Below are 72,089 nucleotides of genomic sequence, written 5' to 3'. Positions count from 1 at the left end.
ATAATTTTATAGTTGGAAAAAACACTTTTTCATCCAAAGTGACCATTGAAATAGAAACAGTTTTTGTTCAATTTATGCAAACTTTAAAACGTAGTACGGTGAAATTAATTTGCAGTAGCATTTAGTGCGTGAGTTTAATTTTATTTTGTTTTATACATAGAATTCTCGAATGGATCGCTGGCTTAATTCTGGATCATTTAAAAAAGCAAGTAAACGCTCCGCAAAGGCACCCGAAGATGCCGAAGAATCAACAACCAACTGACGGGTATGCCCAAACAAAATCATAATTTACGTAACATTATAATCCCCAGTTAATAACTTCTGTTTTTAAGCATGTAACCGCACTAAATGATTTTATTTTGTTTGTTCAATTTCGGTTTCCCGTACACTTATTTTAGCGCGAAGGAAAATGATACAATAAAAGCAGCGGTGTAAGATATTTCTGAAGGTTTTGAGTTTGATTGTTTGCCTAGTACTAGTTCCACTGTGATCAATGCTGCACAAAAAAAAAAACAGTTAAAAGGAAGTACCACGGATAATATTTGAATTTTGGATTTGCTGAGAAAAGTGAGAACAAACTTCAAAGCGTAATTTTGCGAGAAAGTGTTGCCGAACAGTGTTATGTTTCCAGCAAAAATGAAACGTCACTTTGAAGAGAATCATCCAGATTACTTCAAAAGAAAGCATGCTGAACTTACTAAATCTCAAAACATTATTACTTATTATTTAAAGACAGTGAACGAAAATGCGTTGATGGCGTCCTTCTTGCTAAGTTTACGAAGCCCATACCATTTCTGAAAACTTAATAAAGCCATGTTTTAAAAACAAAATTGTTGAAGGTTTGTTGGGTGAAAAGGCCAACAAATTAGTTGACACCGCACAGTGGTTCCAGTTGTATGGAGAGGCGGTCATAGATTGATAGAATCTGAACCACTGCACCGATTTCAATGAAATTTTCAGGGTCGATAAACTATTGTATAAGAAATCATCAGGCAAAATATCCGCCCTCTAACACGCCCACTTTTTCAAATCTTTATAAACGTGGGGGTATAACTCATCTGTTTAAATTGCTTCAAATGAAAAAAAAAATATAAATATATAACGGTAATATCTACAGAAAAGTGATATACCATTTTAAAAACCTAAAGTCTGTCCTTTTATATTGTTTTCAAATCAATGTTTTTTTATCAAAAGTTTTTGAAAAAAAATATTTCTAATTTACATAAAAAAAATGATAAAAACAAGCGTATACTGATTCTTTTTTTAAATCAGGTGCTAAATTCGCTTTGACTACTATTTGCTGTCTACATTAATTTTAATCAAACACTGAAAACTACGTGTTTTTATAAATACTAGTTTTCTAGAAAATTAAAAATTACCACTTCTTTTTTACTTTTTATTTAGAGACTTTTTTATTTTGTTTTATTTAAAAGGTAATTATATTGAGCTTATCTGTTTTGAGTTCTCATCTTTGAAAAATGTATACACATTTTTGCGATCAAATAATACAAAAAACGTTTTACTAGAACCACTTTTAGAGGTTTTCTTAATTTATATTTTCATAATATTACATAACAATATATTTTTTATAATACAACAAAAAAAGAACACCCTTTTTTAAATACTTAAATAAAACAATTTTTTTTAAGTTTAAATTAAAATAATCATACAAAGTATTTCAAAGAAACAAAAAAAAATAAATTCAAAGGATTAACACTTGTAAGGCAAATTATTCTTTTATGTTTAAAAAAGGACAAGTTCTTCATGTTCAAAGTAAAATAAATTGTAAGAAATTGCAACATACCTACCTAACTAAAAGTTTTTAGTAATGGCGTATGAGTGTGAGTTAAAAATTTTAATAAGCAGTGTGACAGATAAGTTTATTGGAAGCTTAATAAATCGTTAACTTCTTTTGGCAGTTCAGAATTTTTTTCTAGGTAACTTCCTGAGACTTGATATAAATGGATCAGAATTAAGAAGAATTCTATTCAAAAGATCCGTGTTGGTGACCAGCCGAGAATGTTTTCTGGTGTTTTCGCGTCTGAACTGCTTCACTAGCTTATTGCAAGATTCAGCAGCCTCTTCAGATAGCTCACCAATAGATAATAAAGCATAATCAATGACTTTAGAGCCATGTATTAATACTTTATGTATTGATGGAGGCAAGTTGTACCAAGGATAAGCTTCAATAAGCATTTTCGCGGTGTCTAATGCGGATTAAGTTTGCTAATTTTTTGTTTGAAATAAGCTTCTTCTTGCACAGAAAGCTCTTTTGGTTCTTTTGCAAACTGAAAACGAATTGGTCTGCCTGTGGAGGAAGGGCGGGGATTTTTCCAGATAACCATTTCTGTATCAGGAGAGCTTGACTTACAAATAAGTTGAAGAGGAACATAGGATGTGACAAATAAACTTCCATCGGAAGTTGTTGAATCTGAAAATGTCTGCTTATATTCACTATGCCCTGTACTCCCATTGAATCCTATTAAAACTAGCTCGCTCCAGACTGTAACATTATCTAAAATATATTTTTGAGATTCAACAATTCTTGTGGAAGTGTGGTCTAACAAAGATTGTAAATTAATTTCCGCCGAAGATTCCGTTACAGAAATTTCTGATGGATAACATCGCTTCTTGGCTTTCAAAACTTTCTGATAGGAAGGCAAAACATTGGGAAGTTTTGAGTGAATAAAATCTTTCAGTAATAAATATTGGTGTTTTGTTAGTTTTGCCTTGTTTATCAAAGATACCACCTCGTCCGTGTTAAAATCCAAAGAAGAATTGGATTGATCAGCTTTCTCAAGTAAAGAACTCACAGCGGAATCATCCAATTCAGATAATATTGATAACCTGCGTCGTTTTGACCTCTTCGCGCAGTCTTCGAACTTCTTTCTGAACAGCTTTCACTTCATAGATGGTTGATCTGCACTTGCCTGTTTTCTAAGAGTCCATACCTCGGTTTCGCTTAACCAGTCGCTATATTTTTCGTTCAGTCTTGTTTTCGACCGAGTTACTTGCTTCCAATATATTTTAAACCGCTTGCACAGTAAAAAAAATCCGATTTTGCAAGTGATCAATTTGAATGTTTTCAGCGTCCGGTAGAACAACGTCAAGGCCTCATACACCTTACGATTCCTCTCAGCCTCATTTTTAATATTGTTCAAAGACAGCCACATATCCAGAACCCCCAGACGTTTAAAAGAACACTTCAGACAAGCACCTTTCAAACAAAAAAAATATATGAATTATGCTGCAGTTAGAAGGAGAATGCAGAGTCAATCGCAGCCCATCGCAGCTAGACGCAGCTATATGTTGTTGTTTTTGGAACTACATATATATACGAATATTTTGGTATATGATTCATGCATGACTTTTCATGACTTTATTATTAAAAGTTTGGTGAATTGGAGAAAAAGAGACAAAACACAAATTTTGGGCTTTCTTTGTGGGAACTTGCTTTTGGTTATGAAGTAATCAAAATAATAAAACATACTTAATAAACATAGACCTTCAGTTTAAATATCCATTATTAACAAATATAAAAAAAAAAACTATTCTTAACAATATAGGACTTTAAAGCTTATTGCAAAAAGAGCACTTGCTATGACAACGATATTTGTCTGGTATGTCCCACTTCGGAAGCACAGAAGGAAAAGTTCTGTTTGTTTTTTTTGTGTAATCAGGTGGCATGGCTATTTGTAAATACTATAGGGAAATATGAGGCAATAATAACAACATCAAACTTTTACCCTATGACCTACTACGGTCCCACTGTGCATTTGTATGTATTTTCTTCAGAGATTCTATGGATTTTTTTTTTACGGGTATTACCTTTTTCGAGGAATTTACAAATTCTCTAAGAGTAATAATTCTTTTCATGAAAAGTGCTTTTCAAATTAGACGTTCAAATTCGGCTTAAAAACTATACAGTTGTGTTCATAAAAATAGCAGTGCTGGTCACATTTTATTAGGTTGTCAATTATTTAAACAACGGAAATTCTAACAAAACAATTTATCATTGTTACTTGCATCTAACGGTTTTTCATTTTCATATTAGAGACTTTTAGCTTGAAGTTATACTTTACTTTTCCCGGTGAATACACATTATTTTAAACTCTCTGGATATAGAGTGTTCATAAAAATAGCAGTGCTTTTGATTTTATAGTTAAAAAGTGTTAAAAATTCATTTTTTTTTTAATTTTTCGGTAAGTAAATATTTTAATATTTAAAGTTTTAAGTATTTGTAACATACTAGCGTATACAGAATTAATGAATATAAGCTCAAAACAAACAATGGGACGGTCAAGACACTGCACCGAAGAAATTCGAAAACTTATTAGAAAACTGCGTTTGGAGTAAAAAACCTACCAAAATACTCAAGACATTCAAGGCTGTTCAGCAAAAATAAACCGAAAATGCTAGGCCCAAAAAGGATGACTACTTAAAGAACTGACAGAAAAGTTGTTTAGTTAGCAAAAAAGAGGCTCTGGGAAAATAAGAAATGGACTTCAACTGTATGTTAACGCTGTCACAATACGAAGACGTCTTTTATAGGCGGAGTTACCAGCCCGAAGTTGACGTTGGTTTGGGTATACCAACAAGACTATGACCCAAGCATACGTCAAAAAATTCCAAATCAGTTGAAAAAGAAAAACCCAAAAATTCGAAAGAATTGTGGGAAGTAGTGTGATTTGAGGAACGCAATACCAGTCGACAGGTGCCAGGTTTTAGTGGACTCAATGCCACGTAGATGCGAAGAAGTCATAAAAAACAATGGTTATGCAACCCGTGACATGATGGTAAGTGCGTTTGACTGTCATGCGAAAGGTCTTGGGTTTGATCTCTGCTGTGCAACCTAAAGTTTTTTTTTCGCGGGTACTGACTCTTGCGAGGAATTGACAAATTCTTCAAGAGTAATTCTAGTCACAAAAAGTGCTTTGTCAAATTAGCCGTTCGGATTCGGCATATAAACTGAAGGTCCCCTCTTTCTCTGCAATTACTCGCACATAGAAATGATGGAGAGTTGTTAATCACTAGGCCCTAATTCTCAACGGATTGTTGAGTCACCTATTTTATTTATTTTAGGTTATCATGGGTCGTAAAATGATCGTATGAATCCATCTCAAGATGACAGGTTTCCATCCATATGACCTGCTTGCAGCTTTCTTATATGTTTATTCGGCATGTTGGTTGCATAGAATTTTACTATCCGTTAGCTTTCCAGTTTGATAAACCACTTTTTGAACAGAGTACCGCCTTTTGAAATAAAAACATAAACATTTTAGTAGTTTTTCTTGAATTTTTATATTTGTTAAATTTCATTACATAGTTCCAAAGATATTTCTTTTGTTTTATTAATACAAGAATGTTACAATTTTATTGTTTTTGTTTGTTTGTTGTTTTGGGAACATATTGCCCATTTTAGAAAAATAATACCTATTTCAGAAGATGCTCTATTTAAAACTTCGTAAATTTTCTATCCTCCTTGCTATCACTCTTTGAGAGTATTGGAAAACAAAATAAGATACAAACAAACAAAAATAAACTTCGAAGGAACACGTTAACAATAAAAGCTTTTTGTTTTATGTTTAAAAAATAAACCAATTATTAGAATAATGGAAACAAAAAAGAAATAAATTAAAAAATAAGTTTTAATTTAAAAAAAAAAGAAGATAAATATACACAGCTTGTTTGTTTAATCAGCTTCTCTGCTGCTGCCTTCTTCTCCTTCTCCGTCGCGTTCGTTCATCGTTCTTGAAACATAATTACATAATAATAATCTAAAATTTATTCATATAAACAATTCTATGTAAAGAGAAGTGATTTTTATTTTTAAATTTAAAATATTTAAACTATTTTGCTGTTGTTATAGTTTTGCAGTTTTTGTTTTTCTTTTAAAGTTTAAATTTTAAACTACGATTACAACTAATTTTCATTTTTTTAAGAGGACTGACTGGTTTAGATGTTGTTTTTTTAATTTTTGTTGTTGTTTGATTTTAAATTCAACCGAATTAATTCACCCAATTGGCGAGAATCGTCTGTAAATAAAAAATAAAGTATTTTTAAAAGTTATTAATTGTGAACATTTTTTGAAACGACAAAACGAAAAACTTACTTTAATCTCATTCATTTCTTCGTCGGACGAGGAGTGTGAAAGACCACCGTATGTCTTAAATGTAACATTCTTCATAAATGACTTCAACAAACTGGCACTGAGTTGCCCAAATTTATATGGCACCACAGGATCAAAGTCTCCATGAGCTTGGAAAATCTATAAAAACCACATAAGAAAGTCAACAAAATCCCAGCATAAAATTATTTGTGTCTAAAAAAATTCTTACGGGGACATCATCGGGAGATGTTTTAATTCCTGGGAATTGCTTATGCAATGGCAGCCAACATGAAAGTGCAATAACACCACCCAAACGTTGAGGGAATGTGAGAGCTGCGTAGAGTGCCAAAGCTCCACCCTGTGAGAATCCACCGACAACGATACGATTTGCAGGAATTCCAGCCGATAATTCCGACTGAATCATGGTGTGGACATTTTGTGAAGCTCTCCTAATACCTTCGTCATCCTCGGGCCCGGAGACATCAAGGGTCTTCAGGTCGAACCAAGAAGGCATCTGGAAACCGGCATTGAGTGTGACGGGCATTGTGGGTGCTGTTGGGCACACTACTTTCATGTGGGGTGGTCGGACCATGCCCAGTGCTGATATCCAGCCATGACTGTTAAAAGAAAACATAATTCCTAATTATTATATTCTGAACCACATAATTAACAAAAGTTGTAGAATATTCGAAGCATGTTTAGCAATTTTTGCAATGGAGAGGAGTCTTAAGGTTCTATCTAGACGTCTTTGAGAGCTAAAATTTCAGTATTTGGATATAATAATTTGGATAATTTAATATTGTTGCATTTTAGCAAAACATATGAAGACATACAAATTTAATGATGAATGTCTTAAGCTTCGAGCAAACCAGCACAAATTTGCTGTCCTAAGTTTCAAAAGCAGCGCCAATGCTACACGTATGTAAATCATTGTACGCAAACTCGAATGTACGATATACTAGCAGACGATGTGCGGAATCTTTCCCAAAAGCCGCACATTTGTTTTGGTTTTTCGGCAAATGTGTGACGTATTCATACGATAAGCGGAAAAGTCCGCACATTACACATTTTCGATCATATGCAGGTTTGCGATATTATAATAGATTGTTTGACATTGTGCTTCGCTCAAGGTTTGTGATTGTTGACGAAGTTTAAAACGTACATTTAATTATTAAATAAAATAAAGTTTACTGCTATTGGTGTTTTTTCATTAGATTTTGATTGAAGAAGATGAAACAATTACGGGTGAGTAGTGTGTGGACAATGGACTGGCTCCTCCTGCATCCTTCCCAATTGCATCGGGGCAGTAGATGGCAAACACGTTGTGATGGTCGCACAACCGAATTCTTATAGCGTATCTTATAAATTCAAAGGTATTACTCGATTTCAAAATTTCAAATGGCGATCATTTTTTTTTTCTTAAAGGCACGCATAGCATTGTGTTGATGAGGATAGCAGACGCGGAATACAAATTATTTTATGAAGTTGTCGGTAGCTACGGAAGACATTTGAATTATGGTGTTTTGAACCGTTCTAGTTTTGACCATGCATTTATTACCGATGCTATCAAAACTGCTTCACAACCACTACTTATATGCAAATTTGCGTTGTCGTGTTTCTGTGTTACCGCAAATGAATAGGACGGCGAGGCCGCACATTTATATGCAAACCATTTGAGTGCATGTGAAGACTGCCCCAAAGGGGTGTTCAAATGATATACGTCGATAGTCACAAATGATGACGTAAAAATTACGTCAGAATCGCAAACGTTTGCGGTCGCTCTATAGAATAAGCTTCCGATTAGTTTTTGATATTTTGTATTATTAAGTAAAGGTTCTGTTGCAGTTGTTCACCGGTAGTATTCAAGTTCTATTGGGGCATTTGAATTCCTTATGTCTTGAAGCCCAAAGCCATTTACAAGTCTTTCAATGAATTCTTTTTGCCTTAAGTAGAAGCTTAAGTAATGACGAATTTCTCCCAAATTGTTGATTTCAAAATGACTTGTAAGCAACTCTTCTACATTCTTGATAAGACATTCTGCTGTACTTGCCACGATAATGTCATCTACATATACTAATTTGTTACAGGTAAGACCTCTGCTATACTCTGTCTGCTTATTTTTGCATAAAGCTGAAATATCTGGTTGAATTTTGGACAACCGTATTCAGGCTCTGCATCAAGACGGAATCTATATTTTTTTTTGGTTCCAACATATGCAGAGAACCCTGATTTGCACATGTATGTTGTTGCAAACGGCAGAAGACTTATTTTAGCTTTTTTTGACAGTAAATTGAACTCATCTCTCAACATACACCAGAATTCTGATAAAGACTTCTTTGTTGGAAAAAGTTCATTTATCGAAAAATCTGATGCCAGGTCAATCAAGCACTCAAACTGCAGCGATGTCAGGAAAGGTGGTTTTTCCAACGCTGCAACACATATTACACAACATGTCCCCCAAAACAAAGTTGTCGTCAATGAGGAAGTTCTAACTTCAGCTCTTATTTAGGAAAGCCGAGTCAGTGTTTTTCCACGAGAAAACCACTTTACTTCTGCGTTAAGAAGTAAAGACGTATAAAGACTACCCATGTCATCACACAATACTTTAAAAAGCCTTGTATTCTTTGGCCGTGATTTAATACAGTTAATTATTTTCAAGCTTTCGTCCAACACCTCTTTAAGGGAGACCGGCATTTTGTTCATTGCGAGGGCATGGCGGTGTAGAAAGCAATATCTTCTGGTGCATCCTTTACCAATTTGCTTTATTCTTGTGACCGCACCGGACGTTTTTCCATTCAAGGCCTTGGCACCATCCCTGCATATTTTCACGCAGTTAACCCATGGTATGTCATTTACAATATACAAATTTTCAATCAAATTAAACATTTCAGCACCAGTTGTTGTAGTTGGCAACGGCTTGAAAAACAGCAGATCTTCTTGAAAGGACTGTAGATATTGGTAGCGCACAAATACTATTAAAATAGCCAACCCTGCAACATTCGTTGGCGACTTTTATTCGTAACAGTAAAGTAGCTTTCAGATTCTCCGCTAAGTTCCCTGCAAAGAGACGTCTCATTTTTGCTGCAATCATTGTAATGTTCGCAAATTACGCATTGATGTTTGGTTTCACTTGCCTCAGCGAACCCAAAATTCGGATATGATTCGCGGTACTTCCTTTTAACTGATTTTTTTTTCTGTAGCATTGATCATCGTGGAACTAGTATTAGGCAAACTACCAAACTCAAAACCTTCAGAAATCTCTAATGGCGTTGTCTCTTTTGCGTCAATTTCCTTTGCACTGAAATAAGTAGGTATACGGAAAACCGAAATTGAATAAACAAAATAAAAATATTGAAATCATATTGTGCGGTTAAATGCTTTTTTCAAATATTTCCGCCGAGCACTTGGAGCACACTTTGGGAAACCCGGGTAAAGACTTTTCTTTATTCGACAAACAATACAATTTCAATTTTAAATCCAGGCGGTTATTTCATGTAAATTTCTTCCTTTAGTTCTCCGGTAACAATGCTAATTTTACATCCATATGTTTTACTTTCATTTTGTATTCAGCCGATATAGATAAAAGAAGTCCAAAAACTGTCTGTCTTACCAAGTATACAAAAGTTTGATCATAGTCAAGTCCGTATTTCTGACTGTAGCCCTGAGCGACAAGTCTACCTTCGAATCTTTGTACACGTCCGTTGACATCACGCTTTACCTTATATAGTAGGTCCACCTGCAACCGATTATATTTGCATTCTTCGGTGGAAGTACCAATTGCCAAGTTTTATTTTTATCGAGACCTTCTATCTTTTTTTTCACAGTTTACTGCAGTTGCATGTTATAGATTTTTTTATAGTTTCTGGGCTCCTCTATAAGATCCTCTTGTACCATATTTGCCCGGTCAATGAAACTTTTTGATGACATTCCTTTATTTATTCTTGTTGATTGTCTTGGGATTGGAACAATGCCTTCTAATTATTGTTGTTGTTCCTCGACATCACGGTTATGTTCGTCAGGTTCAGCATGAAAGTCACGACTTTTTATAAGGATTGATATATTAACTTCAGATTCTTCTTTTTGTTCATTATCTCCATCTCCCTTATGAAAATCGAAATTAGTCCAGTCCATCTTTCATAGGGAGCTATTGGGATAACGTTTGAAGTTAATCTATTTTCAAGGTAGTTTGCCGTAGTAATTGCTTCTCCCCAGAATTCATATCCCAAATTCGCTTCTATAAGCATACACCGAGCCATCTTATTCAGAGACCTATTTTTCCGCTCGGTTTTTCCAATCTTCTGAGGAGTATAAGGTGTAGTACGCTGGTACTGTATGCCTTGCTATGTTTATAATCTACAATTCGAAAATCACTCACCAGTTGTTCAGTTTATACTCTTGATGGCTCCAGTATTTCAGTGGCCAAACAAACGAGGTCAATATTGAAGACACGTACCTGGTAGGCTTTGTTTTCAACTTATAAAACCTCTTGATTGCTTGATTTCAGTCTAAGTCCGCTTAAGCTACCTCTTCTTGATCTTTACTATTGATCGTACACAATTTGTTTGCAAAACTCACCGTAAATCTCTTGTCAGTTAACTTTCTGAAAAGACAGTAAGCTTTCTTGAAGATCACGTACATACAGAACATCTTGGATTCGAATAGTTGCTGCTTTGTTATTTCTGCTCACTATTTTTACTTTAAAAGCTCATTTTCCTTTTAGTTTGATTTTTTCACCGTTTGCTACAATAACCATTTCATAATTGCTTCAGTCTAAGTTAACGAAATTTGCTGCGGGACTGTTGCACCCGAATCAATAACCCAGACTTCAAATAAATTCATTGGAAGATGTAACTTTGTTTTTATTTTCCCTTTATCAGGTTGTTCTTTCATTTTTAATATTTGCGACATACTTTCAACATATGACCCTTTTTGTTGCAAAAAAAACATTTAGTGCTGTATTTGTATTTCCTTTATTTTAACTGCGACTCTTCTAGCAACTTAGCTTAACTAGTTCCAAAAACAGTTTCGTTTGATATCTAATTTCTAGTTCAGTAACGAGAGAGTAAAATGACCTGTGTAAACTACTAAGGACCATTGCAATTGTTCAATTGTTTGACACTTGATCCCCTAATGATACAAGCTTATCGAAATGTGTCGTCATACCTTGGAATGTGGCCTTCATACTTGAGTCTTAAACTACAAACTTTACGTATTATTTGCACCTTGTTGCTGAGGGTTGATTTTATAATTTGTCCCACCCATCTTCAGCTGTGTCAGCCTTTCTGACATGATGAAGTTGATTGCCTTCAACTGATAACCCAATTAGCGCCTTTGCACCACTATCCTTTTTCATCCATTCAGATGTTGTTTGATTTGGTTTTGGATTGAAAACGACTTCCCAAATATCATCCTTTCTTATTAAAAGCTCCAGCTTGTATTTCCATATATGATAGTTGCCATGTCCTAATTTATTGAAAGTTATCTTTAGTGATTCTGCCATTTGAAAATGTTATGTTGCCTCAATTATCCTTTTGCACTTCAAATTATGTGTTGCTTTCATTTCGTTTACTTTTCTATTAAGTAAGTAAGTACTTGATTTATTAACAATTTTAAAAAATAAATACATTATACATTTGTTTTTGAATTTAAAAGCTTTGGCTTTGCCATCAGCTCGACTAGCAACTTATTCATTGGTCTACATTGTTTAAAATTTCATTTTTAATTATATATTAATTTTTACATACACATATACATATACTACTTTAATCATATTCTCTCATAATCAGTTTTCTAAAGCTGCAAATTTACTTCAGATAGTTGACAATATTTGTCAAATCTGGTCCATCTAATTGTCACTTGTAGAGTGAGAGAGAATTTTTCAAAATATGAGAATCGCTTGTATTTTAAAATATATGGTGTCTGGCTGCAAGTACAGCAGTGCTTTAAGATCCTTCCACCTATCCCGATTCACCGCAACTGTGGCCACGATTGAATACCTTGAGACCGAGCCTAATTCAAAACTGATGACCTCTAAGTTGTCTTTGGTCTTCCAACGCGTCTATTACCCTGGGGATTCCATTGGACGAATTGTTTTGCTATATTGTCGTCAGGTTTCCTCAGTGTATGGCCTATCCAACGCCATTTCCGTTGCATGATGTCTACGTCCAATTTTTTCTGTCCAGTCCTATTCCACAGCTCAACGTTAGATATGGTTTGCGGCAACCGGATCTTTAGAATAGAGCGCAGACAACGGTTAACGAAAGCTTGTAGTCTGCTCGAGATGTTGACAGAGCATTTCCATGTTTCAGAAGCATATAACAGCACTGATTTGACGTTAGATTCGAAGAGTTTCAACTTGGTGCGTAGCGATATTTTACTATAGTTCCACACAGGAGAATAGATTCCAAATGCACTACGGGTTTTATTTATTCTACTGTTAACATTCAGGTCCGTTCCGTCATCGAGAGCTATAAAACTTCCCAGATAATTAAATTGCTCGACCTTATGGTCCCCTGCCTTAGAACAACTTGTGTGCTTTGGCCCGTGGTCATTAATTTGGTCTTATTTGTGTTAATCCTTAAGCCAGCCACCTCTCCATTTAATTGCAGTGAATTACACATCTGATTTAAGCCTGCCGTGTTGTTAGCCATGAGACATATATAGTCAGCATAATCTATGTGGCTAAGCTTGTCAAACAGACTCCATTGGATACCGTGACTTTCATTTGTACCCACCGTGTCAGTCATCACATCGTCAATCGCCAGCAAAAACAGAAATCTTCTTGTCTTACTCCTTGACAGCCTGCACGAGTTTAAGCAAAATACGGGAAGCTACCTCAGGGTCTGCTTTTAGGAATTTTGCGGGAATACCATCAAGTCCAGCTGCTTTGTTTTTTTTAGAAGATGTATCGCATTACTTATCTCTGCACTTGTTGGGGTAGTAGTATCAATACCCCTAGAAGATCTGCGCAAAAATCTATTGTGGATTCAATTCTGCACAAAAGTGCTCCTTCCATCTTTGTAGCTGATCTTCTATCGTCACTAAAAGGTTGCCGTTCAAATCTAACACGGGATGGTTAATGTTAGCGCTACTACACTGTCCGACAATGACCTTAGTGATTTTATATAGCTTCCTTTCGTCCCCTCTTCCTGCAGCATGTTCCGCATTTTCCGCAAGTTTGTCCACCCTTGCCCTCTTGTCACGTCTCACACACCGCTGCACTGTCTCATGAGATGCTCTATACTCGTTTCGTAGAACCAATTTCTGAATTGATTCTAATTTAAGTGTTATTCGATATGTGATTTTTCCCAGGTGTCTTGGGAAATCCAGGAATCTCTAGCTCTTGTCTGTCTGGGTATAGTTTCAGTTCCAGCTTCCATGTAAGCGCTCTGAATTTGGCCCCACAAAATATCTACCGATAAGCCAGCATTTTGTATGTTCGATGCTTTGTCGCCGAGTATGGTGACGAAATTACGACGTACCTTAGGGTCATTTAGAACGCTTGTTGAATCACAAATATTTTAAAATATGCTTATAAAATGGAAGCAGTCTTCTCTGGATTTATAATTACAGAGTAAACAGACTGGTTGAACTTCCCCTCTTACTTTGAAAATTAAAGAAATATCCTTGTAGCTTAAAAAATCATTGAAATAGTTATTGTTACCCAGATTAAATTGTAACTGGTTATATAATATTGGACTTTCTGGTTCAATAGTTGTTTTTACAAGTTGATTACGAACCGAATATATAAATAAAGTAACTAACGATTAAAATATTTCATATGATTATCGAAAAGCTAATTATGACGGTATGGTTGATTATCTTTTGTCTTTTTCTTGGAATGACATTTTTTGTTCATCTGAATTTTATAGACTAATTTCAATCGGTTTACACTTTAGATACTCCCCTACCCAGAAACTACTTTGCATCAGTAGATTGGTCAATATAGGTTCTCTACTTTTTTCTTTTTTAGGTTCTCTTTTGAAGTAGAAGGTTTTATCTAAATTGAAGGGCCTGATGGGATTCCTGCTATTTTGTAAAAAAATGTGGTATTGCAATAGTTCGTGGATTTTTTAATCTTTTCATAACCAAAGGGCAATTCTTGGATTGCTGGAATGTTTCATTCTTATCGCCAATTTTCAAATCGGGCTCGAAACAGGATGTAACCAATTACAGATCCATTCGTAAAATTGCTTGTATTTCAAAAGTATTTGAAAAGTTAGTTTGCAACAGGTTAACTGTGTTATTTCAGAACCATATTTCGGTTTCTCAACATGGGTTTGTAGCAGGGAAATGACAAACTTAGCATTAATAAGCAATAACAATATTACAAATATGGAAAAAGGGTTGAAAACAAATGTTATTTTTACAGATTTTGCAAAGGCATTTGACAGAGTTAACCATCAGATCTTAATAAACAAACTAACTTCTCTAGGTATTCACTTTTCCTTACTAAAGTGGCTTAAATAATATTAAGCTGGTAGAATTTAAATAGTAAAAGTTGATAGCTCATTCTCGAAATATATATCGGTCCCATCTGGTGTTCCACAAGGAAGCCATTTGGGTCCATTATTATTCTTGTTGTTTGTAAATGATATACCGGATATTTTTCATAATCCAAACTGCCTTCTTTCGTCGTCGTGATCTCAAACTTTATCGTAAGATTTCTTGTGAAGCCGATTGTGTTCTTCTTTTGGAAGACCTGTTAAGGCTCGATAATTGGTGCAAGCTAAATCACCTACTGTTAAATGCTTCTTAATTGCAAGTCTTGTCGTGTTGCTGAAGTTCTAATCCCATAGTGTTTGATTATACTATCAACCATGTAAATTAAGAGCGTGTAACAAGAAAGAAGGATCTAGAATTAATCTTAGATACAAAACCTTCCTTCTTACCGCACTATGGTTATATCATATACAGAGCAAACCAAATGCTTGGTTTCTTAAAAAGAAACGCCAAGGAATTCTCAGATTCATATACCTTAAAATCTCTGCACAATTCACTGGTAAGGTCAGTTCTTGAATACTGTAGCTTTATTTGGAACGCTTATTACAATAATTCAATAGACAGAATTCAAAAAGTTCAGTAACATTTTACAAGGTATGAATTTTATAAGTTAAACTGGAGGATTGTAAGGCCTTCTTATTATACGCGATGCTTATTATTTGGTATGCAATCTCTTTATGATCGTAGGACTTATTTTTCAGCAATGTTTATAAGAGACATAGTACCATTTCATATCAATTGTCTACCTCTACGAAGACTAGTTAACTGTGTAAATGCACCCTCTTGAACTACACGCTACCGGTTTCATTTTTATGAGCAGTTTCATCGTAAAAATTATGGCAGGAATGCACCCATTACGCGTTGCACAAGAGAAGTGAAATTAATTTGCAATAGGAATGATTTTAATCTTGATGTTTCGAGAGAATCATTTAAAAAATATGTTTTAAATAATTTTTAAACTGTAACCTCCTAAAAAATGCTAAGACATAATCTTTTTTTTATAATTAAGTTGTATTTATCAAATGATTATAAATAAAAATTGTAATTTATATTAATATTATAGTAATCTGATTGATGTAACTACAATTTCATATCAGGTAGAGTGATAAGAGATAACAAAGTATTTAATAAATTAATAATTTGAATAGACGAATGTATAATTAATAAATTAATGTCAATGAAACTCAAAAGTAAGAAAAGCTCCTATAATTTTGGCCATAGCTGTGCATCATTACTAATAATATTTATTATTTATAACGACACAACATGTAGTACCCTTCCAGGTACATGTGTAAATAGTTAATTAACCTGATTTGTATCAAAATTCTCTCTTAGGAAGGAACCTACATACTGTCATGTCATGTTTCATATGTACCTACCTACATAAAGTATATCTACAAACAACCAAAATGTTAAATCTCCTTCCTATTTATTCCTTTGAACTTTTCAAGGTTAAACCTGTGTATGTAGGTACCAAAAGGAGAACAGTAATTTGTACAACCTTCTTCCCAACCAAAATGGATGGGAGATGGGTTGAATTTGTATTTGTCCTTATGCTTCAGAGAATATGTTTAGATTTTTGTGAGACTTTCTTTGACCGAGCAAGTGTGAAAATGAGCCAGACAATCACATCCCCCCTCTTTTGCTGCTTGCGTGCTCTTTAAATGCGATTTGATTACATAACATGAGTCGTCGACAACATTTTATGTGAAATGTAGAAAAAAAGAAAAGTACTCAAAGTAATTATCACCAATTGTATTTGTTGTAATGATAACCTTTATAAAAGGGTGGTTGTTCATTTGTTAAAGGTTTATTCTACTCTTTTTCAAATAGGTACTCACCCTGTGTCACCAAGGCCATGCATGAATATCAACTGAAATTTTTAACAAATTAAAGAATAATAAATTTTATATGTTTGAATAAAAAGAACCAAATCATTTCATGATAACTTACGGTAGAGGTATGCTTAGCGGTAGCTTCTAAAACCACTGGACTTATGGACATCTTTGATTTTGTATAATTTCTTTAGTTAATCTCAAAAAATAAAACAGGATGGATTTTCTCAACAGCTCTCGTTCGAGTTCGTGTTCAAGTCAGCGGTGCGGTGACTGTTGGCATTTGGAATTAATACAAATTGTTAAAATATTGATTTCTCAAAAAGAACAATTAAATGTTTTAATTTATTCACATGCAACCATATAACGTGGAACATAATGAAGAAGTAGATTAAACAATAAACACAAAATGTTTAAGTCAGTATTATTCTTTCTTTGTAAAAAGTATTTTAAAAAGAAGCAAGTGCGAATCTTGCAAAACGTGTAACACCGTAATTTATGTTCATGTTCACTGATTGATGAATTTTTAAATTAATTCCAAGTTGGAAGGTTTTTCATCATTATTTATAAATTCGTTGTTTTGCAGTATCAATTAGGTTTTTTAGTTTTGTTTTCGGAAACTTACTTTTTCGTGTTTTTTTCAGAATAAGCAGGATTCAAGTTTCTTTTTAGAATTTTTGGCAGACCTCGACTTGCACTCACCTGAAAAATAGAACTTTTTTCGTTTTCTGAAAGTTAAGAGAAGAAATGGATAAAGTAAAACGTCAAAAGTGAAGTGAGGTGAAGCGAATTTATTAAGGCAGGGTGCACATTAGGGGAATTGTCTAATTCCACACGAAGAAAATTTAAGGCATTGTGTTCACTTAGCAAATTAGTTGTAGGAAACTTAAAAATGCTGAAAGTTGCTCGAAGATACTGGCAATAGCAAGAAATTAAGTCGGAGTCTGTCAAAATAAGTTTTTAAACCATTTTCTTTTCAGTTGATATTGTCAAAGTGCAACTACGCAAGCAATTGGCAAAATTGTGAAGCGTTTTGAAGAGACTCGATTGGTTGCAGATATTGTAAGGCCAGTGCGTCATCGTTTCGCTCTTACCACTGAAAATATCGCTGCTATAAGTGAAAGTTTTGCCGCAGACCCAAATGTGTCGATTTTTCGTCGTTCTCAAGAATTAAGACTGTCTCACGGCACATCACGGCGTATTTCGCATTTGGATATACACCTACATCCATATTTACTCCAAGTCCAGTTTACACAACAACTGAAGTAGATACGCAACAACAGGCGGTGGACGACGATTTTTCGAACAAAATTTGTCTTCAGAGATGAAACACATTTCTCACTCAGTGGGTATCCACCAAGATCATGTGTTTCGGAGCAATGGGCTTTTTTTGAGGGGCCACGGGAAAGACCGTGTTTATGCAGATTAACCTTTAACTTTTTTTATCGACAATATCGATCGAAATGCTGTAAAATATAAGCTATATAATGCTGGAATGAGCAAAAAGTTTGGAAGGGTTCTCGAAAACATCTATTAGGATAATGAATCGGCTATGTGAAGTGGAATTCAGATTTCAGAATGGTTTGAGACAACAATGGGGGTTCGGAAAGGTTGCACTCTAAGTCCATATAACTTCGCCATGTACATCGATGATCTGACCGCCTTTCTACCAGGTGCCATAGAGATAGATGCAGTTCTTATAAAGGCCCTTTTATTTGCAGACAAAGTAGTTTTATTTGCACCAGATTTTCTTCAACTTATGATTAACCGTCTTGATTCGTACTGCCAACTATGGAATCTTTCGGTGAATCTTACGAAGTCAAAAATAATGATTTTTAAAAAGGCATCTGGTAGAGCTTGCAGAAACGAAAAATGGTATCTTAATGGACAGCCTATTGAAATTGTAAAAGGTAACAGGTAACTTGGAGTCACGATAACTAACAATCTCAGCATGGAACCTCAATTTTTTATAAATAGTATTCGTCTTTGGAATAGTCTTCCACGCGATATTAGGAGTATTGAAGATCCGCGAAGGATGAAGATAGAAATTAGAAATCATCTATCGTCTTTAAATGTTTGAGCATTAATTATGATTAGAATTAATGTAATTAGTTTTCTTCTTATTTTTCTTTGTTTGTCTTTGTTATAGAATAAATTAAAACTACTTTGAATTATCTTTGATACTACTTATACAAATACTTATTTGTAATAATAGCTTTTCACTAGCTTATAAGATATTGTATCTTACTGTGTTAAGCAAACGATAATAAATTGTTGTTGTTAAAATTGAAAGAAAACTTAGTAAAAGCAAAAAGTGCCATATCCGCAACCTAGAAAAGATGTTTTTCAAATAACATAGTTGTTCGCAGTGTAAAATATAAAGTATTTCAAGCTGTGTCTAAGTCTTTGATGTTGTATACAGCACAATCTTGCTGGTACTATCACTACAAAACCGTTGAGAAACTGCTAAGGTACTACGTCAAAAAATGTTTCAATCTGCCAAATACAACGCCCAACTACAAGATAAATATAAAAACAGGACTACCACCATTTTTAGTAAACCCTTAAAACTGCATGATGATTATGTAACGAAAGTTCTAGAAATGCCAGATGATAGACTCCCAAAAATGGTTGCTAGAAATACAATTGAAAGATGAACTCTTTGGTTTAAAAAACTAGAGGAGCTTGTTGATGATGATGTTTTCCAAAACCTTATTTCAAAAGTAGATAAACAATACAGAGCTGTGTGTATAAGCTTATCTGCTGCATCAGTACACAGATCTACATACAGCATTTTAAATCATAATTTGTGCGAAAGAAATTATTTTCACAACGAAAATGTGATGGAAATTATATAGTTTATTTTCAAAATGAGAGGAGAGCTTATTCGTCTTAATTATATCCCTCATAGTCCTGATTCACCAATTTACTGTAACCTCTGCAACCTTTAGGAGAGAGAAGATGTTATGCATTTCATAGGAAGATACCCTATTTTGAAAGAAATACGAAGAAGTTATTTTGGAAGTAACACGTTATCGGAAGACGAAGTCTGAGTACCTCTAAACTGTAAACACGATTTAAAACAACTCTTTTATTTTTATAAATATGTTATGAGCTATCGCAATAAAATTATCAATGAAGAGTTTTAACAACAAAACAAATTTGTATTTTTTTTACCACAATTATTTTTTTTATACATTATGTTCTCACAGATAGAAACAAAATTAATATTAAATGTTTATTTTAATGTCAATCAGACAGATGACAAAGCCGTTTTTATCGATTTATTGTAAAATAATTTGTATTATAAACAAGAACAGAAACAATTAAAATCAATCTAATCTTTAACTTTTTAGCTGACATACGTCAAGTTATGGCTGAAATAAGGCATAATATGTGTCAAAAAGTGCTCAAACGTTACATCAAAAGAATCTATGCTTCCAACAATTCACATAGTGGTGATTAAAATGTATATCATTTGTTTCAAACATAATGTCTACGTTCAAACTTTATAATACAAATTATGAAACAAAATTGTACATGTGTTTTATTTACGTTTACTTTTGAATCCGTAATATGGATAACACTGTATATTGGTGTACAGTGGAAATACAACTTATTTTTCCTTTATGTTGGAAAACTTGTGATGGATGTAAGGGAGCATAACGATTCCAGTTGTCAAACCCTTGAGAAATATACAAGTTTTCTTGTTCTTCACCAAATAATAATACTTTCCTTTTTAGTGGTATGTACATTTTGTATAGACTCATTATTTAGTTTTAAGTTGGTAATGCCGGAAATTGACACCTATGATTTGAAGTGTCATAATGTTCATTGAATGCAATTTTGATTGGATCTTTATTCTTTTAAAATCTAAAAAAGCCACAGTTGTAGTCTGCTGTTAAATGTGCTCTTTGGTAGAAAGATGTCATTGGTTTGTATTTCTTCAAAGAAGCCAAAGGCAAACGGCTACAGTTCAATTGGAAGCGATATGTTGGAATGCTAACCAATCTTTTTTACACAAATTGAAGATCATTACTTGAACGATATGTGGTTTCAACAATATTGAGCAACAAGACACACGACAACACACATTATGCTTTAATTACGTTAATATTTTTTTCTCTTCGTGTAATCTTACGTTTTGGCAACTTCAATTAGAAATCAAAATCAATTAAATCCTAAGATTTTTCCCATAAATGTAGTCTATTACCAACTTGATACAATTGAACATGTGTCAAAATAATTTATTATCAATTCTTTACAATTATAAACAAATTTCTTAAAATTCAGATTAGAACTAATTTCATCTTCATAAAATGGGGAATTTTTAACTCGACATGTTATTAAAATAAATAAAATAATTAAAAATTAATTTGTTTTTATGTTTTCCATTTTATAAATTTTTGATTGATTGATTGATGTTTATTTAGCATTAATAACGCTATTTTACAATTTTAATACTTAAAACAACTTACATAATACAAAAAAAGTACAAAATAATTTAATTAATAAAAGTATATACAATATTTTATGATAACTTAGTAGTTGTGTTTGGCAAATTGTGATATTTTATTTTTAAATCTTAGCATGTTGTTTTCGATTTGTACATCATTTGGCAGACTATTGAACATTTGTAATCCTTTATAAAACAACATATTTTGGGTTCTATTATTTGTGAAAAATTGTACATTTAAATTGTTATTGTTTCTAAGGTTATATGGCTGAATATCAGCTCTTCTCGTCAATTTTCTTTGAAGATAGTTTGGCGTTAAATTATTTTTAATCTTGTATATAAACAGTAATGTCCAAAAAATTATTCTTTGTTTAATACTTAACCAGTTTAGAATACTTAACATGTTACTTATGGGTGTATATATATGTTATAGTTGAAAGGTACTTTGTTCTAAACAACTTTATATGATTACTTTCAAAATGATCGTACGAACATTGAATAATATTTGTATGAAATGTCGTTCAGAATTAATATAAATAAATGAATCTGTGCTCCTGGAGTTCATTAAAAATTGGACTGTGAAAGGAGTAAGCCAGAAGTTGGCACAGAATCAATTGCTAGGAACCTATTATCAGAAGTGGGATAACCCTAAAGGAAAGAATAAAAAGAAATTTTAAAGAAAAAAAAAAAAACAAAACAAAATATTTTATAAGTGATGGAAAATAAAAAGAATTTGGACAATGAAGAAGAAGAAATCTTGGAGGACGTTTGTCAAGAAAAAAATAACACAATGCTCATCACAGCTGATGCACTGTCGAAGTTTTTGAAGACTGCTCAACTTAAGGAACGGAAAGAAGATGGCATCATTGGATTTCCCATTTTTGATCCCGATCATTCACGAGTGGACATTATCAAATGGTGTTCTGACATTGACACAAGAATTGAGCGTGACAATTTGAAGGATTTTGATGTTCTACCTCGTGTACGTTCTTCTTTGATGGGGCGATCAAAAGCTTGGTTCGACAAATACGGATATCAGCATTACTCTTGGTCTGACTTACGATCATCTATTATTCACGCATTTTCAAGTGGGACGGACATTGTGGCTCAACTCAGAAAAGTTGCTAATTCAGAAAGCAAAGAATTTGGATCTTATTCTGATTTTGTGATGGAAAAAGTATCACAGATAAACCGGTTACCATTTGAAGTTCCAGAAGATAAAATTGTCAAAATAATTATTGGTTGCATTACAAATTTGGGATTAAAAAATTCTCTGATGTTTGTCATGCCAACCTCGATTCAATGTTTAATAGATCATTTATCATCTATTAGTGAGCCACCTCGAAGACAACAAGATGCATCTGTATTGAACGATGGAAACAATAAAAGATTATTCAAGACCAAACCTAGTGATGAAGACAACTTTGGGTTTCAGAACAAGAGGCCTCGCTTAGAGACAGAAAAAAAGTGCTTCAAGTGTGGAAAAGTTGGACATCTCAAAGCAAATTGCCCCCGATTGAGTTCAGGAAATCGTTTTAAGCATGAAAGACTTGAGAATGTTAAAATATGCTCATATTGCAATAAAGCTGGACATGAGGAAAGAACTTGCTGGTCTAAACAAAATGCTGATCAAAGAAAAGTTAATTTGTGCAATGATGTTTTGATGGCTGACAATACCACAGATGTGTTCATTAACGGAAGATTATACCATTGCTTATTGGATACTGGCTCTGATTGCTCATTACTAAGAGCGGATATTGCAAATCAAATGTCACTGAAGAGGGTTGCACACTTTCTAAGCATCCAAGGTATTTCCAAGCATCCAATCCTTTTGACAGAAAAAGTGACTCTGCTGGTTGAATTTGAAAAACTGAACACTGAAATAACCTTCTATATAATTGAAGAAATTTATCTGAAGAACGAAATAATAATTGGACGAGATGTTTTAAGTGATTCATCACTAGAAATTAGAGTTGATATGCATGGATCAACTTTGCAGCGAAAAGACCATCTGATTTCATCATCTAACGTATTAACAAAGAAGATCTGTGAAGCCACTCCCGACCAAAACTTTCAAGTTGAAAGTTTGTTAAACAAATATTCTGCATCCATTGTGAAAGGATTTCCAGTAACAGAAGTACAAACTGGTTCATTGAATATTCGCCTTAATCAAGAAGTAGTTGTAAATTATAGACCGTACCGAATGGCTTTTTCGGAGCGAACAGTAGTAAGTCAAATAATAAGTGAACTAAAGAGTCAAAATATAGTTCGAGACAGCAGTTCACCATTTGCCAGTCCAATTGTATTGGTGAAGAAAAAGAATGGACAACATCGTCTATGTGTCGACTATCGAGCATTGAATCGTGCAACTGTCAAAGATCGGTATCCCTTACCACGAATAGAAGACCAATTAGATCGACTCTCTGGCAACAAATATTTTACATCTTTGGATATGGCGTCAGGGTTTCATCAGATACCAATCGAAGAAAGTTCAATAGAAAAAACTGCTTTTGTTACACCTGATGGACACTTTGAATATTTAAGGATGCCATTTGGACTTGCCAATGCTCCGGCTGTTTTTCAACGAGCTATCAATAAAGCACTGGGGACCTTGAAGGACAAAACAGCTCTTGTCTATATGGATGATGTTTTAATACCATCATCAACTGTTGAGGAAGGAATCAAAAACCTGGATTTAGTATTGAAAGCATTGACTCAAAGTGGATTTTCGTTGAACATTGAAAAGTGCAAGTTTTTGAAAACCGAAATCGAGTATCTTGGCCGAGAGGTTTCTGTTGAAGGAATAAGGCCTGGAAAGTCAAAAATAGAAGCTCTCGTCAAATCAATTCCACCTGCAAATGTGAAACAAGTTCGACAATTTATGGGACTATCCAGCTATTTTCGGAAATTTGTTCCAGAGTTTGCTGTTAAAACTAGGTGCATATCCGCATTAACAAAAAGTGATGTTAAATTCAACTGGACAAGTGAGTGTGAAGAAGCTCGGCAATATATAATCAGGCAATTGACTAACAGGCCAGTGTTAGTGTTTTTCGATCCAAATCAACCTACTGAATTACACACTGATGCGAGTGCTTTGGGTTATGGTGCTATCTTGTTCCAAAGAATAAATGGACAGCTGCATGTAGTAGCTTACTATAGCCAAAGTACAAAACTTCATGAAGAAAAATATCACAGTTACGAGTTGGAAACGCTTGCTGTAGTAAACGCTGTCAAAAATTTCCGAAATTATTTGCTAGGAATCAGGTTTACTATTGTAACAGACTGCAATGCATTGAAAGCAACTAAAGAAAAAAAAGATCTCCTGTCCCGAGTTGCTAGATGGTGGATCTATTTGCAAGACTTTGAATTCAACATTATATATCGTAAGGGCAAGACTATGCAGCATGCCGATTATTTAAGCCGCAATCCACCACAAAAGACTTGTTATCAACTTAACAGTTTATCAGAAAATTGGCTTAATATAGAACAGTATTCCGACGTTGATTGCATTGAAATAATCGAAAAAATTAAGGGGGGAGACTTGGATACTACTTCACAATACGTCATCAATAATGGATTATTGTACCGGAAAATTCAAGGGGAAAATAATAAATTACTGGTGCCACAAAATTGTCGTTTATCATTAATGAGACGTTATCATGAAGATAATTGTCATATTGGATGGGAAAAAACGCTTGCCAAGATGAAAGAACATTTCTGGATGCCTAGGATGTCAAGAAATGTACGAAAATTTGTAGAATCATGCTTGATTTGTCTGGTAGCAAAAAGACCCTCTGGAAAAAAACAGTGTGAACTGCATCCTATTGAAAAAAAACCGATACCTTTCCACACCATTCATATCGATTGTATGGGTCCATTTCATGGAAAAGACAAGGAAGATAACCGTTACATTTTAATATTCGTTGATGCCTTTACAAAATTTGTAATTTTGTTTCCGTGCAAGACTTTACAAGCAAAAGAAACTATTCAACATTTAAACAACTTTGTAATGCTGTTTGGAGTTCCAGCTAAAATTATTAGTGACAAGGGAACGAACTTCACAAGCGAACATTTTCAAAATCTTTGTACATCATATGGTATTGAACACCACACAATTGCACCGGGTATAAGTAGAGCAAACGGACAAGTTGAGAGATACGTTGATACAGTGGCAAATCTCTTACGGACTAATTTGGAACTTCACATGGAATGGACAAGCTATGTCAGTCGAGTCCAACTGGCCCTTAACACAACAATCAACAAAACAACTGGACTGTCACCTTTAAAAGTTTTAACTGGAATCAGTGGACGAACCCCTGAAATGAGTGCTTTGTTTGCAGACCTAAACATTGAAACTGGATATGACAATTTTGATGCTTTACGCGAGTTGGCAGATAAACGAATTCGTGAAAATGCTGGAAAAATGAAGACAAGGTTTGACAAAGGTAAATGTACTCCAACTAAACTAGAAATAGGTGCTACCGTTCTATACAAAAGCAATCAAATACGGAAGTCTAAGCTAGACGTTCACTTTAAAGGTCTTTACGAGGTCATAGGCGTGTTGCCGAATGACAGGTACAAGTTGAAGAAAATCAATTCCAAAATTGTTATAGTTGCTGCAAGAGAAACTATTAGACCAGTTCCAAAAGAAAATTAGAAACATTATGTGATAATGTAAGTTTTATGTTTCATTATTAAATTTTATTAAATTGTTACCAAGTAATTGGCTGAAGTTTGAAGAACTTTTGGTTTTTGTTAATTATTATATTATGTGTGCTTGGGCTAAATGGTGTAAGACAAGTTTATGCTCGAGAGCTAAACCTCTGAGCTTATAGTTGGTTGATTGTGGATTGTTTTGCGAATATTAGTAGACAAGCTGTTTGCCTCTGAGTTACTTAGGTTTTGTGGTAAAATAAGACAAGTTTACGCTTGTGAGCTAAACCTCTGAGCTTATAGTTTGCTGATAATGGATTGTTTTGGGAATATTAGTAGACAAGCTGTGTGCCTCTGAGTTACTAAGGTTTGTTGTTAATGGTACAAGACAAGTTTACGCTTGCGAGCTAAACCTCTGAGCTTACTATTTGTGTTGAATTGTTCCCAAATTATTATTTTTGTTTCAATATAATGACGGTTATGGATTGTTTCATCGAGAACGATGAAAATTGCAGGATGGCCGTGTTATAGTTGAAAGGTACTTTGTTCTAAACAACTTTATATGATTACTTTCAAAATGATCGTACGAACATTGAATAATATTTGTATGAAATGTCGTTCAGAATTAATATAAATAAATGAATCTGTGCTCCTGGAGTTCATTAAAAATTGGACTGTGAAAGGAGTAAGCCAGAAGTTGGCACAGAATCAATTGCTAGGAACCTATTATATATTACATTTCAATATCGACCTCATAGCTTTATTTTGTAATATTTGAAGGTTTTGAATCATGCCATTAGTCCCCAATAATAGTATTGTTGCACAATACTCAAAATGTGGTTTAATTATAGTGTTGTATATTTTTATTGCCATTGAAGTACTTAATTTCATTCTTATTCTTCGAAAGAAACCGTTTTTTTTAGATATCTTTTTATACATACTTTCAAAATGCCTTTTAAAGTTTAAATTACTATCTATAAATATTCCTAAATATTTAATTTCCTTTACACATTCGAATTCTTCAATATAATTTATTTCACTATTACTGGCCAAAATCAATACTTTCGTTTTTTCCGTATTTAATTTCAGTTTGTTCATATTCAGATACATTTTCACATTTTTTATATCATCTTTAAGTTTTTCTATAGCAACATTTACATCAACATCACTTACATATAACAGTCCATCATCAGCAAAAAATGCTATTTGTGAGTTACATACTTATAACCTTTTTAAAATCATTTATGTATAATATATATAACAGTGGGCCTAACATTGCCTCCTAACTCAACAGAAATACTGTTCGAACGTTCACTATTATACTTAACTAATTGCTTTCTGTTTTCCAAGTATGATTTAAACCATAAATATTCCATTCCTCTTACCCCATAGTTGTATAGTTTCTTTAATAATATACCCCTGTCAACAGTTTCGAATGCTCTTTTGAGATCCAGGAACACTGCGGTTATTTTCTTCTTCTCATGCATCTTCTCTTTCCAATCAGCAATTACGAAATTCAACGCAGATTCACAGGAATGTTTGTTACGAAAACCAGATTGTTCTTCCATTATAATGTTGTTGTCTTCCAAGTATTTCTCAAATTGTATTTGTTAAAACTTTTCCAATATTTTTTCAAGTAATGGTAGCATATTCACTGGTCTAAAATGTTCGCATTTATTAGAGTTAGCAATTTTTTGAACCGGAACTATTACAGATGTCTTCCAATTGTCAGGAAAAATCCCATTATTTAATGAATAATTTATTATTTTTAGTAAAGCTGGCCCAACATAATTGAAACTGTCTTTTAACATATCTTTATTCATGAAGTTATAATCATTCTTATTTGGCATAATTTCTATAATTTTTAAGAGTTCATCAATACTATCTAACGTTTTAAATTTAAAACACACTTCACTTTGTTGATCATAGTTTACCCAGGGTTCATTTGGAATGTCTTTATTTATTTCTTTTACACTCGTTACGAAGTATTTTTTAAAATTGTTGGCTATCTCTTTATCATTTGAAATCTCTTTTTGTTCAAACACAATACTTTGATTTTCTGTTTGCACTTGACCCAGCACTAAGTTCTTAATTGTCTTCCACATTGATTTTTGGGTTTCTGATTCATTTATTTTATTCTTAATGTATAATCGTTCTGCTTTGTTAAGATTATTTTTATATTTATTTCTTATTTTTTTATAATTTTGCCAATCTTCAATAGACCTAGTAGATACAAACTTCAAATAACTCTGAACTTTATGGGTCCTTAATGTTCGCAGATCATCATTAAACCATTTTATTTTATTATTAAATTTAATATACTTCTTAGTTATGAATTTTTCTATTACACTTAACATTTCTTTTTCAAAAATATTGCTTGTTTGACTATTAATTTGTGTAATTATGCTTAAGTTATTAATTGCACTTCTTCTTATGTTTTGAACAAATTGAAATCTATTATACTTTAAATATCTTATTAATTTTCTCTTTTCACACTTATCTTTTTTTGTCGTTGTTATTTTAAATGTAATCGTTTCGTGATCACTAATTTTTAACTTGTGGTCAACTTTGACCATACAGTTTTCTATATTTGTAACTATGTAACTATAATTGAAGATAACAAAATACTAACAAAGGGAAAGAATTTTGTTCATAGATCTTGGTCTACCTGTGTGTAGATCTTCGCGTGCAAAAGATAGTGCTTTATTTTTTGACACTGACTTTTTGGAAAATAACAATCAAATATTACAGTTTCCGTCTATTTCTAAGTTCAGTCAGTTTACAAAAACAAACCTATATTTTATACAAAAAAAGACTATAATCTTAGAGTTCTCTGCGCGTAACTCAATGATCGATTTTATGCTTAGCAACGTTGAAAACCAGAAACAGGTGGTTAGGTAGGGGTCTCTATAAAACAGTTTTAAATATTAACCCTAGAAAGATAATCTACGTCTGCGGGACGTATGGCGCGGGGAAAAATTGTTATATCTTTTCAATTATAAGCCGTATTACATTAGTTTTTTATATTTGCTCAGGACTAGGTCAGAGCTTGCATGGTGCATCTTAAAATTCACACTGAAGATGCATTAGGGCCAGTAATGACTATGTTATACGTCTGGGAGACGTATGATTATCTTTTATGAAACTTTTGTGCACTGAACAAAAGTATATGGGGAAAAAACTTTTTTTTCTCAAAAATTACTAAAACTATTTTTTATAGTTAGCTTACCCCTCAATGAACTAATTTACCAAATATTAAGACTCAAAGTCAACTCAAAGGTTTCTTTAAAAAATAAAGAATTTTGTTCGTTCTGTTTTCAAAGGTGGTTCAGATTTTTTATTAATTTTGCTCAAATTTTACTTCTTTTGTACTTAATTATTGATTTATTTTACTTAAAATAACCCAAATAAAATGAATTAAAATACAAAATAATGATGAAAAATCTTTAAACGCGCTTAATAAGTGCCATACGTCTCTAAGACGTATGATTATCTTTCACGCACTAAAAAATATGATTATCTTTCTAGGGTTAAGGCAAGGAAACACCTTTAAGTCATAGAAAAAAATATTTTCCTTTTCGGACTTAACCCTACTTATTTGTATTTAATTGTTTGAGGCTTAAACAATTTTTTTTTTGAATTGATAACACGGCGTACTAACAGCTAGGTATATAAGGGGTTCTCCCTTCTTGGATTCGCTATAGGATTTGGGGTGGGTGCGAGTTTGGGTATATGTAAAGTACTTTTTGCATTTGGGAACTAAAATCAAAGAAATCCCCAACAAAAAAAACAATTATGGCAATATTGAACAAAATGCATGAAAAAAATGTCAAAATCAACCATTTTTGTGTGTTTTGCATGCAAAAAAGTGGACTTCAAGAATTAATTTAAAAAAGAAGTAAATGTTTCCTCCCTCTAAAATTGTTATTATTATTATTTATCTGCACTTATTACAATAAAAACCGTTAGTCAAAATTCGTGCTGTGCTAATGGAAAGCTAAACTGTGTGTTTTTATAAATTCGGCTATGAAAGATTTATTAGAAACTTCTTACTTGAAAGAAACTACAAGTCACAAGATCATTTTCATCGTGTGAAAGGAACCTTAATCATTTGCTTTAACAACCCTGTCAATTAACAACGACACTCGCCACAACCTCATTCCCCATTCGAGCCTCGTTTGCGCAACACAACAAGAAAAAAAGATTCAGCCAGCCATATTCGTTGAAAAATATTTTTCATGGAAGAAGAAAAAGTGTGTGCGAAGCGAAGAAAACCTGCGACGGAGAAGAATTTTTCCATAATTTTAAAATTTACCAGTTCGCATTATTAAAGTTCTCCAAATGTAAAAATTAATAACAAATATTCTCTAGTTTAAGTGTAAATTACATTTTAATAAAGTGCAAAACCTCCAAAAAAGCAACAAAAGTAAAACAAAAAATTCCCATCCAAAAATTTTCTTGAAAGTTGAAACGAAGAAAAAATCATTTCTTTTTTTCTATTGTCTGTCTACACTCTGTGTTCGTTGTTCTTCTCGTTCTCTAAAAGAAAAAAAAATATTTTTCTGATCCTCATTTTGCTGCTGACCCCAGAAATAAAATTATTTTTGCTTTTTTCTCATCTTTTCATAAATTCTTGTGGAAATTTGTCTTCATTTTCCAAAATAAAAATAGTTAAATATATTTTTTTTCTATTTTGCTATTGGAATTGCTTTCGTCAAGAAGAAAAATAAAAAGTTGACCAGCAGAAAACAGAAAGAAAGAAAAAGCAGCTACAGCAGCGCCACCCAGTGAACGACGTGATAAAACACAAGAACAACAACAACAGCCATTTCCTCAGTGTGAAAAAGTGTCAAAAAAGAACCAATAAAAAAAAGAGAACGCAAAGAGGAACTTGGAAAACGCAGTGAAAATCCTCAGAAAAACAAATGTTTTTGAAAGTTTTTCTCAATTTTCCCAAAGCACCAAAAACCACAACAACAAAAACAACTTTACCCACAACGACGAAGACGACGACGGAATCCCAAAAAGATTCTTCAAAAAACGTTAGATTATAAAAATAAAAGAAAAAAAAAACATTTTTGAAAAATAAGAAAAGAACAAGAATTAAAAATCCCCAAGGGAGTAGCACTCTGCATTTTTGAAATCAATTTTCTGTTTCCTTTTTTTAAAAATTTTATTTAATTCTATTAATTATTATTTTTTTTTGTAAAAACTCTGTGCAGTATCTAAAAGTTAAGTTAAAATAGTTTTTAAGAGAAGTTTTCGAAAATGATGGAAATAGCGATAAATTCGGTCGCTCGAATGAATGGTTTTACACCGAAAACAATAACCGCGGGTGGAGGATATGGTACTCCAGCAACGTGCAATGGAAAGAGCAGTCATATATTCTCATTTACCTCTTCGACGCTGTCGTCGCTGGCAGCGTCTGCTGTTGCAAACGCCGCTACTGCACCTGCACCTGCTGCTGGAGTCAGCAAGAGCAATGCTAACAAAAACAACAGTAACAGTCTTATGCCACAAAAACATAAATCTTCAGCTGCTCCAAGCTCGTCAGCAACATCATCAGCGTCAGGTAATTTTATTTTTCAAAAACAATAATTTTGTTATTGTTAATGTTTATATTTAAAAATAACATAACTTTAAAAAAAAAACTAAATACTCCAAGAATTAAGAAATGTTTAACTAAGTTCCTATACCTATTTCATTTTTACCTATTACAGGGTGTCGCAGAAGTAACGCTATGATTCATTATTGATGAAGTAACACTTAAAATTTTTTGATTGTTTTTTAACCTTTATATTTATTAATATTTAAATTATGATTTGGAAACATGGTCACATCTCACGTTTGTAAGACAATATCTCTTAAATGGTTAGCAGTGTTTGGTGCCTTTAAATAAGCTTGATCTTCCATTACATTTATTAAAATCTTAGTTATCAGCCCCCAGGGCAGGTATATACCTTAACTCCATACAGCTTATATTTTCGGTAGAGAGCTCCGAAAGCAAAAATATGGAAGGGACAAACTGGGCAAATGCAGCATTAACCAAATTTTCATTAGTACAAATTTCCTTCAGGAGAGGGAAGCCATAATTTTGATAGTTGTTCTGCTCTCCTTGTCTTAAAAAGTGCTTATTCAACACGTGTTGTTAATTTTTTTAACACAAATATTTTTCCATATTTATTTCTTAAGATCATCTGTTGTATTTTTGGATATTCGATGGCACATAATTGAATTTTTGACTGAATACTCTGTATGTAAAGGGGATCTGTCAAATCTTTTGTTTGTTATTAGTTGTTTATGCCAAATTATCATGGAAAGCAACACGATTAGACAGGACATAAGAATGATAAAACTTTGTTATCACAAATGAATGTTCGTTAATGCAAACGTTGAGCCAATTTTACGGTAGATGTGGTGGTCCTTCATAGTCGACTCTTCAACGTTTGGTAGCCAAATTTGAGACGACCGGTTCAGTAAACAATCAGCCAACGTCTGTTTGTTCAAGGAACACAAGATCGGCCGAGAACATAGCCGCGATCCGTAAAAGTGTACAGCAGAACCCGAGAACATAGCCGCGATCAGTAAAAGTGTACAGCAGAACCCGAGGCAGTCTATTCCTCGCCCTGCACAAGAACTCGGCCTTGCTTCATAACTTATGCCTACACCCGTACAAGATCCAACTGAGCAAGGAGCTCTGAGTTCATGACCATAGATAACGTCGTTTTTTCGCTGACTGGGCTTAAAATCGATCGGAAGAGGACCTCAATCTCGGCTGAAAAATCATCTTTAGTGACGAGGCTCATTTTTGAATGAATGGCTGTTAAAACAAGCAACATTTCTGTATATGGGACGACACCAACCCACGCGAGGTACACCTGGTGATAATTTATCCTCAAAAAGTTACCATTTTGGTGCATATTTTTTTCAAAACGACGTTAGTGAGGCGGTCACCTTCAACTGCGAGCGCTACATATCTTTTTTTTGGTCTCGCACCACTGTGGTGCGTACTTTTTTCAAAACGACGTTAGTGAGATGGTCACCGTCAACAGCGAGCGATGATACTTAATTTCTTCTAAATGGAACCATATGGACCTAGATGACATGTGGTTCCAGTAGGAAGGCGCTACGTGCCATGCAATAAACGCCACGATTGACATTTTCAACATCTACCCGCCTTTATTGAAAAAACCCTTTACTTTTTAAACATTTGCTTTAAACTTTTGAAAAGTTATATTAGATTCTTAGATTAGATTGGTTTTTATTTTGATAACGTTAATTAAAATTTTGTATAAAGTTCACAAACAAAAAGCATGGCTTTACTGCCGTCTGCCTAGTTGACAAATCATAAAAAAGATAACATAGCTCAATAATATATTTAAAAACTTTCATTTATAATTCTACTTCTAAAGAGAAGAGCTAGGCTGCAGAATTGAAAAATAATTTAACTTCCATATTTTTAAGCAAGAGAATAACTTGATTTTGCGTCCGTATTTCGCTACCAAAAGCATTCCTTCTTATTTTTTTACTAGACATCTTCAAACAAAGTGAAAAACATCCTCCTTTACCTTTAAATAGCACAATGAGCATATAATTGGTAAGTCATCTCTATGAGGTATAAAATTCAGCTTCACCTCTCAATTTAACCATCATTGAAATTTCGGCAATGATATTATCGTCCCTAAAATAATTAATCTCTTCCAAGTTGTGGTTTAATTGACAGTAGAGCTGCCTGTGGCGTCATTTAAGTATTTCTCTCGTTGTTTTATGTCCACTGCTGAAATATGCTGGTATAAAGAAGCTTCATCATGGTTATTAGACAAAAGGTTAAATTCCATTCCACATTCTCTTGCCAAATTTATCCAATCAGCACACCAAGTTGTTTTGGTTCGTATTACTTAAAGCGCTACTATCTTCGGAAGCCTATTATTGCTCATTTTCATAACTCTCAATATGTAATCGACTTGCATTTTTAGGGTTCGTGTGAACAAAGGTGACTTTTGAAAAGTGAAGCTGTAGTCAAATTATTTTCAAGGACCGTCTATACTTTACCAACTAGAAAGTTAATTGGTGTTAGTTTCGATGTGGTCTTAAATATTTCTTTGGACCATAGCAATCCTTCGAATCACAACAGTCCTTTTAGAAAAGGAAAGGTCAAAAAGGTCATTGTTGCTTTAACCTTCCGAAGGCAAGGCTTTTTTGCCTTAGTGAATTACATCTGCTGTTGTTCATCGTCCCATCACCTTTTATAAAAAAACAGTAATGAAACTAAAGATCAATTATTATAATTTATTAAAGATTAAGTATTTACATTAAAAGTAACTGAGAAAAGTATTCTTTTGAGGTTTTATAAAAAGTAGTGGGGTGATGGGCGACCCCACTTGCCATCGGAAGGTTAAAAGTAGGAGCGTTGGATAAATTGTTGTAGTAATGGAAGCATTTTGAAAAACCAGGAAATTATTTATGTTTCTTTAAAAATAAAACTGGGCTTTACTTCTTGATGTCTCTTCATTATACACATTCTAAAATTTTAAAAGTTTAAGTACGTAAACAATTAAACAAATTAAAAAAAATTAAATTTTGATCAATAATATTTAAGTTTCAAAAGTTAAACTAAATGAAGCATACTTTTTTAATGTAATGTGAAAATCGGAACAAAAACATGCAAATACATACAATCATATCTTTCTAATAGGAATTTGCGAAAAAAATATTGCAACATCTACTGAAATCCACACCAATTTGAGAAGGACATCCCCCAAGGATCTCCACTAGCTTTTAATGAAGTAAGCAATATAATAGGCACTCGAACACTCACTCTATGCCGACGATTTAATCATTTTTTCTAAAATTAAAGACCTACACGAATTGGGAAATATGTTTACTTCTAATATAAATGCTATTCTTCAATGGTGTTATTACTCGGGCTCGATTATTTCATGTTCAAAATCCGAATTGTTTCATATATGTAAAAAACACAACAAAAACACAAATCTCTTGGATGGACAGACGCATCCAAAGGGGAAACATACACCTCGTTTGCTGTTATTGGAGCCAACGGTTCCGTTCTCTCCAAAGGGCTAATACCTGCTCACACATCCACTTTTACTGCCGAAGCGTTACCAAGCGATAACACACTTCCAGAAAAGAAAAAGGGTCATATTTTCGGATACCCTTTCAACTATAAAGGCTATAGAAAACATTTCGAACTCGATTGAAATAGTAGAAACAATAAGACACCATCTCATCCCAAATCCCGAAGCTTTAAAAATCATCTGCATTTCCGACCACGTTAGAATCAAATTCAACGAAGCAGAAGCCAAATCAGCGAAAAAAGAACCATTAAAAGCAAAAAATATACTATCAATTTACTTCTAGAAAACTGAAAGTTAAAAAGAAAAAGAATCTTCGACAAACTACAACCACTCATACAAAAATCTAAATCCAAACGGGGACAGAGCAATCTATCAAAGCAACATATCTTTAAAAAAATCTAAAGCTATACATCAAGCTCTGACTGTATCACAAATTTTGACCACCAAATATATACAATAAAATAACGAATTTAAAAATTGTAAACTATAAAAAAAAAAATAATAATAACAATAATAACTACCTATGTACATATCTCTTATCTTTTACAATAGAAAACTTAACTTCCCTAGTAGATATCCCTGGCAGCTAATTTCTAGTTTAAATATTTATTTAATTAGTAATTTATTTACCATTTAATAAAATTAATAATAATAATAACTTAATTATACCATTTTCACTTTGGGAAAATTCATATTATGTGATTTTTAAACAATTTTCTTTTTGAAAATTTCGGCCGGTATCCCTACTTAAAAAGAGTAATGCTGGTTTTGAATGCGTCGAAAATTATTAGAGTAAACACGGCGGCCTTTCGTGTAGCAAATAGACAAATCTAAAGACGTAAGATCCCGCGAACCTTAAGAGATAATTGAAGTCGTCAAATCATGAAATTATTGGACCATCAAATTTCGCATGCAATGAAGCTAAAATTGGTTGAGTTCTGTGACTTTTTCCACTGTCTTGTTGGAACTTCATATCGTCATCATGATCTTCAATTGCAGCGCCAGAAAAAAAAAGAGGTCTACGTCGTGTTTTATTACTACAAACCCAAGCCCATATCCCAAAAAACTCTGATCATCAGAAACAATAATACTTCAGTAGCTGATCCACAGGCCTAACGACATCATCAATAAAGTTTCCACTGTCATCAATTTTCATGACAACTTTTTCAATTGCTAGCTTATGGTCGTGGTCGATTATTACCACCATAAACATTGCTTATTATGAGCGTCAAGTTGCTGCTAAGTATGAATCATCATAGAAAGTTTTATTTAACTTTGACGCGTTGTTCGATTGTTAAACAAAAGTTTTCAAACCACAACACAAATTACCTTATTTTAGTTATGCGCCACCCTTTATAGGTAAGGCTAGTGAGTAAATAATAAGTGCTTTCTCTATGTCTTATCAACCATAATCAATTGATTATCTACAAGCATGATTAAAAGTTATATGTATGAATTTTTTAACTAAGAGTTTCAAAAGTAAACGTAAACAAAACCCATGAAAATAATTTTTTTCATGATATTTCTCTTTTATTATACATTTTGAACGTTGACATTAAGAGTGAAACACTACATCGTTTAAAAGACCACCAAGTGAATTGTTGCAAGCATTGATTCTTTTTTCGGATACTTTTTGTGTCACATATTGGGCGGTATTTCAGTCATAACCTCACGAATGTTGGTTTTTAAGTGCTCAAGAGTTAAAGGTATCTGCATAAAAGGCCGTGTTTCGCGTAGCCCCACAAAGTTTAGCGGTGTCGAATCGCATGATCTTGGTCGCTCGAGTTGTGGGGCATGTGACACCGTTTTGTTGAAAGCACATATTCTCCATGTCGTATTCTTTAATAGCAGGCAAAAACGTTCCGATTTGACGGTGATGTTATCACAGTCGTTCCAACGTAGTTTTCGAAGAATTTACGTCGAATCACACCTACGGTCAACAAACAGTGACTTTTTGTAGATGTTATGGCCTCTCTTTAATTACTTGAGTATTCTCAGAATCCCAAATACAACAATTTTGTTTATTTACATACCCAATGAGTGAGAAAAGGGTTTCGTCCTTGAAGACAATTTTGTTCCAAAAATTGCTGTCCACTGCCTGTTATTGAATCAACCATTCAACGTATTTACGATGTTGTAAACAGTCAGCTGGCTTCAGTTGTTGTGTGAGCTGGACCTTATATGGATGTAGGTGTAGTTTCAAATGCAAAATACGCCATAATATGCTGTAAGACAGTTCTAATTCTTGAGAACAACGGGGAATCGACACATTTGGGTCTTCGGCAGCACTTTCACTTAAAGTAGAGATATTTTCAGTGGTATGAGTGAAACGATGATGCACACGCACAGGCCTTACAATATTTGTTACAAATTCAGTCTTACAATTTTGCCAATTGCTTGCCTAGCTAACAATTATGTAAAACTTATAATCTCCTCTTAAAGAACGATGTGTGGCTGTGCCAGAATTGTAGGTTGTAGGTTTTAACAATTTGTTTGCATTCTGCTATAGTTAAGCGATCAATTTTCGTAAATGTGAGACTTTCAACTGAAAAAATGGGTTTAATAACTTATTTTGATAGATGTAGAATTCCAGTTCTATACTTTTAAACCCTCAAAATGGATAAACCGTTATGTGGCACCTAATCTACCGAGAAAAACAAGACTTACGCAAATGATTAGGTATTAAAAAAATAGAAACGTTAGAGTTAAATTTACATAAGCTACTAAAAATTAGAAAAAAAAACTTTGCTTTTATATTGTCCGCTAAGGGTATAAAGAAGGACTAATCATAAATACCGTACGAACGTTCTGTGAAAGACGAATAAACTAAAACGTAAATCATTTTTGAAAAAGAGGTAGATCTGTGACCATAATCTAAAATGGTGCTTTTGTACTAAGCTTTTCAACCTTGTACTTCGTATATCTCAATTGTATGCACTAGGTAGACCAAATGCAAATACTCTTTTACTATTCAATTATAGCATTTATGGAGTATAAAATAATAAAACTGGCTAAAACATTTTTCCTGTGCTTTGATATTTAAGATTTAATTGAATTGAACGTTAACATAAAATTAATGTGACAATAGGCCATTAAACTGGCCTAAGTGTGTCCGTTTCCATATTGGACAGCCAATATAACCTTGGTGCGTGTCACCTTCAATGATTTTCAAATTCCCGACACCACTGGACATACATCCATACCCATACCATTACACCTCCACCACCGTGTTTCACAGTTTTTATTGTGTTTTTAGGATTGAAGGCTTCGCCTTGCTTTCTCCACACTCTAATGCGCGCATCTTAGCAAAAAATGTTAAATTTCGATCCTTTGGAGAATATTACGTTGTCCCAAAATTAATTTGATTTATTTTTGTACACGTTTGCAAAGTTCAGTCTTTCTTTTTATTTGATGCACTTACGAACGGCTTTTTACAAGGTGTGCAAGACTTGAATCCAAATCAGTACACTGTACACGGAGAAACTGTTTTATTTAAACTCATCTCTATATCGCAACAAAAATCTCTCGATTTTTAGGGGCCTTCAACTATTTTATTAATTTCTGCATTATAATTTGGCACTCAATTATTGTTGATTCTTTCCTGACCTGTAATTTCTTTTTAAAATGTTTCTATTAGTAAAACAAACAATACGGTTTGCTCATAATAAAAAAAAACTTGAGGCCTGAAAATTAAGTTCTTAAGTTTTCTTTTCTTTCAAAGCTTTTAATAAGAGCACTTTGCGTACCATGACTTATGCTCGACACTGTATTCATAATTTCGCACCATACAAAGATGAGTCCCTATTCAACAGTGTAAAGTAAATGTTCAGCCTCCAGATACATACCTCCCATTCCTTTGTTCTGTCAGGACTTTTTTTTTTGTTAGGGCTTCTGACCGACCTTAGGTGATCACATGATTGGTCGTAGAAGTTGCATTGGCCGTTTTTGTAAAGTTTTGGAAGTCGTTCATCACCTATATGTTTTGAATAATATTTAGGAAATACGAATTTTGATAAAATTAAAGAAAAGAAGGATCTAGGTGTAATATTTGACATTAGGTTCAATTTTAATAGTCACATAGACTATCTAGTAGCCAAATCAAGTTCTATGTTAGGATTTGTTAGAAGAAATTCGAAGGAATTTAAGGATCCCTTCACTCTTAAGATTCTGTATTTCTCATACGTGAGGACTATTTTGGAATATGGTTGTATAGTGTGGAATCCTTTTTATTCCATTCCCTCAAATAGACTAGAAAGAATTTAAAAATGCATTTATAGATACATGTTTTATCTATTACGTTGAAATATTCCTCGTCCTTCATATGATGCCCGATGTTTGCTTTTCGGACTACAAAGTCTTGAAATTCGACAAAAATATTATAATGCAATGTTTATTAGAGACTTAATAAATTCTAAAATTGATTGTCCATTTTTGCTAAGTAAAATTTGTTTTAATTGTCCAGGGTATACTTTAAGAGTGTTTGATACCTTCCGTGTTCCTCAACACAGACCTACATGAGCCAATTTCCCGTTGTTTAAGACAGGCAAACTCAGTGTGTAAAAATGAAAATGTAGATTTTTTCCAATGTTCTAGTAGAGATATTTTTAAGTCACATTCAATGTTTTTTTGAGCTATGGAGATTTATAATTTGTATTGTTATAGTTTATTATTATTATTTGTAATTTTGTAATAAGTTTTCTATAAGAACTGTGTACTCTACTTGATGAAATATACATACATACATATGTAACAAAATAAATAAATACAAAAATCGATTAGGGTTTTTATGACGTTTTAATTAAAAATATGTTTTAAACGCTCACTTCTTTTAAATGCTGAATAAACGCTAGACAAATTGGTATAGTACGTTTTTGATACGTATTAAGGGAGCTTAATATAAGCCACCCTGAATAATCAAAGTTTTCAATTAATGCACTCATAATTGAACAAGTTCACGTTGAAGAGCCTTAAAAAAGTTATTCTTAAGATTAACATTATTTTATTGTCTCATTAATTCATTATTTGGACCTAAGACCTTATTTAATTATTCAATAAATTATAACGTTACTTGTGCTACACCCTGTATAAGGGGCAATGAGACAATTTTAAGTTCTGACTTTCACGACGTAAGTTGTAAAGCGCTTATCAATCAAAACATGCTGATAAGCAATATCCATGATTAAGAGTTTAACGTATGGATTCTTTTTTACAATATTGATTTACAAACTATGATTAACAAGATACAGTTCAAATTTATAAATTAAATACAACCCACAGCACAATCAAACAAAAATCGTCTATGTACGAAAAATACAGGAACACACGTAAAAGAAAAATCACTTTCAGCTTAGTTATACAATAACAGTAACCAAATTTGAACTTAAAATTATATTTTTTAAGGCTGGATAAAGCATCCATTGATTGGCTTGAATAATTTAGACAACTTTCCAAAAGCTTTATTTATTTTTGGGACTCTGAAAATAAATATGGTTCTATATGAATTTCAGGCAAGAGTAGACATTTGTTCGATTTTCTTAACAAAGTGTCTTCTCCTACAAAACAACAAATTACTTTCATTCAAACTTCATATTTTTTTAAGTGACAGTTTTTCCTGAAAATTCTTAGGATTTGTGTATGTTTTCAAACAAATTTGAAGAAACGTGGTTGAAGTAGGATCACATCAATATGTCTTTTATTCTTGCACTAAGTATTTTTGCTGTGAGGAATTTCTTATTCTCTTACGAGACAAAAACAACAATTTCTGGAACTAATTTTTTATATGTTTGGCAAAAACATTTGGGATTGTTGAGATCCAAGAGACTGTCCTAATTGCCAAAAACTTTATTATCCCAGTCTTTTAAGTGCATCGATGTTGCTTTTTCAAAACAATCAAATTTATTTTACCATAACTTAGCTTAAGACAAAACATTGAACACAAAAGAAAAATATTTAAAATAATAAACAATAGTTTCAGCGGTAGCAGTGGCAGGAGCAGTTTTATCAGTTGTCCCATCAACATCTACAACAACAACATCAGCAGTAGTAGCAGCAGCACAATCATCATCATCATCAACAACATCAAATTCATCATCATTATCGAAGAACAATGCAATTCCGTCCGATATACTTGACGATTTAGCCAGTCGTTTCATCATTAATGTGCCTGATGATGAACGCACCGATCTAATCCGGATATGCTTTCAAATCGAATTGGCACACTGGTTCTATTTGGATTTCTTTTGTGCAATTGAAGAGAAGAAACTGCTGCCGTGCGGCATTAAGCAGTTTGCTATGCAATTATTTCAGGTAAAAAAATAAAACAAATAAATTATATATTTGAAATTTTATTTGGGTTTTCTTTTTATTTTGTTTATAGCATATTCCATTTCTTCGAAAACATTTGTCAACAATCGATAAAATTTTAGAAGACTGGAAAAATTATAAACTATCTGTTCCTACTTATGGAGCTATTTTGATATCGGAAGATCTCAGTTATGTGTTACTTGTGCAATCCTATTGGGCAAAGAGCTCATGGGGCTTTCCTAAAGGGAAAGTTAATGAAACCGAAGATCCAGTACATTGTGCCACAAGAGAGGTAAATATTTTTTTATTTGATTTAAATTTAATCAAAAGTCCTGAATTCATTGCATCAAACTTATTCGATAAGCAAGTAATATCCTTAAATAAATAAAATAGATTCACCTCAAAGTGAGAATTATCAACAGGTGTTACATAAAACAGGATTTCAAATCAAACCAAATAGCCTTTGAAAAAGGTGCCAATACCTTTTTTGTAACCCATTTCCAGCAGCATTTTAAAAAGCTTCTAGTTCTCCGTAGTTTTCGCGACGTTCGGTAAAAGTAAAGCTTAATTACTGATTTAACATTTCTTGTTATATCAGATGTGGATTTGATTTAGAAACTTTGTTCAGAAAAATTGTTTTAAGTGCATTATTATAAAAGTGTTTAAGATGAAGAGAAATTAACCAGTTGATTAAATAACAAGTAAGATTTCTGACTGACAAGAGTAAATGTGGAGGGTTTATTGTTAAACTGAAACAATTCAAAAACGAAAATTCCACGATAAAAATAGTTTAATTAAACTGTAATCAATTACATACAGAAATGGATTATTTTTTATACAAGGTGTCTCAAAAGAAAGTTCACATTTAAATCTTTTTTTTAAAAGAAAAGTCTTAGCTTTATTGAAAAAATGTTTATTTTATATTGAAGTACACTGTTTGGGAATTTATTTTTTTAAAATAACATCGTCCAAATGTAAACCGTTGCGCTCTCGGCATTCATTTAGTCGGGAACTAAAATTGCCTATGGCAGCTCGGGAGGTAGTCTCCGTGATTGCTGCCATTTCATGACGGAATTTTTTCTTTTAATTGTGCCAGGGAATTGTCGGTTTATTAGCGTAAACTTTTGATTTGACATAACCCCACAGGAAAAAATCCATAGGCGTTAAATCAGGACTCCGTGGAGGCCAATTTATGTAACCTCGCCTGGAGATTAATTTGTTCGGAAAAATTTCTCGAACTCGAGGCAGAGATCTGTTGGACGTGTGTGAAATTGCTCCATTCTGCTGGAACCATGTTCTTTGGTTGTAACCAGGAAATTTTTGCAGTTGGGGTACGAAAAACTCGTCTAACATCTCCACATAACGTTCTGAATTCACTGTGAGTGTGCGTCCCCTTCCATCTTCAAAAAAGTAAGGGCCGACAATTCCTCGCGCCAACATCGCTGCCCATACGGTGACTGGGTAAATGCAGCGGTTTCTGATGTTTTTGTTTTGGGTTGGTTGCACTCCAGTAACGTCAATTTTGCTTGTTTACATGCCCATTCAGGTGAAAATAGGATTCATCGGAAAACAAATTGTTGGTGAACGTTGGAAAGCGCTCAATCATCTGATTAACAAAGGCAAGCCTCTGACCAGCATTTTGAGGCTTCAGTTCTTGCACTAACTGAATTTTGTACGGGTGCAGCTTTAAATCTCTGTGTAAAATGCGGCATAATGAAAATCTGTGCACATTTAAAGCAACAGCACTAACTGAATTTTGTACGGGTGCAGCTTTAAATCTTTGTGTAAATTGCGGCACAATGAAGATCTGTGCACATTTAAAGCAACAGCACGCTTCCGAGTCGAGAGGTTTGGATCATCTCGAATAGACTGAGTAACACTGTCCACGTTTTCGGCTGTTCTTGATGTTATTGGCCGCCCAGATTTCGGTTTCTCCAGAGTTGACCCAGTCTCTTCAAACTTCTCAACCCATTTTGCAATGAGTCGAGTGCTAGGCGCATCATTTACATAAGTGACGAATATGTCGAATACTGCAGAATTTTCTACGCGCTACAGTCGCCGAATTGCCGTTTTTGTAAAACTCATGTACGCACAACGCACGGTCCGCACCAAAGAAACGCTCCATAGCGACTAAATTCCCAAGACTACCGACTGACATACCCCCGCGCCCCTCAGAATAGTTGCTTTCGCGTAATAAGATAAGCAAATGTGAACTTATTTTTGAGACACCTTGTATTTTTAAATTAAAAAATAGGTAATGTAGAATCCTGAACAAAACTAAGTAGTGTGAGAGTCTTACCGCAATAAAATCAACGTTTAGTCAGGACATATCTACAATAGATAGATAGATAATTCGATTTATTAGCATTCGTTTCTATACATATGTGTGTACATTGTTTACAAAAATAATTTAGTAAAATCGTTAAGGTTTGGCTATGATTGACTTCTGTTTAAAAATTAACAATGTTTATCTAATTGAAGTTTTTTTGTTTGAATTAGCATTTAGAATATTAAATTAAATAAATTACTGTTTTAAAAGGATTCGCTTATAATTTGACGCGGTAAGACATTGCAGTTTGAAAATAATTAAATAATTGATTTACGTTTCCTTCACAGTTTAGGAGGGCGACTATTTCTTCTGGTGATTCTGCGTATTTCACATAAAATTGTCACTTTCCTATGAAATGTATAACATCTTCTCTTACTTTTAAGTTACGAAGGCTGCAGTAGATAGGCAGATCCTTCCGATGTGGTATATAATTAAGACTTATAATTTTTCCTCACATTTTGAAAATTGCCGATATGAGCTCCTGTTTGTTCTCGTTTCGAAACTAGTTACGTTCGCATGAATTGTGATTTAGATGGTTGTACGTTGATCTATGCACCGAGGATGTAGCTTCATTAATAGCGTCGACTTTCAGTTTTTGAACTAAATTTGCAATTAGATTCCGGAGGTTGTCATAGCAGTATTTACCATTTTAATAACTATTCGAAAGTCCGTTCTACAGTAGGCAGCATGGTCTTTTAGCTTCTTATATCACAGATTTTTCTTCTCAATGCCAGATTTTTTGGGAGTCTTTCATCTGGCATATAAAAAACTTTTTTGATATAATCAATATGACATTTAATATTTGCGATGAAGAGCGGTGATAGTCCTGTCTCGAAAGCATCGAACCTCTAAAGTTTTTCCACCGTTTCAAACTTGTCCCATTCCCATAGCTTTGCTGCATACATCATAATAGATTCCGCCACTGCAACAAAGACCTTATATTTAACACTATGTGATATTGACTGGTTTGAGAAGCATTTCTTCCATGTTGCGGATATTGCACTTTTAGATTAATTATTCAGCTTCTCTTTTAGGTGTGTTTCCATATAAAGATTGCTTGTTATGGTAAATCCTATATATCTGTAGGTTTTAACAACATCGATAGGTTCTCAGTCAGAGTGCGAATTCGCATTTCTGGCTGTTCTACCAGCACCATTCCAGAATATCATCACCTTGAATTTGCTCAAATTGACTTTTCCATAACCGGCAATACACATTTGGTCGGTTAATCATCAACTGTAGGGTTTCGGGCGAGTAAGAAAACAGTTTGACGTCATCTGCAAAAGGCAAGGCCTTGATGAGTGTCCTCGATATTTCCACTCCACCAGGAAAAATTCGATCAGGTCCTCTATGAACAAAGCAAAAAGATTTGGGCTTAAATTGCATCCTTGCTTGACTCCCATATTCGATTCGAAGCTCTCCGACTTTTCGGCGGAGAGCTGCCTTATTTTCGTCATAGATGTTATCTAGTATAAGCCCATAATTGTAAAGGTTGAAGAATAGTGATCGGCGTTCAACGGTATTAAAAGCTGCCTTGAAATCGACAAAAAATACGTAGAGCTTCTTTTTTTTTTTGTTTAATAGAGGTTGCCGGTATCTACAGTACAAAAATATTGTCGATAGTGGAGTAGCCACTTCTAAAACCTGCATTAAATTCCCCAAACAACTTATTATCATGAATCCAACGGGTCAATCGGTTATTTAATATTGTTGCGAATATCTTGTAGGTCGCGTTGAGGAAGGATATCCCACGGTTGTTGAATGGATCATGAATGTTGCCTTTCTTATGTATGGGAAAAATTAAGGAATTTTTAACTGTTCTGCTAGTATTCCAGTAAACTTTACTGAAAGCCGATGTTAAATTTAAAGTTATTATTTTTGTTCCATATTTAAAGAATTCCAGTGGTATACCATCAGGTCTTGAAGCTTTTCCGTCCTTCAATTTTACTATTACGGTTTTAACTTCGTCATGAGTTATGACACTATCCAATATATCATTCGAGTACGAAGGTTTAGCGTATTGGATAGGAAGCGTATGACTCTCTGGGTTCAAAAGTAACTTGAAGTGATTATGCAATAAATCGATATTTAGTTTGAAACTGATTTTTGGTTTTGTTCCATTAATCGCTACATATACATTTTTTTGAAGAAATGGCAGCTGATTTTTTTTAAAGCTTTCAATCATCCGAATGATTTTTTGCTTGTTTTTCGCAATCTACGTTTAACTATTTTTCTTTACTTTTAAGAATTTGTCCCTGGTATTTTCTTGATTCTGGACATGAAAGTTTTATAATTTTGTCAATGACGCCTATTGAAATTTGAGTCACCTTCGGAAGATTCGTATGACTTATCTATGAAAGATTGATAAATCATTTTTCTTTCTTAATATTTATAATTAAGTTGGGAAAGTAAATAGTTTTAAAACTCGCCCACAGTTTTTAGAACATCAGCTCATGAGGCTTTGTTGATGTCCACTGAAATTCTTTGTCTATAAAAACGAATGAGGAATGAGGTTGGTCCTAGGACATTTCCTTGTGGTACACCGGTTTGAATTTTCTTTTGTTACGTGTTAAAAGAGTCGGTTCGTAAAGTAGGATGTCACTATTGCGTGGTACTGACAGTCAGTTTGTATTCAAGTCTTAAATGCCAAACGTTATCATTTCAGAATTAATAATGGTCGTAAGATTTTACTTTTGTTGGTGACTTATATTGTTTGTAATTTGCCAATGATGTGGTACATATTTTAGTTTAAGGCAAATTTATTATAAATTGCAGTTTTGTTTTGAAGACGAATTTTATTAAATAACTTATGCTTCTTTCTTCTTTGATTGTGACAAAAGGTATTTCACATTATTTGTTCGTATCAACAAACTTATCTGCTTTCTATAAAGAATATTCGTTGCAAGTATTCTTCGTCAGACTTTTCAGGGATCCACTTAGTGAACCATTTTTAAAGTCACTGATTATTTTTTGTTCGTTGTTGAGGTGGATTAAAACTGCCGTATCTTCGTAGCTTCCCATTTCCTTCGATAAGATATTTATTTTTTTGTTTCTTTTGAGTTCTAAATAGTTCAAGCAGAATTTTGCATAAATAAATAAATTGTTTAACTTGATTATAAATCTTTCAATTTGTTGCATGTTTATCTCTCAACTCTAAACACAAGCTTAGTGTTTCTATTATTTCTGCTTAACTTAGTGAAAACATTATTGGAGTATGTTCTGACGATAAATAGTAATTACAATTAACACTTATAATTATGATATCTTTAATACCTTTAACTAAGAACAAACCTATAAGGTACGGTATTTTGTTAGAACTGGATGGCCAATACATCATCAGCGAACCAGAAGAATAAAGTTGACAGTGTATATGTGATTTTCTTGTTATAGCCGTTTACCCTTTGTTGCTGTAAGCTTGAGCCCCATTGCATGTGATAAAAATTAAAGTCATTACCAATAAAACAGCACCAGGGAAGATTTTAGTAAATTATTCCGAAAATCTTAATAGCTAAATTGTAGACCATGAGAACATTTTAAAAACATACAGAAAAAAACGTAGAAACCTTAAATTATGAATTTAAAAAAAAAAACTCTATCTTTAACATTTTCACGTCACCTCGTAAGCTTAACTTAGCTATAAATCAACGTACGCTGTAAACTCAATAGCCATATAAACTCCTTGGCCTTACTTAAATTTTACGATGTGGGAGAACATGTTGCTGGATGAAAACCTCACCTAATTCAAGAAGGGATATGTGTTCTTTCTGTAATTATTATTGATTCAATGTTTAATTGAATAGATGTAAGTTTAGACGCAAAACTTTGTTTTCCAGAAGAAGATGATTAAAAGGAGTCGAACAAATCTTATAGAAAAATCTTTTTTTTTTGTAAAAAAAAACAGCACAGGGAAACGTTTGGGTTTTGCTTCAACTGAGATTTTTTTAAATCCTGGATACAATCAATTTCCCACATCACAAATGCAATAAAAGTTATTCTATATATTACTTGACAAAGTATCCATTTTAATACAGCTATTTTAATCTTTTGCTCTAATCAGTAAAAGTTTGTTTTGTTTCTATATTTAATTTAAAATGTTTGTCTTCCTTCTCTTAGGTATATGAAGAAACTGGCTACGATATAACGGGGCTTATTGTACCAAATGATTATATTGAGGCTGTTATCAATTATCAATATACACGCTTATATATTGTACGTAATGTTCCATTGCAAACACAATTCTCACCGCGTACTCGCAATGAAATCAAATGCTGTGATTGGTTCCCAATCGATTCGTTACCAATAAATAAAAACGATGCCATATCAAAAACTAATCTTGGCCTAAATGCCAATTCATTCTTTATGATAATGCCATTTGTGAAGCGACTCAAAAAATGGGTGAATGACAATCGATCTGGTATCGAAACACGTCGCAAATATCCACCCACCAATATAATTAATTATAATATTAATAATTTTAATAATAATAGTACAACTTCAAATTCAACAACAACAACAACAACCACATCAGCAATAACATCATCAATAGCAACAAAAACAACAACAACAACACACGCAGGAGTTGCAGGATCAGTTTTACAAGCTTCATCATCAACAACAACAACATCATCCACATCACCACCAACTGTTGGCGGTGGCATCGGTGGTGTGATAATTATTTCAAAAAACACATCACCCACATCAATGTTAATGATGTCAAAATATCATCATAATAATAATAATTTAAATAACAATAATTGTAAAAAAGATAATATTATGGATAATAATGGTTTAAGTAGTAATGTGCGAATTTACAATGAGAATATTGCCTTAAATAATAATAATGGAAACGGATCTGTGAGCAACAATAATAATAATAATAAAATTCATAATAATAATAATAATAACCATAATCAGAACAACAACAATTGTAACAACGGTAACAACAACCAGAGCAATGCCAATAATAATTGCAATCGTGGTAATAATAAAAGACAACGCCACAAATCTATGGGTGATATCGATGGTATTAAGTTAAATATAAGTAACAATACAAATAGTAATATAAATAATAATAAATCCAACCAAGGTGGTACAAAGGCCAGCAATAATAATAATAACAATAACATAAATAACAATAATAATAATGGAGGCGGCAACAATAATAACAACAATAATAAACATGCTAAGGTGCAAATTCAACAATCTCATAATGTTGTAGCAGCAGCAGCTCCATCTGTGGCTCCACCTAAAAGACAACTGTTCCACAGTCAAAGCCAAAGCGGTACAACCAATATGAGTAGTTTATACTCAGACGAATGGACTAGCCGCAAGCCGCAACACAATGTGATAAGCTCATTCGACTTGATTCGCAAAGAAAAACAACAACTGCAAATGCAGCAGCAGCTACAACAACAGCAACAACTTAAAGATAAAGAAAAAGAGAAGAATGCGCCAGTGACTAACGCCAGCAGCGATAAGCAGCTGAAGAAAGCCAACAATTTGCGCACACGCACCAAATCACAGAGCACTACCTGTAATACTAATCAACATCAGCAGCAACAACAACAACAACACCAACAATCATCAACAACAAATACAAATACTGTGATTCAAATAAAGCAGCAGCAGCAACAGCAATCTGGAGCAGCAGTTAAAACTGCCAAAGAAAAGCCGGTAACACCTCCCCCAGCAGCCCCACCTTCCTCTCCCAAAACCAAAACTGCTGCTGGAAAAGCAACACAACACCAACAACCACAACAATCATCATCAACAATTTCTCCAAGTGAGAAAACACGATCCGTGTCTCTGTCAATAGCAGCAACATCACAAAAAATTAACAACAATAAAAATTCCATCCCAAGATCGATCACACCACCAACAAAATCGACACCAACTTCCACCAATGCCACCAAAACTTCATCCACATCATCATCGAAATTATCATCATCGTCAGTAGCAAAAGCAACAGCAGCAGCAGCAGTAGCATCAACTACAAATGCAGCATCAAATCAAATTCTAAAGTTCAATCCAAATTTCGACTCATGGACCAATTTCTCATTTACAAAAAATTTTATTGCCAATGTTTTTTGTTAAATCAACAACAACAATAACAACAAAACTTTTTTAAAAAAAACAAAAATATATATGAACCGAACTCAACGATGATGATGACGACGACAAAGTTGACGAAGACGACGAGACAATGACAACAAAATGACGACTGTGTCGATCAAAAGATCGGAAAGAAAAAGAATATTTTTCTTAAATTAAAATTTTATTAATCGAAAGGTTTTTTTCTTTTATTTTTATTTTATTATTTTTTGTTTTCATTTGTGAACTCTCAAAGTGACATTTTTGTTCACTTTTCTTTTTAAATTTTATTTCGTGTATTTTTCAAAACACCAACTCTTGACAAACAAAATTTTTTGTATTTTGTTTAAACAAAGAAACCTACTTTAAAAAACATTTTTTTTCTTAAATTTAATTCGCTCAGGTGGAGTATTTTATGCACCTCCCGGGTCTACCTTTTGGTCTTTTTCTTGGGACTATCGATTTTTCTCTAGAATGCGAGCATTCCGTAGACTCCGAAATATCAAGAGTTATTTTTTTTTTGTTTTGTTTCTAATTTAGTTTGAAGTCCATAACATATCCTTATCTTACTCATCTGAAGTCTTGAGAAAGAAAGTTCTATAGGTAACAAAGTTCTCACCTAATACTTAACACATTTTATGTTTTGCACAAGGACTACAATTTTAAGTTCACAAGAAAAGATTTTTTCATTTGATTATCAAGACTTCAGAAAACGGACTTGTTTTTTGTTTATATTTTTTCGAAGGACACTCTGATGTGAGAATCAATTTTTAGTTTTTTTTTACAAGAAGTCAAACAAAAAGAAAAGAAGAATAAAAAGCTTAAGATTTGATTTAACAAAGAAAATTAATAATAATAATTCTAATAAAAAATTAAACAAAAATATTTATGTAAAGAAAGGAAACAATAAAGGTCCATGATTTTTTTATTTAAATATTTTCTTTTTTCTTTCTTTCTTCGAATTCTTTTAAGAATAAATAAAAGATAAATCTTATTATTTTATTATATTCTATTTTTTTTTAACAAATAAAAGAAACAAAAATTAAAGTAAATCCTAAAATAATTCAATAATTGTTGTTTTGTGTATAAAAAAAAGCTTCCTCAAAATATGTTGTTTAAACCCTATTTTGAGGATGTTTCGTAGGCTGGCAAAAACAAAAAATTAAAACAAACTGTATTTATGTACCTTTTTCTATTGTGTATTTTGTTTCTCTTCTAAATTTATATAAATTTAGAAAGTATTACAAAATTTATCAAACTACTTAAAAAAACAATTGGAATCTAAAAAATATTCGAGACCAAAAAAAAACAAGTGATCTGTAAAAAAAACAAAAACGAAAACAAAAAACAAAAAAATTTATGAAATTTTGTTCTTAATTGTTAATTTTGTATCCTAGTTTTTGTTTTCCTTTATTTTTTGTACAGATATGAAACGCCATTCAAAATGGGGTTTATTATTCTTTTAATTTTCATTGTTCATTTTCTAAAAGGAAACAAGTAATTTTTAAAACATATTTTTATATATTTAAAAAAAAAAACCAAAACAAAGAAGTTTAAGATGTGATGTGTGAATAAAAAAAAAATATTTAAGAAAAACAAAAAAAAAAACTTAATATGTTTAAAAGAAATAAAATAAATGAAAAGAAAATAATAAGAAAACTTGTGGTTTATAGCAGGACGACTATAAAAAGTGTCTTTGTTTTTGACTGACTAGATCATAAGAACATAAACATTTCATAATGAATTAAGTAAACTTTAAAAACTAAAAAAAATATGGCAGCTTTCTTCTCTAACATTACACAACATAAATTTTATAGAAAAATAAAAGATATCTTCTCTCTATCTCTCTCTTGTCTCTGATGAGAACGATCTGTGTTATATTGATTGGTTCTCTCGCAACAGAATAAATTAATTATAGGCTATAAATTAAAATGCCAAAAAAGAAAATGTGCACAAAACTGTATCAAAATGTATTTAAAACAAAAAAAAGAGAAACAATTAAATAAAATGAGAAAAGCTTTAAGCTTTTTCGAAGATCTTAAAAACCTAGTTGTACAAAATAATCCTAAATAAGAATTTTTAATGATATTTTTTAAAATACGTACATACATTACATAAATCAATGCTTGAATATAAAAAAGGCTCGAGATGTTTTTGCTTTGGTTGGCTTCGCGTAGTTATATTACACGCTTCTTTTTTTGTTTATATTAAAAGCTTAAGAGAGCTGAAAATGCTATTTTTTATATTTTATGTGATTTGCTCGGGGAAGACTTATCGTTGTGCTAGAGTAATATCTGCTTTTTTTTGAGAACTGAGAAGATACAGTCTCACGTGCGTCGTTAAGTAAAAAAAAACAGAAGAAACTTAGTTTTAGCGGATTTTAAGTTACCTCTCAATTCTGATTATAAAAAGATCATTAAGATCAGATACGATCAATTTTGTTTTCGTATCTTTTTCCTTAAGCGAGCACCGATTAAGCACATTTTTCAAACCATTAAATATATTTTAAACTTCTCGCCCGGTTTCTGTAGAGCTCAAGCTCAATTAATATTTAAATTCCCTTAAGCTTTTAAATAACTGCAATTTTATGTAAGTTAAAAAACTCATGCAGTAAATTTCCAATGTACTTTATAATTTTTTTTTTGTTTATTTATAATTGTATCCTATTTTCAACTAGAAAATGAGCCTAATAATTCATCTTGACATGAAACAAACGAATAAAAATACAAAAAATTCTATCTGCTGTCATCCTAGTACAAATTCTTCATACCAATAAATTGTATTTTAACACTAAGTTTAAATACGCCAAATAAATAGATATGTATATGTATCAATAAGAGAAAATTATTTCATCATGAATAATAAATTTAAAAAATAAATAAAAGTTAAATAGAAAATTTATAATTTTTCATATAATGAATCATGTATCTTTTTTTGTATCTTACGTTTTTAACGTACGCTTTTATTTTTTGTTTTGTTTTGTTTAGACAACCAAAAATATATATATATATATAGTATGTATATATATGTATGTGTATATATATATAAATCGGTGCTCCAAAACTATGGTTTTCTATTATGTATTTCCACACACATTCACATCACATCTTGCTACAAAAAATATAAAATGGCAATTATAAAAAATGTTATAAAAAGAAAAACAAAATATTTATAAAACGGAAGCTTTAAACAAACAATAAATAATAATGAAAAAAAAGAACAAAACAACAAAATGAAAAAAAAAAATCAAGAGAAAGAAACAATTAACACCATTTTCTTTGATATGAATTAACAATAATTAAATAAAATAAAATCAAATTTAATAAAAACAAAATAATGCAAAATAATCAAACATTTGTAAAGTACAGAATAAAAGAACAAAAAGCATTTTTAAACTTAATAAAGAATATTTTGTCTTCTTTTTATTTTATCGATTTTAATACAAATTTTCAGTTTTTTTTTTTTTAATTTTGTTTTTAATTTTAAACAAATTTATGGAATTTAAAGTAAGTGTGCTTTATTCTTTCAGCGCATATTAAAAATGAAGCCTTAGCACTGAGTTGCAGTTAAATAACAAAACAAGAATACAAATTTGAATTAATTATTATTAATATAAGCGAAAGAATAGAGTACTGCTTGTTTTTTTTTTACTATTATTTTTCTTTTTCAATGCCATAGACATAAATATTTCTTTTTTATTTACATTAAAATTGCATTTCTTCTTTAAAAACTGAATAGAAAGAAATATTATTTTTTTTTAAATGTATAACCTGCCAAATTTAAGGAAAACATAAGAATGAAACATGAAAAGTATTTATGTAAAACAATTATTGTTCTGTTAAATTTTATTATTTTTTTTAAATTCATTTTGACTTTAAAAACAAAAACTAAGAGATATAAAGTAGTAAAATACATGAAACATAATTATGTGTATATCTTATGGACATTATGTGCAGTTGTGCAGAAAATGAAAATATATTGTACATCTCATAATAAACCTTTTCTCCATCTTCCAAAAAATAAAAAAGAATCAAACAATGAACAACAAAACTCAAAGAAAAAAAAACAAAAACAAATAAAGTATTTTTTATTTTGTACTTTCAAAATCAAACCATCAGAAAAATTGTGTTTAATTTCATTTTTGCAGGGATTGAAGAAGTTTGCATTTGATTTTACTTCATCTCGCACGCTTTTAAGCTCTTCTGGTAGAGCTTATTTGGAAACCTGAATATTGGTTGGCGAACATTTAAAAGAGGTTACGAAGAATTTGAATCAGAATATAAACATTTTTAAACGTGAGATTAAAAGAACCTCTTAAAGGCTTGTTACTCACAAACAAGGTAACAAAGACGTAAGAAGGGTCGAACTGTTACACTAGTCGACAAAGTCCCTCGAGAGAGGACTTTACCACTCAATTGCTTTCTTAGTCCAAAGAAACAGCGGTTAGCAAGAGTTATTCTGCGTTTGATCTAAGCGCTGGTGTGGTTTTTTGCATTTACAGCGGAGCCTAGGTAGACGAAGTCCTTGACTACCTCAAAGTTACGTCTGTCGATGGTGACGTTTTGACCAAGACGTCGGTGTTGTATGTTCTTTCTTGACGACAGCATGTACTTTGTTTTGCCCTCATTAACCGTTAAACCCATTTTTGCAGCCTCTGCCTCAATACTCACAAAAGCCCCATTGACATCACGCTGAGTTTTTCCGATTATGTCAATGTCATCAGCATATGCCAGTAATTGGAAAGACTTTTGAAAGATAGTGCGTCTAGTGTTGACGTGTGAGCTCTGCACTATTCTTTCAAGCACGATGTTAAAAAATCACATGACTGCGCATCACCTTGTCTAAAACCTTTTTTGACATCGAAAGGTTCTGTTAAGTTGTTTCCAACCTTTATGGAGCAGCGTGAATTGTCCATAGTCATCCTGCACAAACGGACGAGTTTGGCAGGGATGCTAAAACTAGACATGGCTCTATACAGCTCGTCCCTGTATATGCTGTCATATGCGGCCTTAAAATAGATGAAAAGATTGTGGGTGTCGATTTGGTGTTCTTGGGTTTTTTTCAGGATCTGCCGTAATGTGAATATTTGATCAACGGTGGACTTTCCTCGTCTAAAACCACACTGATAAGGACCTGTCAGGTTGTTGACAATGGGCTTTCGACGTTTACATATTACGGCAGAAAAGATTTTATAGGAGATGTTAAGTAGACTGATTCCTCTATAGTTGGTGCAGTTTAGAGGGTCTCCTTTTTTCAGGATCGGCAAACAATACTGAGGTTCCATTAATCGGGCATGCTTTCTTCCGACCATATCTTACAGATAAGTTGGTGCATGCTCCTAACCAACTTATCTCCAGCTGCTTTAAAGAGTTCGGCATTCAAGCCAACCGCTCCAGACGCTTTATTAGACTTCAACTTAGATATGGCAATCTTTACTTCGTCTAAATCGGGAGGACGGGATTGTTGGCTTTCGTCGTCTATATAACTGAATTCCTGCGTGACAGCGGAATTCAGTTCTTCGTCGCCGTTATACAGTCTGCAGAAGTGGTCCTTTCATATCCTCAGCATTGACTGCGGTTCCACTATGATGTTTCCACATTCGCCTTTGCAGCCTTCGGTTCTAGGTTTATGTACCTGTGAATTTCGTTTCAACTGTTCATAGAACTTTCGAACCTCATTCCTGCTTTTATACCTCTCACATCTTTGACCGCACGCTTCTCATGCCCTCTCTTTTTCCTTCTGAGAAATCAGCGTTCCTCTCGCCTCTTCTGCTCATAGAGCTCACGAGCAGCTCTCGTCCGTTTATGCAGCGCCGCTTTGCGTGCCTGTTGTTTGGCTGCATTTGCCTGCCGACATTCCTCATCAAACCAGGGGTTCCTTGTTGGTGGCTGTTTGAAACCCAGCGCATCAGAGGCTGCTTCTCTGATTTCATCTTGGCACTGTTGCCACTCGTTTTCGATACATTGTATTGGCGGCAGATAACTTGTAACTCGGTCGGAAAAGGATTTGGCGATTGTAGCCGTTCGACGTTGTACCTTCTCCCAGCACCTCCCTGTTTTGCTTTGGGTCTGGAAATCCGAAGTGCTACCTTGGCTACAACGAGGTAGTGGTCCGAGTCGATGTTAGCTCCTCGGAAAGTTCGTACATCCATAATGCTGAAAGCGTGTCTGGCGTCGATCGCAATATGGTTATGGTCAATCTGGTTGATGGTAGATTGATCTGGAGAAGTCCAAGTTCCTTTGTGGATGTTGAGGTGTGGAAAACGCGTACTGGCTACCATGACGTTTCGCCCCACAGCAAAATCTATGAGCCTGAATCAATTGTCTGAAGTGTTGTCGTGCAGGCTGTTCTTCCCGATTATTCCACCAAAGATGTCTTCCCTTCCAAGCTTGGCGTGAAAATCGCCCAGGACTATTTTAATATCTTAGCTAGGGCACTGCTCATATGTTTTGTCTAGGAGCTCGAAGAACATATCTTTGGTGGTCTCGTCTTTCTCTTCTGTGGGGGCGTGCGCGCATATCAGGCTAATGTTGCCGAATTTAGCCTTGATGCGTATGGTCATGAGGCGCTCATTGATGCACCTACAGCTCAAGACTTCTTGCCTAAGTCTGGCTCCAATGACGAAGCCGCATCCAAATAAGCGCTGTTGGTTTTCGTGGTAGCAGTCACCATAGTAAATATCCGCTAATTCTTCGGCCGCACGTGGTCTGTTAAGGGACCTAACATTCCACGTGCACATCCGAAGTTCGTTGTCCTTTATTCGTTTGCGTTGGTTGTCAACATGAAATGAGAGGCAATAGGTAGATTAATAAGGGAAGGGATTTAGGATAGGATAGGAGCGCGGAGGATTCAATGACCAGCCCATAAGGGTAGGCCAGAACTAGGATGGGATAAGGGGTACGGGAGTTGGGATAGAATGTCCACTACGAAGGCGATGGCATGCTCGCGATGCTCGGCTTAGCTCGCCGGATGAGGGGGGGATCTTACCTTCGTAGATGGACCTCACCTCTTTCCAAAACTAAAATTTCATGCCATTACACAAAAACTTAAACGATCCCAAAAACATTACATTAACACGTAACGCTAAAAGAACCAACAATTTTGTACAGACTTGCACACTACAACCAAAACATGACTTCCAAACTAGCACTACAAGTAAAGAACACCAAACACAGGACAACCTACACACCGCCACCAGACACAGAACTCTCGACACACTACGACCGACACACCATCACAAGACACACCATCTCCAAACTACACTACATTCACGCTCGACCTGACACACTATCACCGGATAACACGACATTCACGCCGGACCTGACACACCTCGGGAACGCTGCGGCTGTTGTTGCAGCATGGCCGTACCCACCCAACCTGGAGTTCGACTGGCCTTTACTTTCGAACTCCCCTTACTAGTCTTTGAAGCTGAAGATTACGTTGAAGAACCCGGTTCACTGAAGAGCATTATCCAGCCCTACCACACCTCCTCTGAAAATTGTAATCAGCACTCCATAATATTTAAGTTCTGAACACCAAAAGTTGATAAAATCAAAAAAAAAACACAACAAATCGACTACACTGTAACGTGACTTACATTTTATTTAAACAGACTTGTAACAAACAAAAATGGAATATATAAAAAAAATATAAAGAATAATTTCGAAATTTGAAAATTAGAAAATTGGTAAATTTAAAAGAAATTGAAAATTTGAAATAACTTAAATATAAAAAAAATCAAAGGAAAATACAAAATTTCTCCTCAGAAGTATATATGTACCTAGTGTACCTAATCCAAAAACAAACAAAAAAACAGGGACTTTCTCCGTATGGAGGAGACTTAAGTTCCCTTGTTCTCCCCGGAAATCTACGCCGTCTTCCTTTTATGAAGCAGCTGTATAAATTCCTCTTTTATCCTACCTACCAAGAGCTCTCTATAGGTAGCTAAAGGGATGCAAAATGTTGCCTCTACTTTGACAGGGAGGGGTATGGGGAACCTACGCCGCCCCGACGAACTTTACCCGTAATGCTTACTCGACACTAACAAAAAAATAACGACGCACTCTAGACACATATACCGATACAAGGAGTTACAAAATAAAGTCGTTATAAATTTGAATATTTGTTGTTTCAATGTCACGTTACTAATTTTTCCTTTGTTATTTGTTGGACAGCTAGGTATACGTATATATCTATATATATATAAGCAAATCCTAGAGTCGATTCGCCAGGAACCGAATCCTTTTTTCCTATCCCGCCGGATTGGCGTAAAGGGTAACGAGAACGCACAAAGAGATATATATATATATGTATATGTAGTTAACACTTATATAAATATAGGGGTGAGATTGGTTTTGGCTAGTAAAGTTACTTGGTTATCCGGGTCTATCGACGGATCAATCTTATGTTCAGCACAACCTCCACATCACCTTGGGAATAAAATTTTCTTGCTCTAGGACCGTCGGTCACTCCGAAGCCAACCACCGTGCCGGCCGCCAAAACTCAATCTCACTACATTACGTATTTATGATTTTTTTATTTGTTCCTATTATAATATAAAAGTATCACTCACCCTCAGCTATTATTTTAAATTTTTTGTTCTCTTTATGGATTTATCTGCTCTCTTTCTTCACTGAACATATATTAGTCGTTACAAAAAACTTATACAAAAAAAACCTTTAAGAAAGATAAATTTAATTTAAATTCTTAACGCGTTAGACGGACAACGAACCTATTTCCTTTTTTTTTTTACGTTTTTTTTTTCACTTCTTTTGTTTTATGCCACTTTTAAATTTAAATACATAGATGCTTTCGTCACCCACTCTGAACTACAAATGACTTCTAGTCAAGTTCCTTTAGCGGTTACGATCTTCAATTACCGCATAGTTTATTATTTCCCGCAATGTTCACAAAACTACTCTTTCAGCATCGTCTGGACCCTTGCTTTAAAGCTTAATTTCACTCCTATCTAATCCTTTCTTATTTTCCCCACCTTTCCCAATTCGCATTAAACTTTTCATTAAATATTTAATATTGTGGGTATTGTTGTTCCTTTCATACCTATAAACATATATCCGTCGCTTCTGCAATTCCTTCGTCCTCCTTTCATACCATCTTCTTTATCCCTATTCTTTACTTCTGTCTCTTTTTCATGACATATGTCTATTTCGTCCCTAATTGTCATGTCAGATTGATTCGAATTACGAAATAGAAGATGCGTGCGCCGCGCCGGTAAATACATAAACATAAAAAAAAAAACAAGTATTAGCAAAAACACAAAACTAAAAATAAATTAACTAATTGCACTGGATGCAAACCAGAGTCACTAGGTAAGTAATTCCTCCAGCTATTCTGACCAGAACTATCGATCTGGGTCTTACCCAGTCTATATCCCTGGTCAGCATTGTAGGTATTCTCTGTAATTTTTCCTAATATTTTTGAATTTTTCTTGCAGGAATAGTGACTAACCTAGGACAACTCTGGCCTATCAGTGGCCACAACAAAACTCCGGCATCAGAAGTGCCGATATTTTCACAAGGATGACGGTGAAGGCCGACGGCTGGTCGTATTGATTTATTTGTGAAGGACCTATGGCAATCTCTAATACGAGTGCCATTGCATGTGGTGAAGGGCCTCTGCTTAAACCGGGCGGAGCAAATGCATTTCCTCCTTGTTGGTTTTGAGTGGGGAAGAACCCACACTGTTTGAGCCGGGCGGAAGAAATATGATTCTTTTAAGCTGGTATGAGGTGGGGAAGAACCCTCGACCATTCAGCCGGGCAAAACAAGGCTACAACCAAATTTTAGAAAAGATTTAAACATAACTTGAAATTCTTGGTACAGAGTAAGTCCATCTTCATTTTGTTATTGATATATGCATGAATTTATAATTCACTCGTTAGTTTTTTTTTTGTTGGTGTATCTACCTACTATTCGGATACGGGATGTTTGATTTCTTTAAAAAGAAGTAGTAGGTATAATATGTACATCCTAAAATATCTATAAAATCAGTTGTTGTTTTATTGTAAGAGTAGATTTACTTGGGCACAATTTCAAAAAAAAATGTATATATATATGTAGGTATATAGTTTCTGTGTTGTTATAGGTAGTCATTTAGTCCACATTAAAGCGATTGTTTCTTGTCGATGTCCTGGTTGTATTTCCTACTAATTCAACAACATTCGTATTCTAGAATAAAGATTCCAATGACTTACGTCAATCTCTGGATTGTACAAGTTAATATTGCTAAGTTTGGTTATTGCTTAAATTGTTTATATACTAACTTAAGCTATAATTAAAATATCACAGATTGGAATTACTTATATCTAGGTTATCACAGTTGTTGAGTCAGTCGAGATGTTTTTTTGTTTTCGTTTACTCGAAATGAAAAATATCACAGATGTTTGCCCAGGTTGTTAAGGAGCTTAACGAATTACGACGGCATTAAATACAATCTTTTTTTTTCAGTTTTCATGCTTTGTACCTACTTTTGATCACAGATGGTTTGTCATTTCTTGTCCCCTACTCTATATCACAGTTGTTCGTCTATCATATCACAGGTTTATAAATATTGGTCATGAGACTCCTTTGATTGTTTCGTTTCAATAGTCTATAATTTGCCTCTTACATTCTATGTTTATGTGTTCTTCAAAAACAAACTCAACAGTTATCTATTGTTTGAGATCTTTCGCATGAAAGATTCCAATCTTTTTCCCAACTAGGTTCTCCAGCTCGTACATGCTTTTTCCTACGGGTTTGACAATTCGACATTTAACATATTTAGGACAAAGTTTAGACGATAAAAGTTTCGAGGAGTCACTTAGTATGAAGTTTCGTTTGTAAACCTCTTGACCAGGCAAGTATCGGACATTTCGAGACCTGGTGTTGTACGTTTTCCTCCCCTTCTCGTTAGCTATTGTTATATTTTCTTTCAGCTTAGCACGTATTAAGTGCAATCGCTCTTGCCGCGGTAAGGTCGCCAACTCGCCATCCTCAAGGACGTTTAACTTTTGTGCCAGTGCATATCCGCTCGCGTGTGTCATCATATTTGTTCCAAAAAGAGCAAAGTATGGTGAGACACCGATGGCTGAATGCACTGAACTCCTTAAGGCACATGAGATTTCGCTCAAGTGGCTATCCCAATCGCGCTGATCTTCTTTCAGATAGGAACGTATGGCGGCTAATAACGTACGGTTGACTCTCTCGGAAGCGTTAGATTGTGGCGAGTAGTTTGCTGTTTTGAAATGACGTATTCCATATTTTTCCAAAAAACTTTGAAATTCCTTTGACACAAACTGTTTTCCATTATCGGAATGTAAAATTTGTGGAACGCCATATGCATTAAATATGTCGTTTCGCAAGTAAGTTATTATGTTACTTGACGTTGCTGAACGAAGCGGCTTTAGGAATACAAATTTAGACATATGATCTAGTACAACAAAAACATACACATTTCCTGCTTTTGACCTAGGGTATGGACCAATAAAATCAACATATAACTTCTGAAACGGACGGTCGGTGACATAACCATTCTCAATAGGTGGACGTTGGACTTGACTTGAAGACTTAGACTTTTTACACGTTTCACAATTACTTACAAACTGTCGAATTTGTACTGTCATGTTAGGCCAGTAAAAATACTGTCGTACACGGTACAATGTTTTCACCATTCCACCATGGGCGGCTTTCGGTGGGTTATGGGCATTAGCAATCAAATTTTCGGTTAAGGTTGACGGTACCCATAACCGCCAAGAGTTCTCTACTAATAGATTTTCGCTATTCATAGGGAAGGTTCGTTTGTATACAAATGAATCTACTATCTTAACGTCGGGTAATTCTTTTTCATGCTCTCGTACGGTATCTATGATATTTTTGTACTCCTCTGATTTAAATTCGTCGGATTCTAAATCTATCCAGGGAATTATTTCGCCCATGTCCAAGCTATCCAAGTGTGCTCGAGAAAGAGTGTCTGGCACGACATTCAGCGATCCTTTTCGGTGCTCTATGTCGAAGGTATATGATTGCAACTCAAGAGACCATCTAGCCAATCTACCACTGAGATCTTTCATGGTCATTAACCATTTTAAGCTAGAGTGATCAGTTATGATGGTGAAATCCATACCTTCAACATAAGGTCTGAACTTTTTCACTGCCATCACCGCGGCCATACATTCCTTCTCGGTCACACTATAGTTTCGCTGGCATGAGTTAAGTTTTTGGGAAAAATAAGAAATAGGACTTTCTTCATCAGCCTCTCCCTTCTGAAAAAGAACGGCCCCGATTCCGGAATCGGAAGCATCACATTGAACATAAAATCGTTTCGAGAAATCTGGGTGTGTTAGCACCGGAGCTGTCGTAAGAGCTCTTTTCAAATTTTCGAACGCGACTTTAGCTTCATCTGTCATGACAAACTTCGCGTTCTTTTTCTTGAGAGTATCCGTCAAGGGAGCTGTTAAGTTTGAAAAGTCTCTTATAAAACGCCTATACCATCCGGCCAACCCAAGTAACCTTCTCACCTGCCTAGCATTTTTCGGTATAGGAAAGTCAACTACAGCCTCTATTTTTGCCGGATCTGTTTTTAATTTTCCACCACCAACAATGAAACCCAAGTACTTCAGTTCTTTAAAACAAAACTTGGACTTCTTGACATTGATAGTGAGATTAGCCTTTCTGAGACAATCGGCTACTTCTCCTAACAGTGCAACATGTGTTTCAAAGTCTGGCGCGATAATTAACAGATCATCTAAGTAAACAAATACGCGATCTCTAAGTCGGCTCGGGATAACTTTATCCATTAGTCTGCACAACCTTTGGGCAGCATTACACAACCCGAAAGGCATCACCGTAAACTGGTACAGGGGTCTCCCCGGTACCGCAAACGCTGTTTTCTCTCTGCTATCTTTCTCCAGTGGTATCTGCCAGAATGCTTCTTTGAGATCTACACTACTGATGTAGTAAGTATCTGGAAGACGACTGATCAGACCTTCGATACTGGGAAGAGGATTGGCGTTCTTTTTGCTCACCGAGTTGACCTTACGGGAATCCAGGCAAAACCGGTATTTTACGGTACCATTTGGACCTGGTTTCTTTATAAGAACAACTGGTGAACACCATGGACTCTCACTCTCCTCAATAACTCCAATCTTAAGCATCCTGTCGATCTCCTGGTACAACACGGCTTGGACCACTGGAGAAACAGGATAGTGCCTCTGCTTAATCGGTACCGCATCCCCGGTATCAATAACGTGCTCCATGAGCGTCGTCTTCCCGAGACCGTGCCGATCGTAATCTAAAAATTTTTGCTTTACCGTTTCCAATACCGATCGCTGTTCCAATGAAAGTTCATGAGCATTCATCAAATCAGTGTCCTGTTCTAGAACCGAAACAGAACTTAAAATGTTCGGAGCGATCTGGAACGCCTTCCAAAAGTCCACTCCTAAATACAATTCTTGGTCTAGATTGGGAACTAGGTATAAGATAACATTATGTTCTACATTCCTATACTGGATTAACACATTTATTTTCCCTATTATTTTCTGACTTTGACCGTCAGCTGTTTTAACGCCCGAACTGTACGGTTGTTGTCGTATTTTTAAATCTTCTATAAACTTAAGACAATTTTTTCCTAAGATACTTATACTGGCCCAGCTGTCCAAGAGTCCGGTTATCTCTCGGTCACATATTTTTACCTTCGCGTAAGGCCTAGGGTCAGTTTGGGTATCTATGACAGTCGACGCGATTTTATGCCGAGTTTGTTTTCTTATTTCATATCTCGATCTCGCTTTCTTAATTCTGCTGGATGTTTCGCTAACTCTTCCTTGAAAAATTTTATCTCTCGCCTCATAATATTCTTTTAACCTAACGTGTAATGGTTTTATTTCTCTTTTGTTTCCTGGTTTCTTCTCTAATTCAACATCTTTCTTTTTTTCTCTAGCTAAAATTGTAATTCTTGTCTCATCAATATTGGATTTTGAATAGTCATTATCTAAAGGTTTGTCTGGGGTGTCTGAGTCGAACGCGACTCCCCTGGAGTTGTCGCGTTCCGATGGCGGTTTTCCGGATTACACCGAGGACATTTGGGAGTGATGACACCATCAAGCCCACACCTGTAACAAAATATATTTCTTTTGTTGGAAGGACAGTCCACGAAAGAGTGACCTTGGATCCGACAGTTCCAACACTCTCCGGCCCTGCCTTCACCTTGGCCTACTGAAGTTTTCGGTCGAGCTCCCGAACGCTGAAAAGCATCTACGAACCGATGTGGAGCTCTATTCGGTTTTTGACCTTCTCGGTCCTTTTTCGGAAAAGCGTACTCCGCCTCCTTACAAGCCATCCTCAGTTGGTCCATTGAGAAAATGGTTTGAGGATACACTAACGGCTCCAATCGTTCGTTCAGGTTTCTCTTAATCATTCTTACCAGCTGATTTTCGGGGATCTGGACTTTTAATTGAGACCGTAAACGAGTTATCGCCGCAAAATAGTCGTCGCTTGACTCCCAGTTGCCTTGCTTACGATCCCTTATTTCACCAGTTATCTCGATATCCGATTTGGAACTCTCGAACTGACGTATTAAGGCATCACGTAGCATCGGCCAATCTGGCTGTCCATTTGAGCGAAGATACCACCAGTACCATTCACTCGCAGCCCCCGAGAGTAAGAGATGAAAGTCTCTTAGAATTTCAGCCCATGCACACCTATACTTATCTTGTAGCATCTCGACTCTGAATACAAACTCTTCTACTCTAGGGTCAGCGGACTTCCCGTCAAACTGTAGCTTCCACTTGTCCAACCGGATGGGCGTTTTCATCACCGGTGGTGGATATACCGGAGGAGGGTTGAAGTAGAGAGGCTGAGTGTATCTCGGAGTGAACCCATTTGGTTCCTGGTATGGGTTTGGATGGGACATGCCGTTTGCCTCAGACGCACTAACAGGACCTTGGTTCACACTCCGATCCCTTGTAGTATACGACGGCCTCGGATACTGATCGGCACTGAAATTATTAAGCTGATCGTTCGACTGACGCGTTTGCCCACCAGAATCCCCTATCAAATTCTGAACTCTTCCCCCCCCAGTTGGTGGACCAGGTTGAGTTGGGTTTGTTTCTTTCAAAAGATCTAAAAACTGTTTTCTTATTTCATTTCTTAGCGATTCGGTTAGTTGCCTACTAAGCGTATTGTTGTAAGACGCACACGCGTCACCTACGGCCTGATTAATCGCCGACCTAACTTCTTCAGTGATTCCAGAGTTAATGGCTACTTGAGCCCCCGCGGCATGATTGTTCGATTGACCCCCGCTATCTGATGACCTTGCCATACCGTTGACCCAATTTGATGGCTCCGGTGATAATCCTCCAGGTAGAGTTAAATTACTATACGAAGGTGCCGATAATGTATCGATCACACTTCTCCCATCCCCCGAATCTAAACCTACTAACCCTCCCTCAATTGGGTTTGCACCTTCGGTTAGTAATAAACCCTTTGACCGACCTTGTATTTCCTGGGGATGATGGTCTTTATTTCGAGCGATATTGTCAATAGGTCCTACCCCACTAGGTTTAGCTGAAGGTACTTCTTCATTCGGAGAGTTTCCCAACCTTGGACCAGACTTGTCCTTAGGAGAGTGCTGAACTCGAGACATCTCGGACGGAACTTGTAAAATCTTTTCACGTAAGGAGCGGGTAAGTCTTTGATCTGGCAATAAGTTTTGTACTTTGATTATTTTCTTTTCTAATTCTTCTTCCTCTTGTCTTTTCATAGGTCTTGCACAACAAAAACAAAAACTATACAACTATACACTAGACGCTATACAACAAAACCCTAACCTAAGATACAATTATTCCTATAATCTATAAACAAAAAAAATATAAAACCTAAAACTATAATTGTGTACCAAAAAAAAACTGAATTTGCTATAACTATTCTATAAAATCTAATTCTAAGCTAAATTATTCAAAAAAAAAATGTAAAAAAATATATTTATGTAAATCCTTTAAAGTCTACAACCCTATTCTAATACTCTAAGCCTAACTAATCTAAGTAACACTACAAATATCTATAAACTAAATGTGGTACTTAACTTACTATTATTTATATTTATCTTTTTAATCTACCGATACCTATATCTAAGAAAAAAAACTATACCTATGTATTTTTTTTTGTTTTTGGTTTTTCTTTTAATTTGACTTATATATTTTTTTTTTGATTTTTTTTTGACTGTATTTTATTTTGATTGATATATTTTTTTTTGTATGTATTTAACTATTCTACCCAAACCTTGAATTCTTAATTGCTAGTTAAAACGAAACTGATTAATAAAAAAAACTTAATTTCTAAAAACCGAAATAAAAATTGAAATTAAAAAAAACGAAAAAAAACAAAAAAGATATAAGTTTATGCCGGTACAGATTTTAGACTGATAGAAAGATTTGCAAACATTAATAACTTAAACCTATCGTAATAAAAAAAAAAAGTAAAATATCGTTCTTAACTACTATATACCTAAACTGATCAAAGAAAAAAAAACTTAATGCTAAAAACGTAAATAAAATTGAAATAAAAAAAAACTAAATATATGTATGTATGTATGTATCGATTTTAAACTGAAGGAAAATTTGTAAAACCTTAATACTTAAACCACTTGTAATAGAAAAGCTAAAAAAAAACATTTATCACTATCTGACACCGCGAACGTTGAACACTATTAAGACTGAACGAAAGACTTCGACAAATTGATAATACCAAAAATTTTCAAAAAAAAATATTCATAAAACACTTCGGAGGTGTTTCAGGCGGATTCTTCAGTTACTTCTCTTTTTCTTCGTACATGGGACACTAACGAACTTCGCTTCACTTCCTAATCTCACTTTATGTTCCCGAGATATGTCCAACATACAACTTCCACTCATTCACACCGCTCAATCACTACCATGAACACACACACAACATTATTTAATTATAAAAAGCCTGTTTTTATTTTTGCTTTTTGGGGTTCTTACCTCCTCGTCGCAATTGGGTGGGCATTCTATAAAGCTATCCCATCCAAGACTTACGATTCGACTAGAACCTTACCAAAATCACCGTCTTCAAATTGATTCTGGAAATCCAGTCGCGATTCATTCGGTACGTAAAAACCTTCCGAAAGAAGACATACTGGACTCCCTTAACCGTTTAGCAAAAATATTTATTCCTTACTCGTTCCGACTGTCCTCTCGAACCGATCTTCAACACTTCGTCGCAAGTATGCAAGCATTCTTAAAGCTATCTTGCATACGACATACGCTGCGATTGAAAACGGCTTCGAAAACAGGCGAATACTGTTCACAGAATCTTGCATAATCTTTATTAATGGTTTCCGTTCCCATCTCTTAGTCTTTGCATCGCAAATAATCGAGTTTTCTTACGAGCTATCTCGTTTATGTCTTATGCTCCGACCAAGATCTGGGCCCCAAACCACTGAAAAGATTAAAAAAAACATACTATCACATTCATACACAAAACCACTTTGGTTGCAAACACTTTGGAAATACGTTGGAAACACGTTACAAACGTTGCAAATACGTTGGGCGCCATTTGATATGAGAGGCAATAGGTAGATTAATAAGGGAAGGGATTTAGGATAGGATAGGAGCGCGGAGGATTCAATGACCAGCCCATAAGGGTAGGCCAGAACTAGGATGGGATAAGGGGTACGGGAGTTGGGATAGAATGTCCACTACGAAGGCGATGGCATGCTCGCGATGCTCGGCTTAGCTCGCCGGATGAGGGGGGGATCTTACCTTCGTAGATGGACCTCACCTCTTTCCAAAACTAAAATTTCATGCCATTACACAAAAACTTAAACGATCCCAAAAACATTACATTAACACGTAACGCTAAAAGAACCAACAATTTTGTACAGACTTGCACACTACAACCAAAACATGACTTCCAAACTAGCACTACAAGTAAAGAACACCAAACACAGGACAACCTACACACCGCCACCAGACACAGAACTCTCGACACACTACGACCGACACACCATCACAAGACACACCATCTCCAAACTACACTACATTCACGCTCGACCTGACACACTATCACCGGATAACACGACATTCACGCCGGACCTGACACACCTCGGGAACGCTGCGGCTGTTGTTGCAGCATGGCCGTACCCACCCAACCTGGAGTTCGACTGGCCTTTACTTTCGAACTCCCCTTACTAGTCTTTGAAGCTGAAGATTACGTTGAAGAACCCGGTTCACTGAAGAGCATTATCCAGCCCTACCACACCACCTCTGAAAATTGTAATCAGCACTCCATAATATTTAAGTTCTGAACACCAAAAGTTGATAAAATCAAAAAAAAAACACAACAAATCGACTACACTGTAACGTGACTTACATTTTATTTAAACAGACTTGTAACAAACAAAAATGGAATATATAAAAAAAATATAAAGAATAATTTCGAAATTTGAAAATTAGAAAATTGGTAAATTTAAAAGAAATTGAAAATTTGAAATAACTTAAATATAAAAAAAATCAAAGGAAAATACAAAATTTCTCCTCAGAAGTATATATGTACCTAGTGTACCTAATCCAAAAACAAACAAAAAAACAGGGACTTTCTCCGTATGGAGGAGACTTAAGTTCCCTTGTTCTCCCCGGAAATCTACGCCGTCTTCCTTTTATGAAGCAGCTGTATAAATTCCTCTTTTATCCTACCTACCAAGAGCTCTCTATAGGTAGCTAAAGGGATGCAAAATGTTGCCTCTACTTTGACAGGGAGGGGTATGGGGAACCTACGCCGCCCCGACGAACTTTACCCGTAATGCTTACTCGACACTAACAAAAAAATAACGACGCACTCTAGACACATATACCGATACAAGGAGTTACAAAATAAAGTCGTTATAAATTTGAATATTTGTTGTTTCAATGTCACGTTACTAATTTTTCCTTTGTTATTTGTTGGACAGCTAGGTATACGTATATATCTATATATATATAAGCAAATCCTAGAGTCGATTCGCCAGGAACCGAATCCTTTTTTCCTATCCCGCCGGATTGGCGTAAAGGGTAACGAGAACGCACAAAGAGATATATATATATATGTATATGTAGTTAACACTTATATAAATATAGGGGTGAGATTGGTTTTGGCTAGTAAAGTTACTTGGTTATCCGGGTCTATCGACGGATCAATCTTATGTTCAGCACAACCTCCACATCACCTTGGGAATAAAATTTTCTTGCTCTAGGACCGTCGGTCACTCCGAAGCCAACCACCGTGCCGGCCGCCAAAACTCAATCTCACTACATTACGTATTTATGATTTTTTTATTTGTTCCTATTATAATATAAAAGTATCACTCACCCTCAGCTATTATTTTAAATTTTTTGTTCTCTTTATGGATTTATCTGCTCTCTTTCTTCACTGAACATATATTAGTCGTTACAAAAAACTTATACAAAAAAAACCTTTAAGAAAGATAAATTTAATTTAAATTCTTAACGCGTTAGACGGACAACGAACCTATTTCCTTTTTTTTTTTACGTTTTTTTTTTCACTTCTTTTGTTTTATGCCACTTTTAAATTTAAATACATAGATGCTTTCGTCACCCACTCTGAACTACAAATGACTTCTAGTCAAGTTCCTTTAGCGGTTACGATCTTCAATTACCGCATAGTTTATTATTTCCCGCAATGTTCACAAAACTACTCTTTCAGCATCGTCTGGACCCTTGCTTTAAAGCTTAATTTCACTCCTATCTAATCCTTTCTTATTTTCCCCACCTTTCCCAATTCGCATTAAACTTTTCATTAAATATTTAATATTGTGGGTATTGTTGTTCCTTTCATACCTATAAACATATATCCGTCGCTTCTGCAATTCCTTCGTCCTCCTTTCATACCATCTTCTTTATCCCTATTCTTTACTTCTGTCTCTTTTTCATGACATATGTCTATTTCGTCCCTAATTGTCATGTCAGATTGATTCGAATTACGAAATAGAAGATGCGTGCGCCGCGCCGGTAAATACATAAACATAAAAAAAAAAACAAGTATTAGCAAAAACACAAAACTAAAAATAAATTAACTAATTGCACTGGATGCAAACCAGAGTCACTAGGTAAGTAATTCCTCCAGCTATTCTGACCAGAACTATCGATCTGGGTCTTACCCAGTCTATATTCCTGGTCAGCATTGTAGGTATTCTCTGTAATTTTTCCTAATATTTTTGAATTTTTCTTGCAGGAATAGTGACTAACCTAGGACAACTCTGGCCTATCAGTGGCCACAACAAACAGTAAATCCGTCCGTATCCGAGGCTTGTTGGTGCTTCGCAACTATGAAAGCTTTTACGAGGCCAGGAAGTCACCCAGACGCACAACCCCCAACCTGGAGGTCCAGATCCTAAGTATAACTCCAAGGATGGGGAGCCGGATAAAACCACCACTTACAGGCCTGGGCTCCGAATAAGTCGAAGAAGCCCTATAAGGTGTTCACTAAGTAGTTCAACCTTACTGGAACTGTAGACGTTGATTCCATCTCGGGAATTCCTCCGCTGCCGTCTTGATAAGGAGAGGTGCCTTAGTGGAAACACCTCTCCCCACCTCTCTCGTTTGCTGCCCTCAACAACTTTCCACTGGGGTAGGAACCCAATCTCCAGTTGAGGTACTAGGCACCCGATGTTCTGTGGACGCTTGTGTCCTCTTGAATGCACATGTCTACCATTTGAACATCAAAACATTTCTAGAGGAACCAAAAACACTCTGAACACAACCAGCCAGATAAAGCCCTACTAAGTTAAGAAAATGTGCTGCACAAGGTACAAAATTCACACTTCTCCTTTAATCCTAACCATAATATTTTCCCGACATATAAGACGCATTATCATAGCTTTGTCATTTACAATCTTCTATTGAAATATCATGATTTTCCAGAATTGTCAAGATTGTGTCTGGCAAATATTCAGATGTATGCTCTTGAATAGGTATACATTTTAAGAACCTCTCGATGGGAACACAATTTTTAACATACCGAATTGCAAAGTCTACTGGTGGATATGAGAAAGTTCGGGTGTACTGAAAACACTTAGGGACACACATATTGCCGATCTAATTTCCATTGTTAGGTGACCAAATGGTTTCGTTAGGAGAAATCCGAGTTACATATTTTGTTTTTCTATTTTCTTTTCTTTTATGAAACCTACCCCAAGATGAGCACTGTAAAGTTGAGCGAGAGACAAAGAACATAGTCTTTATTCCTTCCATTGAACAGAGAGGAAAGGAAACTAAATTGTTCTATCCGGCTCATCATGGTACAACTCCTCATTTCGCAACTTTGTGTTTGTTTATGGAGTGAAATGAATAGCCAACATGTGTGCAGAAGTGTAGACGTAGGACGAAAACAGATTTGTAAAAATAATGTTGACAGCTTGTGCAGGTTTATGATTAAAGATTTATGTTGCCAGAGGTTTAAGATGTTGAAGAGGAGAATTTCAACGGAACGGAGAGTAAAATGAAACTTGTTTTACTGTTATTGTCTAAGTGTCTACTTACCTTATTTTGTTGTCTATATAATTCTTGTATAATAGATTCATTCTTTTTGAGTTGGTGGATTTGGGGGGCAAATAATTGCGGGGCACTGGGCCCTGGTCCACCGGGTCCATTCCTCAAGACGCCACTGCTCAAAACTTTTTTATTTTGTCAAGGCTAAGGTAGGTAGACTTGGACAATGTCTGGTAATGATCATCATGAATATCGGGCAAAGTATTGCCACGTGTACAAATTCCCGATCTTTTTACTTGAATACAAATTTCCTCAAATGATATGAATTTAAATTTGTTTGATAATTTTTATTTCAATACTTTGCCATAAATAGTGGAATACAATACATATAATATAATAATGATAATAAATTGTTTTTTTTTTTTTAATAGTTAAGTAATTTTCATATGTTTATTTATTGTGAGTATGCAATGATAATAATAATATAAATAAAAACCATATCTAAATCTTAAATTGTTCGTTCATATCGTTTAAAAATTAAAAAGGTCAATATGATAAAAATGTTCTCGTCTAACAAATAAGTGTTCATTTTTTTTAGTTAACAAATTATTTATAATATTATATTTTATTTTTTGTATTATAATTTATGTAAAAAGACAAAAAAGAAAAACAATGCTAAATCAGTCCCACAACAGTCTAGCCTGTTTTGTTCACTCAGTGTGTACTTTTTGTTGTTGTCGTTAATTTTTATAAATATTTAGATTTATTTTTGTTTGAGTTTCCATAATGGATCCAACTCATTGAGAGGATCCTTGACTTCTTCTTTATCCTTTGCAGTTACAGTTTGGGCTGTTTTCATTTGGTATGATGTCATAATGCCCCCTAAAAGGGAAAGTTAATATAAACAAATATTTTTATTTAACAATTGAAAATATCAAATAATAACTTACGTTTATTTAAAACTTCGTGAGCATGACTTAGAACGATTTGCATTGAAAGCTCCAAACTATCAGCATCCTTTAGAGCATTTTGTCTTTGGTTGCAAATGCGATACCAAACATCAACGACATCTATTGGAAAAATATGCATTTAATATTTTTTTCGATCAAGTGTCACACTGTTTAAACTTACTTATCAACAAAGGTCGTTTTGTCTGTGTGGCTTGGATGGCACAAATGGCCACGGCAATTTGTTCCGAGCGCTCAGATCCTGTTAGACAAT

At 34.3% G+C, this 72,089-nt stretch overlaps 3 protein-coding genes and 2 long non-coding RNA genes across 11 annotated transcripts in view; 1 reads left to right on the top strand and 4 right to left on the bottom strand.

Moving 5' to 3' along the window:
• Positions 1-5,276: 5,276 nt before the first annotated feature.
• Positions 5,277-17,199, bottom strand: LOC129940783 (acyl-protein thioesterase 2). Its single transcript, XM_056049259.1, has 6 exons — positions 17,072-17,199; positions 16,565-16,719; positions 16,453-16,484; positions 6,339-6,726; positions 6,113-6,268; positions 5,277-6,035 (listed from the first exon to the last, which is right to left on the bottom strand). Exons 2-6 carry the CDS (start codon positions 16,613-16,615, stop codon positions 6,009-6,011), a joined length of 654 nt encoding a protein of 217 aa, XP_055905234.1. The 5' UTR covers positions 16,616-16,719; positions 17,072-17,199; the 3' UTR covers positions 5,277-6,008.
• A 12,577-nt stretch (positions 17,200-29,776) lies between these two features.
• Positions 29,777-50,145, top strand: LOC129940305 (putative uncharacterized protein DDB_G0286901). Of its 7 annotated transcripts, none has more exons than XM_056048600.1 (5): positions 29,777-29,981; positions 30,778-31,127; positions 40,619-40,956; positions 41,027-41,245; positions 47,396-50,145. In XM_056048600.1, exons 2-5 carry the CDS (start codon positions 30,824-30,826, stop codon positions 49,373-49,375), a joined length of 2,841 nt encoding a protein of 946 aa, XP_055904575.1. In that variant the 5' UTR covers positions 29,777-29,981; positions 30,778-30,823; the 3' UTR covers positions 49,376-50,145. The 7 variants fall into 7 exon arrangements, with proteins under 7 accessions (XP_055904575.1, XP_055904574.1, XP_055904573.1 ...); XM_056048599.1 differs by having other exon boundaries at positions 30,278-31,127; XM_056048598.1 differs by having other exon boundaries at positions 30,275-31,127.
• Positions 50,146-56,486: 6,341 nt separating this feature from the next.
• On the bottom strand, positions 56,487-58,179 carry LOC129940847 (uncharacterized). The gene is made up of 3 exons (XR_008780774.1): positions 58,104-58,179; positions 57,945-58,048; positions 56,487-57,883 (listed from the first exon to the last, which is right to left on the bottom strand). It is a non-coding gene; the product is annotated as an uncharacterized LOC129940847 (long non-coding RNA).
• Positions 58,180-67,668: 9,489 nt separating this feature from the next.
• LOC129941943 (uncharacterized) lies at positions 67,669-69,469 on the bottom strand. Its single transcript, XR_008780951.1, has 3 exons — positions 68,890-69,469; positions 68,731-68,834; positions 67,669-68,669 (listed from the first exon to the last, which is right to left on the bottom strand). It is a non-coding gene; the product is annotated as an uncharacterized LOC129941943 (long non-coding RNA).
• Positions 69,470-71,429: 1,960 nt separating this feature from the next.
• The window catches only part of LOC129940297 (tyrosine-protein phosphatase non-receptor type 23), a 6,316-nt gene continuing 5,656 nt past the window's right edge, over positions 71,430-72,089 (bottom strand). Inside the window, exons 8-10 of the mRNA XM_056048589.1 lie at positions 72,000-72,089; positions 71,819-71,938; positions 71,430-71,750 (exon numbers count right to left, since the gene is read on the bottom strand). The exon at positions 72,000-72,089 is cut by the window's right edge and continues 95 nt beyond it. Coding sequence (XP_055904564.1) covers positions 71,632-71,750; positions 71,819-71,938; positions 72,000-72,089 — 329 coding nt within the window. The 3' untranslated portion in view covers positions 71,430-71,631. The remainder of the gene's footprint in view (positions 71,751-71,818; positions 71,939-71,999) is intronic.

The sequence above is a fragment of the Eupeodes corollae genome, chromosome 1, assembly GCF_945859685.1.
Source record: "Eupeodes corollae chromosome 1, idEupCoro1.1, whole genome shotgun sequence".
NCBI classification, from domain to species: domain Eukaryota; kingdom Metazoa; phylum Arthropoda; class Insecta; order Diptera; family Syrphidae; genus Eupeodes; species Eupeodes corollae.
This window is presented reverse-complemented; position numbering and strand designations above follow the sequence as displayed.

Excerpts from the sequence above, each read along its gene's own strand:
- LOC129940305 (XM_056048600.1), top strand. The coding sequence starts at position 30,824 with ATGATGGAAATAGCGATAAATTCGGTCGCTCGAATGAATGGTTTTACA. Across the intron at positions 31,128-40,618 it reads AGCAACATCATCAGCGTCAG|TTTCAGCGGTAGCAGTGGCA; the intron begins GTAATTTTATTT and ends AATAAACAATAG. Across the intron at positions 40,957-41,026 it reads TTGCTATGCAATTATTTCAG|CATATTCCATTTCTTCGAAA; the intron begins GTAAAAAAATAA and ends TTTTGTTTATAG.
- LOC129940783 (XM_056049259.1), bottom strand. The coding sequence starts at position 16,615 with ATGTCCATAAGTCCAGTGGTTTTAGAAGCTACCGCTAAGCATACCTCT. Across the intron at positions 16,485-16,564 it reads CCGCTAAGCATACCTCTACC|TTGATATTCATGCATGGCCT; the intron begins GTAAGTTATCAT and ends TAAAAATTTCAG. Across the intron at positions 6,269-6,338 it reads CATCTCCCGATGATGTCCCC|ATTTTCCAAGCTCATGGAGA; the intron begins GTAAGAATTTTT and ends TGGTTTTTATAG.